This window comes from Chanodichthys erythropterus, chromosome 3 (genome assembly GCF_024489055.1).
Source record: "Chanodichthys erythropterus isolate Z2021 chromosome 3, ASM2448905v1, whole genome shotgun sequence".
NCBI classification, from domain to species: Eukaryota; Metazoa; Chordata; class Actinopteri; order Cypriniformes; family Xenocyprididae; genus Chanodichthys; species Chanodichthys erythropterus.
Genome location: NC_090223.1, coordinates 49,209,711 through 49,263,864, shown reverse-complemented (window position 1 = coordinate 49,263,864; position 54,154 = coordinate 49,209,711). Strand labels below are relative to the sequence as shown.

Genomic DNA, 54,154 nt, shown 5'->3' with positions numbered 1-54,154 from the left:
CTTCGGGCGAGATTCTGACGTGCGCATACGATGGACACTTTACTATCCCATGAGTCCACGAAGAGGATTTGTGAATGGAGTTGAAGGGACGTAACTGACGCTGGTAGGTCATGTGACAGTAACAACATAGAGGATGTAGTATGTCCGAATTCATTCATACTACATGCATTTGTACTATATAGAACATACTTTTCAACGGCCGTGAAGTAAATTTAAAGGTGCCCTCGAATGAAAAATTGTATTTATATTGGCATAGTTAAATAACAAGAGTTCAGTACATGGAAAAGACATACAGTGAGTCTCAAACTCCATTGTTTCCTCCTTCTTATATAAATCTCATTTGTTTAAAAGACTTCCGGAAAACACTCGGATCTCAACATAACACCGACTGTTACGTAACAGTCGGGATCATTAATATGTATGACCCCAATATTTACATATGCCAGCCCATTCGACGCATTAGACAAGGAAAGGCAGTATTAACGTCTGGATCTGTGCACAGACAAGGTAAGCCAGCAAGGACAACAGCGAAAAATGGCAGATGGAGCAATAATAACTGACATGATCCATGATATCATGATACTTTTAGTGATATTTGTAAATTGTCTTTCTAAATGTTTCATTAGCATGTTGCTAATGTACTGTTAAATGTGGTTAAAGGTACCATCGTTTCTTACTGTATTCACGGAGGCAAGAGCCGTCGCTATTTTCATTTTTAAACATGTGCAGTCTGTATAATTCATAAACACAAGGCATAGCCTCAAAGTCAACACAAAATCAAACGTAACCATCTAAATAAATACTTTACTCACATAATTCGAAGCATGCATACAGCATGCATGACGAGCATCTGGTAAAAATCCATTTGAGGGTTATATTAGCTGTGTAAACTTTGTTTATGCAATGTATATATAGTCGAGAGCTCCTGTGGGGCAGAGGAAGCGCATCTCTTAAAGGAACACTCCACTTTTTTTGAAAATAGGCTCATTGTCCAACTCCCCTAGAGTTAAACAGTTGAGTTTTACCGTTTTCGAATCCATGCAGCCGATCTCCGGTTCTGGCGGTACCATTTTAGCATAGCTTAGCATAGTTCATTGAATCTGATTAGACCGTTAGCATCGCGCTTAAAAATGACCAAAGAGTTTTGATATTTTTCCTATTTAAAACTTGACTCTTCTGTAGTTAAATCGTGTACTAAGACCGACAGAAAATGAAAAGTTGTGATTTTCTAAGCTGATATGGCTAGGAACTATACTCTCATTCAGGCGTAATAATCAAGGAACTTTGCTGCCGTATCATGGCTGCAGCAGTGCAATGATATTACGCAGCGCCTGTGACCCTCTGCTTGCACAGGGAACGTGCCTTGCAACCATGGAGACGTTTGTGAGAGACGCTGCGTAATATCATTGCACTGCTGCAGCCATGATACGGCAGCAAAGTTCCTTGATTATTACGCCTGAATGAGAGTATAGTTCCTAGCCATATCGGCCTAGAAAATCACAACTTTTTATTTTCCGTCGGTCTTAGTACACGAGTTAACTACAGTAGAGTCAAGTTTTAAATAGGAAAAATATCAAAACTCTTTGGTCATTTTTAAGCGCGATGCTAGCGGTCTAATCAGATTCAATGAACTATGCTAAGCTATGCTAAAAGTGGTACCGCCAGACCCGGAGATCAGCTGAATGGATTCGAAAACGGTAAAACTCAACTGTTTAACTCTAGGGGAGTTGGACAATGAGCCTATTTTCAAAAAAAGTGGAGTGTTCCTTTAAAGGGGCCGTGCTGAAAAAAAATCTATGGGGTATTTTGAGTTGAAACTTCACAGACACATTCAGGGGACACCTTAGACTTATATTACATCTTGTAAAAAAACAATCTAGGGAACCTTTAAATTCAAATGTAGTACCTACTCAACAGTACGCGATTTCAGACGCAGCCTTGTTGTGGCTGTCGTGGGTTACCCGGAACTGTATGACTTCACAAACCGCAAGTAAATAATAATACAAGATGCGTCCCAATTCATGTACTTATGCACTATTCTTTGACATTTTTAAGTACAAACAGTGCGAGTAGTGCGTTCACACAGAAAATTCCAAAAAGAAAAAGTGCACTTTAAATACACGGATGATGCATTAAATTAAGGGAAAAAACTAAGTGTGGAATGTTGGACACTTCATGCACTCAACTGTCGCAACTTTTATTATGTAGCAGAGGGGGAGGGGGTATCGGACTCCATTGTTAAATGACAAAATAACCTTATACAATTCACGCACTACATGGATGAGTGTATAGTGCATAAGTGTATAGTGTGTATTTGGGACACAACTACAGTTTAACAGCAAACCAAGAAAGCTGATTCAGTGGTTGCTTAGCAACATAAAAAAACAAGCACACTGCTCTTTTTTTCTAAAATCAACCAAAAAAAGGCAGTCCATAACTTATTGGTAACTTTACAGTGTGGTGAGCAGAAGAGACTTTTTCCAAAAAAAAATGTATTATTATTATTTTTTTTTTAATCATACCGACTAATCTAAAACTTTTGAATGGTACTGTATATGGGAGCCTACAGGTAAACCTATAAACAAAGTAAAATGTGTGACAGCTTGCTCCATTTCCTGATATTGCATTTGTCCCTCAAAGTCTGCCATGCAACACATCATCCCTTCTTTACTGTTTAAATCTTTGTATATGCACCACAATGTTTTTCATGATAGCACTGTCTTTGTTCACCTCTTATGAGCACAATTATTCTTATGATTCATATTGCAGGGGTCAAGCTAGAGAGCGAGACTAGTTGAAACTAGGACACACTGTTCCTGGTCCCCACTGACCCCTGTGTGTGATGATCTCTGTTATAGTGACCCTTTGCCTGTAGGTCTGAGGGGAATCCATCAGGCAAATACACTGAGCAGATAAAGACTTTTGTGTAGTCCAACAGAACAACTAACTGATGTGGGCTCATAGTCCGCTGTCAAGCCGTGCTGATTTTGAAGAGGGCCATTATGAAATCAACAAATCCTGCTCAAGCTCAAACGGTTATGTAAGAGGAACTCTGCTTAGCTGTGGCTTAAAATTAATTTGACAATATCCTGAGAGATCTTTCAACTTTCAAAAAAAAAAAAAAAAAAAAAATCCAGTTCCCCCTAATTCTAAATGTAGTCTAAAAGTGTTGTTTTATTACCTCATCCATTAGAGTTCATGTTATTAAAGATTTCATTTGATGTTCAGCATTAAAGCAGTGCTTTAATGGCTCTTAATTATGCATGACAAACAAAAAATATATATAAAAATATATCTTTACCTGTCCAGCTGTTTGTTTGCTGTTTTTGTTTTTACAACTAAAGAGTGTATTGTTTGTCAACACACAGTCATAAGTTTATTAAAGGGATAGTTCACCCAAATAAATTCTGAATTCCCCCCAAAAAATACAAATTCTGTCATCATTTACACCCTCAAGTTGTTCCAAACCTGAATTTCTTTCTTCTGCTGAACACAAAGGAAGATATTTTGAAGAATGTCGGTAACCAGACAGTTGACTTCCATAGTGTTTTCCATCAGAGGGGTTCATCAACTGTTTGGTTACCCATATTCTTCGAAATATCTTCCTTTGTGTTCAGCAGAAGAAAAATTCATACAGGTTTGGAATGACTTGAAGGTGTAAATGATGACAGAATTTTCATTTTTGGGTGAACTAACCCTTTAAGTGAATGAAAAAAAGTCTATTTTGTTTGTAAGTTTTCAGCTTATGTAAAGAAAATTTACATCAAATTGCATTTTTTTATGCACCCAAGAGCAACAGTATACCAAGTGGTGTCTATACTCACTTTACATTGATATATGACATAATATTAATGTTGCTAGGGTGTTTAATGTAGGCTAATGCTTAATTGTTGCTTTACTAAATTGTTGTTTAATATTTATAATGATATTCTGATGCTTAGATAACCTCTTTCAATGTTTTTTGCCCATTTATTGTCTGGCCATGTTGACAAAAAAAAAAAAACATAAGTTGAATCACTTACATTACATAGCCTACACAAATGCTGTGTTAAAACAACCCAAGATGGGTTAAATATGGACAAACTCACTGATTGGGTTGTTTTGACCCAGTGGTTGGGTTAAATGTTTGCCCAATGTGCTGGGCAGTTTTATTTAACCCAACTATTGTTTATATGGCTGACTTAAAATGAACCTAAAATAGGTTGCAAATTAAAAACAGACAATAATTACTAGGCAACAGTAATAATCAAAAGGTGAACATTTATTAATAAGCAATTTAATAAATGTTAATTATTTAATTATTATTTATTATAAAAAAATAATTTTGGAGAGAAATTAAACAATTTAATATGTTTTTTCAGCAAGGATGCATTAAATTTATCAAAAGTGACAGTGAAGAAATGTATTTCTATTTAAAATAAAAGCTGTTCTTTTGCAGTCCATTCATTTAAAAAAAAAAACATACATTTTTAAAATAATAATCAGAAATGTTTCTTGAGCATCAAATCATCATATCAGAATATTTATCAAACTTATTAATAAATGTTAATTTAATTAACATTAATAAATGTCAATTTCCAACATGATTTGGGTTCATTTTAAGCAAGCTACACAGTATTTTTTTTAACAATAGTTGAGTTAAATAAAACTGCCCAGCACATTGGTCAATATTTTCAACCCAAATTGGGTTGTTTTTAACCCAGCATTTTTTAGAGTGTAACAACATGTGCAATAAAAAAATATAGAAACAAACTGGCTGTCAATAATAATAATAATAAAGTGTGTAATTATTCTATTACCCATACAGAATGGTTTTCGACTGTAAATCGACAGTACCAAACAAAAGTAATACCATTTAATGACATAAAGGGTGCGAACTTTCCATTTTTCAGTGCCAGTTTATGTTTATAAAAAGTTGGCTGTGCGTTACTGTACTCTACTGTGTCTTTACTACCAGTAACGACGAGAATTTTCTCTAAAACAAATATTTAGTATGTCAGAGTGTGTATAATATAACTGCGCCAAAAGCTCGTGAACAAGAGTCGCGTGAAATGGTAACCATAGCAACAGAGACGGCTCGCTCGAGCGCTTTCCGTTATCATAAACAAAGCAACGTACTACCACTATTTATCACTTTTTATTGATTTTCATAACCTAAATAACAAATACTTGAATGTTTTCCTTTAAAATAAACTTTTCAGGGTCGCCAAAAACAATTTGGGTTATTTAGATTATTTGGTTGCTGTTTTTTGGAACAATATGCTTTGTGAAAAGCGCTGTATAAATCATTTAAAATCGATTATAAATGGCTCTCTGGCTACAATATGTCGGACAAACAAAACCAAGATTAGTCTGATAAACTGGACTTAACGTGTGTCATTGGGAAAACAGATCTTTTCAGAGGGATCACCATGTTCGCGGAATCCCCAACTTAATTAAGCGAATTAAAGGACTTGGGATGTGACTAGTGGAGGCATTATCTACTTCTTGGAGGCGGGATGAAAGGGTTTTATCTACCTCTATCCAATGATCCAAACCGGGCGGAAAGTGGGCGGTCTTGGAAATGTTCTCCGGGCTGATAGATAACGTTGGCGTCAAGCGAGAGTCGCGCGGAGCCTTTAGCACCACGGACAGCGCTCAGTCGCGCATGCGCACTACGACCATCTGAATCTTACTTGGGACTTGTCTGTTTAGGCTGTGATACCCTCAGAAACGAAGATGCAAACGCAACAAAGAATAAAGGAAACCTCAAACTAAATGAGCCTTGAAATAAAAGAAACTCAACTTTAACAATGAAGGTGAGGATAGGCTACTTAATTAAATTATAGTTACCAAAACTGTTTTGGAGACTCAAGTTTTTTAACATATAAATTATAGTATGCATTCTCTTCCCAAAAACTTAACTATCAAAATTATATCGCTTTTCCAGATTATTATAAAGCGAAAAGCTTTTTATCAGAAATCAAAGCAACATTAATTGGCGGAAAATTCGTGAAAACAAACTACATTTGGAAGGATTATTTTGTCGAAAGAAAGGCTAGTAATGAATTCTCTCAACGTAACAAGTTTCAACTCAACGGATAAGACTGGGCATGCTTTTCAATACTCCTTTGCAAACGAGGACCCGATGTTCAAAGACTACAAACCAGTGCACCGGGACCTTATTCCCTTACCAAAGGGGGTTTTGTACCTGTTAATGGCCGCGCTGGTGATTGTTGCAGTCGCCTATGCCATAGTGGGACATCTAATCAAAGACCTCGCAAATGATGTAGTAGGTAAGGCATGACTTATGACCCTGTGGTTAACCTGTCAGCTGTTCAAACCTTAACCCGAAACCCTAACCCTTTAGCACAGTAAGTCTTAATGATTCACAAAAGTCATAGCAATGCCATTGTGAAAGTCTTAATCTCAAGTTACTCCAATAACACTGTCTTTTCTGTTAGTGTACTATTATTTGAACTAGATCAATGCAATGTATACTTTGTAAGAGTCCTCAAGGTGTAAAATGTAAAGAAAAAAAACCATTTTAACCTTAAAATGCAAGAACTGAATACAAACATGGGGTATGCGTATAAAGTACTATATATTATATTATACAGTGCATTAAATAATGTTAACAGATACAACATTGATTGTAAATGAACTTGAACTAACACTGAACTATTCTTCTACAGCATTTATTAAGCTAAGTTCTTTTAAACGAATGCGTTAACTAATGTTTACCAAATAACTGTTCTCGTCACTTTCATATCCTTGTCTCTCATGTTAGATTGTGTGCTTGGCCCTAACGAAGATGATGCAGAAAAAGATGACATATCGAGCATCAGACCCACTCGTCTGCCTCCGGCTCTGTCTCTCTCCCATGGCAACGCCTTCCACGTGTGGGACCAGGATGATGTGGTGATCCCCTTACCCTCGGACAACAGCCCCCAGATGAGCCCTCTGCTGCTGTCCGCTATCCCCTACATCCCCTCGTTCTTCCCCACATCCAGCTCCAACAACAGCATATCACTGCCCAACAGTCCCGGGCCGACGTCTACTATCCCACGGGACGCGTGAGACGGAAGGTAAGAAGGTGAGAAATGGCTGCTTTGTATGATTTTTTGAGAGACCAAAGAAAACAGGAACATTGAAGGACACCAAAAAATACTTTTATTGCAAATCTGGTATATGACTTTTCAAAACCGACATGATATTGTGAATCCGATAACATTTACATTCATGCATTTCATTTTCGCTTTCATCCAAAGCAACTTCCAGTGCATTCAAACTACAGTCTGTGCTTTCCCTGGGAATCAAACCCACAACCTTGGCATCGCTAGAAACGTGCTTGAGCTCCAGGATCACCTTCATCGGAAGCCTCGTTCATTTTATTTTCCAAAGTTTTTGGACTTCGAAAGGTCATTGGAAATGCAAAGGGATGGATTGTTTGAGTTATATTACTTCTTCCTGTTGTGTAAGATGATTTACGGAAGCTCTGTTGAACATCATTACAACTCATCCCAGAAAGAAGGATTATTTTTAAAAAAAAAAGCACCAGGACTTGAGCTCAGAATGACTAAGCATTATATTCTCAGTTGGTATAATGACATAACAACTCAAGTCTAGACTTTTCATGCCAGCTCAAATAAACCCAAATTTCCCCCTTCAGTGGCGATTGGTCTCAAAGGAGCATCTCTTTACGGGATACAGTCTCTTGGAAATCAGAGATGAGTGCGGCGAAGGATAAAAAGGGAACATTATTTGGACGGAGGCCCAAAGTAACACCAAATGCCCTTGAAAGGGTCGATAAGCTTGGTGGATGATTGAGAATCTTTGATTCTTCTGAATGTGACCAGTGGATCTAGTGTCAAGCTGACATTGAATCATTGGATTCACCATTTTACACATGGGGTTGTTCACACAGGACACATTCTTCTCACATTCATTGATTCTGTGCTTTCTTAAATATTTCGCTGTTTTTTCAGCACCTCACGTCATGAGCATCCTGTTTTTTGGGGTCAAGTTAGTAGAAACTAATAGAAATGGACTATTTAATACTTGTTCCACATCTAATTGTGTCACTAATCACAGCACGTTATTCCACAGCAAATAATAATGTTTGACTTTTTCACCAAAATGTAAAATCCTTCTCTCTTTTAGAACTTTCCTATTCTGCTAATATCTACATTTATGTATTCGGCAGCACTTTTATCCAAAGCAACTTACATTGCAGTAGAGGAACGCATTTGTTTAGTAGTTCTTGCATTCCCTGGGAATCGAACCCATGACCATGTTGTTGCTAGCACAATACTCTACTGTGTGAGCTATCAGAATGCATCATTAATGCATAATGTTAACTTATAGTCAGTTATGTATTAGCCAACTTGCATTATAGTACAGATATTCTCACCAAATATCCCATTTCACTTGTACAGTATGTCACAAAATGGGTTGCGAATGTTCAGTTTGGAACATTCTGTAGTGTTCCGAACATAATTACGTGGTGTGTGAACACCCCCATACGCTTACAATGCCATTTTTGCTAAAGTGTACATTTTATTTTTGCAAGCCTTTTACAGTCAAGGTTGGTTGGCAAGAAATGAACCGATACTGTTATGGATGGTTACAAATGCTGTAAATAAAGAACTGTGCTAACCCTCAAGGTGTTCTTGGAAAAGTGATTTCCATAGCAATGTTTCATTGTATACTGTCAACATAAATAATAGCGAAAATGAAAAATGAAAATACTGCCGTCTGATGTTTAACTGCTGTTAAGATCAGACATCCACACAGGTAGTAAATGGAGCAGCGGCTAACGTAGGGCTGTTCTCAGACAGGTTATTTCCAAACGATATGGGATTAGCTTGACCCGGGCACTTAAGATGTTACGACATTTAAGCAAGTAAACAAGATGTAATCTGTCACAGAGGATTCCCTCAGCCTTTCCTCCCCCAAGGGGCAGTCAGCAGGCCAACAGATTTATGATTCACTGCCGACTGCCCTCTCAAATCAGGATTGTGTTGTGTCAAATCATCAAAATTGTTTTTCAGTGGTAAAAGTGTTATGCACAAACTGCTTCGACCCCAGATTCAAAGCGTCATCCTGTCTTAACAACCAACTCATCCTCTCAACATGTTCTTTTACATAATATTATGTGTGCCAACTAACTACACGAGATGCTGAGAAATGAAGAGATTACTGAAGCCATGTTTCCGTGCTGTAAGCAGTCTGCTGAATTCTAATACAAAGCCTGCAAATCAAATCCTAAAGAACACACTTCCAAAGAAACATTAAGCTGCATATCTGTTTTCAACACTGATAATAAGAAATGTGTCAGAATGATTTCTGAAGGATCATGTGACACTGAAGACTGGAGTAATGATGCTGAAAATACAGCTTTGATCACAGGAAGAAATTCCATTTTAATATATGTTCAAGTAGAAAACAGATATTTTAATTTGTAATAATATTATATTAATAATAGATTACTGTTTCACTGCATTTTTTGATTACATAAAAGCAGCCTTGGTGAGCTGAAGAAACGTTTTTCAAAAATTTCATTCCAAACTTTTGAATAATCATGTGCGTTTATGTCATTTTTCATAGTCTTAGATGCAGAGACCTGAAAAGATTACGGAAGCAGCTTGAAGTCATTTCCAACCGTGAGTTTTGTTGAAATGAATGGAATTAGTGCCACTAATCTTATTTAGTTTGTGCGTGGAGCTTGACAACAATGAACAAGTGTCCCCTAGAGATAAAAACATACTGCTTAATGTGCTTACCTAAAACAGAATCAGTGCTGCCAGGAAATAACACTAAGAAAAGACAGAGAACATCCAAAGAGAAAAAGAGACATTTAGCAGTTTAGCAGAAACATCAATCCAGTTTGACTCTAGTGTGGTGGTTCTCAACCTGGGGGACTTAGCAAACTTACAAAGTTATATGTTTAATTTTGACTTGACATTTGATATTCAACAGTTTTCTTGACATTTTTTCAACAGTGCTTTGATCTGCCTGCATTGAAACTAGTCTTGAAGAGCTGCTGCGCAGCAAGAATTATGTACCAATTATCAATGTAAAGCTGCTTTGACACAATCTGCATTGTAAAAAGCGCAATATAAATAAAGGTGACTTGACTTGACTTAATTTAATTAATTCAAATAAATATATTTAAATACAATAATAAAAAATCAAGATGGAAACAGATCATAATTTTTCCACTTAGTGTTAGTTCACCCGAAAATTAAAATTATATCATTAATTACTCACCCCCATGTTGTTTCGCATGCGCAAGACCTTCGTTCATCTTCAGAACACAAAATAAGATATTTTTGATAAAATCCGTTGGCTTAGTGAGGCCTCTATTAACAGCAAGACAATTAAGGGAACACTCCACTTTTTTTGAAAATAGGCTCATTTTCCAACTCCCCTAGAGTTAAACAGTTGAGTTTTACCGTTTTCGAATCCATTCAGCCGATCTCCGGGTCTGGCGGTACCACTTTTAGCATAGCTTAGCATAGTTCATTGAATCTGATTAGACCGTTAGCATCGCGCTTAAAAATGACCAAAGAGTTTTGATATTTTTCCTATTTAAAACTTGACTCTATTTTCTAGGCTGATATGGCTAGGAACTATACTCTCATTCAGGCGTAATAATCAAGGAACTTTGCTGCCGTATCATGGCTGCAGCAGTGCAATGATATTACGCAGCGTCTCTCACAAACGTCTCCATGGTTGCAAGGCACGTTCCCTGTGCAAGCAGGGGCTCACGGGCGCTGCGTAATATTATTGCACTGCTGCAGCCATGGAACGGCAGCAAAGTTCCTTGATTATTACGCCTGAATGAGATTATAGTTCCCAGCCATATCAGCCTAGAAAATCACAACTTTTTATTTTCCGTCGGTCTTAGTACACAATTTAACTACAGAAGAGTCAAGTTTTAAATAGGAAAAATATCAAAACTCTTTGGTCATTTTTAAGCGCGATGCTAACGGTCTAATCAGATTCAATGAACTATGCTAAGCTATGCTAAAAGTGGTACCGCCAGAACCGGAGATCGGCTGAATGGATTCGAAAACGGTAAAACTCAACTGTTTAACTCTAGGGGAGTTGGACAATGAGCCTATTTTCAAAAAAAGTGGAGTGTTCCTTTAACACTTCAGCGATCTGAACCACTGATTTGAAACAAAAGATTCATAAAGCTTCATGAAGCAGTGTTTTGAAATCGCCATTACTAGATATTGTTGAATAAAGTTATTTAGTTTTTTTTGGTGCACAAAAAGTATTCTCGTCACTTCATAACATTAAGGTTGAACCACTGTAGTCACATGAACTGTTTTAAATGTGTCTTTAGGAGCTTTCTGGGAATCTGAAAGTGTTAATTATCTTGCAGGCAATGGAGGCCTCACTGAGCCATCAGATTTCATCAAAAATATCTTAATTTGTGTTCTGAAGATGAACAAAGGTTTTACAGGTTTGGAACGACATGAGGGTGAGTAATTAATGACAGAAATTTCATTTTTGGGTGAACTAACCCTTTAAAAACATATTTTTCCCCTTGAAAAAACACTATTGTTTTTACTAAATAACATTGTTCATACCATTCTCAAAACTTCTGGAATCACAATATGTATAGGTGTTTAATTAATTTATCACAGTTAATAAAAGTTGATCTGAAAACGAGCTGTTTTGTCTGTAAAAAATATCTTTGTAATCATTGATTATTGTGTTGAACAACAGGGGCCTTCGAGTCAAGGTTTAGAACCACTCGTTGCACTGCATTTACTAGCCCCGCCCACACAACAGTGAATTCTGATTGGTCCTTGCTTCTCATAGCTACACATTTTTGCTTTCAGTGTGGACAGAAAACTAAAAAAGCGACAAATTTTGTTTAAGACACTGCGTTACACTCTGTGGCCACACATAGAAACACTGGGATCAAACGGATTCTCCCATTCAACCAAGAGGGAGATTTAATCTTCATGAAGAAAGCTTATCCCTCTTCACTGGATTTGCACACATGGCTCAAGACCCCACACGTTATCCAGACCTCTCAAGCTCGACATTTACAAACACACACGTGTACAAAAAAGATAAGGTAACACATTAGCAAGGGAAGCAATTCTCACTTTTCTCACAAGTTGCTTATTAGCTTGCATATTGGCTGTTTATTAGTACTTGTAAAGCACATTTTAATTCCTTATTCTGCATGACCTTATTCTACATCCCTTAATCCCATACCTACAACAACTACCTTATTAACTATTAATAAGCAGTAAATTAAGAGTTTATTGAGGCAAAAGTCATAGATAATAGTGAATATGTGATCCCCATACCAAAGTGTTAACAAAGATGAACAATGGTATACTGGGATCTGATGCCGCAGTCATGAAAAGTGCAGCATAAAGAACCCGGTTTCATTTCATACATTGAAATTAATTGTGCTTTCAGAATAAACAACCTTTAATGAAGTCAAATTGGAGATTTGAAACATTTTTAATTTAATATTTTTACAGTACGAGGACTTTAATAGTTTCCTTTGCATTCTGGGTTGTGAGAACAAACTGGGAGGCTGTTTACCGAAAAAGGGGCATAAAAACAAAGTATTAACCTACAAACAAAAGTGAAGCTTTAATTGAAGTGAAGGCCAGTAGGGATTTCTATATCGGGCGGTTCATGAAACTCTCTTCATGCAAAGACGTGAATCTTTTCCTCCGCTTTGACATCAGCCTGTTCAACACAGTCCTCATAACTAATGCCGGAGCAACAAAGTGTAGTTCAGAGTGTGTGTTATGGCTTAAATAGACAATATCAATGCAGATAAGTCATGAGAGCACACATGACTCCAGATGCTGAGCCTTATGATGAGTGCGTGTCATTTAAGAGTCCAGTCGACATATAGGGCTGTCGTACACCATCTGTAGGTTCACTTTGTGGCCCACAAGCTCTCGGATGTTGTTGATTCCGTACTTGATCATGGTGGGCCTGAAGGTGGTTACAAAAAAAAAAGAAAAAGAGAGAAACAATCAAGCAACTCTTGAAATTTTATATGCAAACAGTGCAACGGTTTTATATGTGTGTGTTGACATACCTCTCCAAGGACAGACCCCAGGCAATAACTGACACCCCTTCAGGCAAACCCATGGGCAGCAGCATCTCAGGTCTGAAGACCCCAGAATTACCCACCTCCACCCACTTCTTCAGACCTAAGAGAGATTTAAAGAGACAAAGGTTTATGATGCTAAACTGGGTCAGAAGTTGAGTTTTTACTTCCAAAACCTGAATGTTGCACTGTATTTGCTTGTCACGATTCTCTAATTGGTGGAGATTTCTCTGCTGAATCATGGGTAATGTGATTTTTTTCAACAAGGAATGATTATTTAAAAAAACAAGTTGAAATAATGCAGGTTGATGGCTTCAACACAAGCATTTATCATCGATTAACAAACCTTGTAGCTCAAAGTAGGTCTGTCTTTAATGGTTTATAATTTAATAATTCCCCTACGGAGAAAATGAATGGAGTTTTTATGTCCAGGATCCAACAGTTGGATGCCGCGCCACTGTTGAAATCTTGATTCTGATTGGCTGACAACTAGTGATGGGCGCTCCTGAAACACTTCTTCATGAAGCTTCGAATCCTTTTCAAATCTTTTGTTTCGAATCAGTGGTTCGGAGCGCGTATCAAACTGCCAAAGTCACATGATTTCAGTAAACGAGGCTACGTTACGTCATGACTGTTTTGAAACGTTTTGAAATTTCAATGGTTCACCTCTGAGGGGCGATGATTGAAGATTGTTAGTAACCAAACAGTTGTGGGGAGCCATTAACTTGCATAGTATGAAGAAAATAATACAGAAGTCCATGTCTGGTTACAAACTTTCCTCAAAATATCTTCCTTTGTGTTCAGCAGAAGAAACAAACTCATACAGGTTTGGAGCAATAGCATATCACATTCATATCATATAAAGACTTTTACCTTCATGATAACTGAAGACTTCCATACTTGGCTCAGTGTAGGGGTTGAACGCAGGCTTGAAACGCAATTTTGTGATTCCTGGTGTACAATATTTCAAAATCACAATCATATATCTTTGCAATGTCTTAAAGTCCAACACTGAGTAATTTATCAGGTCTATTAATAACTTAAAGAACATTCAAGATTCCTTTTTCTCTATAAATGGGTAATTATACCAATAAAGAAAAAGAATCTTTTCTTTTCACAGCTTATTAATAAAAAGCAAGGAGTACAGTACCTAGTTTGGTAAAGAACTGGTGCAGGACGCCCATGAGGTTTCCCAGGGTAAGGCCGTAGTCGGCCACAACGCCTTCGATCTGGTGAAACTCCGCCAGGTGGGTGGCGTCCAGAGTTTCGTTACGGAAAACTCTATCGATGGAAAAGTACTTCACTGGTGTGAACTTCTCCTGAAAGGAATGACAGAGACGAGTGAGATCTGAAGTAAACGGCAGTGAAACGAGTATGTGTGTGTGTGTTTGTGTTCACCTGCTGTGCGAGTTTATACAGCATCCGAGCGCTGACCGCCGTGGTGTGCGTTCTCAGGAGGTTCTTCTGAGCTTCTTCAATCTTCCAGTCATACTTGTATCTTAAAATTGATTCAAGATGTTAAAATGACATCTACAAATGCACTAATCCATATAGATATGTGCTTTTTTCACATATAAACATTCATCAATGCACACAAACCAATGAGGTTTGTTCTCACACGTCAGTCAGGTTTGGTTGAAATTCTGTTTATGTTTGCTAGTAAAAGCCTAAATTAAATCTGTTCATCACAAAAAGTGATTAAGAATATTTGTACTAAACCACTCAATTCATATGGATTTGTTTTACGATCTCTTTATGAACTTTTTGAAGCTTCAAAATGGTAGTTGCATAGCTTTCAATGGAGGGACAGAAATCTCAGATTTTATTAAAAAGATCTTCATTTGTGTTTTGAAGTTGAATTAAATTCTTACGGGTGTGAAACGACATGAGGGAGAGTAATACATAAAAGAATTTTCATTTTTGGGTGAACTAACCCTTTAATTTCTTTAAAAAAAAATCGTATTGATCCCAAACTTTTGAACAGTAGTGTAAATAAACACTACCGCCACTTATCACTCGTCTTACCCCTGTGATCCATAACCTCCTTCAGAATGAACCTTCTTCACTCTCTCCAGATAGTCCTGAGGAAACTCGTGAGCCAGTGCTGGGTCTGAGAAACACAAACAACTACTTTGAGCCCAGAAAAATACGCTGTGACTGCAAGTGGTATAAACTCCTGCAGGTCAACGACAGCACAGAGGTGGAGATTTCTCACCAGAGATGAAGAAGGTGTCGTGTTGGTCTCTTGCCGGGTGCTGCTGGGGCTGGAACAGAGAATCGAAGTTCCAGAAGGAGCTCTCGATGAAGTTATTGGTGGGCATTTCCGTGAATCTGCGAATGAGAGACATAACACCAAGGAATATGTTTGTAGATTAATGATCCAAGATCAAAACAATGGTATGGAGTATAATGTTTTGTTAAATTATTTAATTTTTAGCTTCAGTTTAACAGAAATACCATTGTTATTGTACTAATACATACACTGTAGTAATGAATTGTGAATTATCACAATATTCATGTACAAATCAGGGTTTCTGCAGTTTATATGAACCTAAATTAAAGACTTTTTAAGTAAAGAAAATTTAAGGAATATATTGAAGGGAACACAATATGTCAATATGTTCTCTAAATGTCAAGGGATAAACAAAATGAGTTGTATTAGCAACACTTCAAAGTTCACTTCATTTTACATTTGCATTTCTAAAGGGTTAGTTCACCCAAAAATGAAATTTCTGTCATTAATTACTCACCCTCGTGTCATCTGGTTTCTGAACCACATGTCATTGCACCTTTTGAGGTCCAGAAAGGCACTAAAGACATTGTTAAAATAGTCCATGTGACTACAGTGGTTCAACCTTAATGTTATGAAGCAATGAGAATACTTTTTGTGCATAACCACTGTAATCACGTTGACTATTTTAACGTTGACTTTAAAGGAACACTCCACTTTTTTTGAAAATAGGCTCATTTTCCAACTTCTCTAGAGTTAAACAGTTGAGTTTTACCGTTTTCGAATCCATTCAGCCGATCTCCGGTTCTGGCGGTACCACTTTTAGCATAGCTTAGCATAGTTCATTGAATCTGATTAGACTGTTAGCATCTCGCTCAAAAATGACCAAAGAATTTCAATATTTTTCCTATTTAAAACTTGACTCTTCTGTAGTTACGTCATGTACTAAGACTGACCGGAAAATGAAAAGTTGCGATTTTCTAGGCCGATATGGCTAGGAACTATACTCTCATTCTAGCATAATAATTGAGGCACTTTGCTGCCGTATCATGGCTGCAGCAGCGAAATGATATTACGCAGTGGCTGTGACCCTCTGTTTGCACAGGGAGCGTGCCTTGCAACCATGGAGACGTTTGTGAGAGACGCTGCGTAATATAATTTTCAAAAAAAGTGGAGTGTTCCTTTAATACCTTTCTGGACCTCAAAGGGAGCAATGACGTTGCTGCCGATGTGTGTATTTCATCAAAAATATCTTAATTTGTGTTCCAAAGATGAACAAAGGTCTTACTGGTGTGGAACACCATGAGGGTGAGTAATTAATGACATAAATTTAATTTTTGAGTGAACTAAGCCTTTAAGTAAATGTATCTTGATGTAAAGATGTTTAGATAATTGTATTGCACAAAAACAGGACAAAAATACTGACGTAATATTAATTTATTGCAATGCATGCAACATTTAATGCCATGACTTTTTGAATTTAAGACTTTCTAAGGCCTTTTTAAGGCCTTAATTTGTGTAAGGGTGAACTAAGAGTTTTGTTTTTAAACCCTAATGGTATTTACATGGTACTCCAACATACTTCAAAAAATGTCATGGTACTACCATGGCACCATGTCCAAAAAATATAGTACCGACAGTGCATTTAGTTATTTTTTAAATTTTTTTATTTTAGCGAGTAATATGCACCACTCTTAATCAGCAAAAAAATGTAATAAGAAACCAATCATATTGAAAAGCGGCACTATTTAACTATACAGGTCATGGGAACACTATGTTTTGTTAAAATGCTTTATTGCTTCACTAAAACACAGAAAAAGCACTTACACACACACAAAAAAAAATCCCTATAGCTTGCTTACTAATCTAGTTTTCCAAAAACCTGCCATTTTATATTATGAATATTGTTGTCCCTTTGACAAAATCTTTGACAAGCATCTGCTAAATGCATAACTTCGTAAAATAAAATGAGTGACACGTCTGATAACTGACGGTTTAACATCTGAGGTAGAAGAGTGTTTTGTAAGCATAAAGGACTGACCCCATCTCCAGGAAGATCTGCCTGAACTGTGTCCGGACCTTCATGAGTGGATGCAGGTGGCCGCAGTCTGGAGCAACGCCCATCGCCTCAAAATTATACGGCTTAAACTTCTTCTCCTTCCAGCTGCCACTGAAAGAAACAAGTTTAAAAACCAAAGTCAAAATCTTCCTTTTTATAAAGCATTTCCTGAAACCCAAACGATTGTGCTATTTTTTAATATTAAAACCCAGCATAAGTCACAAGAAGTGTTTCAGAACTGCATCTGGAAGTGTTTTTCAACCTCTTCTCCTTTTAGAAAGCGATTTGTCTCACCTGGCGATCATCTCTGGAGTCAGTTCTGTCTCTTGTTTGGTGATGGTGGTACTGAAGCTGCTTCCTTTAGTGATCCAGTAAGACTTAACAGTCCTGAAATCATTCATAATTAATAATGGAATTAATTTACATACATATATACACAAATTAGGAATACATTACATGCTTCTCCCTTACAAAAACTGTAACTGAGATGAGATCATTATTGAGCTGTAGTGCCTCCTACTGCTCATGTAGCACATAAGGAATAACCTGCATAACACCAAACCTCCATCATTTGCAGACTAATCAAACAACAACTTGAGCGACTCAAAGCTCTCTTACACTTCGGCTAGCAGTTTACGTTTCTTCAGTTCGTTCTTTTCTTTCTCCTCTAGTTTTGCCGACTGTCCCTTCTGCACCAGCTGTAGTTTGTCCCTTACTGTATCCTCAATGGTCTCCACCTGAACGACACACAGACTACATCAATAACACATTCATATAGATATTTGGGCTTAAGTCTTGATCTGTTCAGCACTGCATGTAACTCACGGTTTTGAAGACTCTTGGTCCTCCCTCGTGAGCTTTATCCAGACGGATCCATTTGTTGGACATGGCTTTGCTGAAACCAACCTTCCCGCTCTGCATTTTCTAAAAGAGGAAAAGGGCCCATTAGATATCTAAACAGGTCTACATATACATGCATACCAATGTATGTGCATCAGTCAAGAATTCACAGGATTAATAGGTAACCTTAGTGATCTAATATATGTTATTGAACAAAAAACAAACATGTCCAAATGTATAGATATACTCTACTAACAGTGTTTATTATGGATAATAAAAACAGAGCATTTTGCAATGTAAGTTTAAAAATTATTTAAAAATGATTTAAAAATGCATAGTTGTCATGAAAATAATCTAATAATCTTATCAAATACAAAACAGAAACTGTACAAAATTCCATTTGAATTTGGGATGAAATGTTACCTTGACCGGAGATTCATCTCAATGGTACTCAAAGGTGAAAATACACATGTTCACCAGTACATGATGATGTAATACACCTATAGATAAATGTTCTTCTCTCACCATGAGTTGATTCTGCGGCAGACCCTCGGCAGGGATGGCGTTGAACACTCGGGCTTCATGACTGCCCTGCTCCGCGATCTCACACCCCTCTCCTGTCAGCTCCCAGTGTTTGGAGGACTTCTGCTCTGCCGAGATCACCTGACCACATCATTCCACCAGGTTAAGACAGGTAAACAATCACAAGATCAATATTTATAAAAATATGATACAAAAACACTAAATACATATTATATATATATCTATATATCTATCTATATATATATATATATATATATATATATATATAGAGAGAGAGAGAGAGAGAGAGAGAGAGAGAGAGAGAGAGACATGGATAGACACAGACAGACAGACAGGCAGACAGATAGATAGATAGACAAATATACTGATAGATAGATAGATATAGATAGATAGACAAATATACAGATAGATAGATAGATAGATATACAGACAGACAGATAGATAGATAGATAGATATAGATAGATAGATAAATATACAGATTGATAGATAGATATACAGACAGATATAGATATACAGACAGATAGATAGATATAGATATACAGATAGATAGATAGATAGATAGATAGATAGATAGATAGATAGATAGATGTCTATCTATCTATCTATCTATCTATCTATCTATCTATCTATCTATCTGTCTGTCTGTCTATGTCTATTTTCGTTTATATCAGGCGTTATATAAATCAAAATTCAAAATTTATATAAATCATATGTAAGATAGTTTCTTTCTAATGAGGGGATTCGCATGATTTCAGTGAAGTATCTACAGACAGATCCTGCGGATTGAATGGGTCTCATTTGCGCCGCTGTTGCATCAGTCGGTGCGTGTTTCTGCTGCGGGATCTCCTCACCTCTCCCAGCGCCTGCAGGCTCTTCACCGCGCCGACGATCACCTGATGATCCACCCCGAGATCCACGGCCACATCCTGGCTGTCAATGCCGCCGTCTACCTTCTCCACTAGCCGTAAGAGTGATTCCAAAAGCCCGGTGTCAGCCATGCTGGAGTCGCCTTGCGCTCGGATGGGGAAACGGACATGACATCACGCAGCCGTAACCACAGTAACAAAAACGCACAGAATTGTTTTTACCGTAAACCACGTAGAGCCGCTCTGTAAAACTTCATTTTAGAAAATAAAATATTTACATATTACCTTTATTTACCAATATATTCTGTATATTTCAGCAGCTCTGTATTATTACACTATTGAAGATTAACATTTACATTACTACTAGTTACTATCACCGGGATTTTTTTATATATATAATTATAAAATCTGTATATTTAGAGCAGCTTTGTATTTATTATTAATCCTTTGAAAATCAGTCGTAACAACATTAATAATGTTCTGTATATTTAGAGTGGCTCTACAATTACACTTTTGAGAATAATAATGATAATATTTTATCAGTTTTCAATCATGGGGTCCAAAACTTTATTAAAAATATTCTGTTATATCCAAAAGTTAAAGTTATGCCCTAAAAACTATTTTTAGTTTTAGATTACTTACATTTTGAACAGCAGAATTCAATGTGAATTTTGGACATTAGGCAAATACAGGTGTAACCCAAATACCTGGAGAAGTGCATTCAAAAACACCACAGAAATCAGATATCCTCCAAAATAAAATCCTTTATTACAAACACCACACATTCTTTAAACAATGTCCGGAAAAATAAAGGTCCCCCACCCAAAACAGCCAAAAGCTACAACGACCCGACACGTCACAACTTTCACAATCACGTAACCATTTAAAACAATGTCACATGTGCATTCATAATTTAAAAGAAAAGCCTATTTTTTACAGGCAAAACCATGAAATGTAGCTGGCCAAACAGAGGAGAGAAGAAACAAGTCATAAAACTAATGATTTACAGCTTGAGATCAATGCATCTTTATACATGTCTGAATGGTTAAAATCACTCAAGGACTGCGTGTCCCATCACTGCATGTTAAATATCAGGTCCTCGCATGCGCCGCTTTGGGTTTATTTTGTATGTCCCTCAAGAGGGCAGTAGTTTGGGGGAGAGTTCACAGATTTAAAGTAACTAAACTAAAGTAAAAATACACATACTTCAAAAGAAACATGGAAATACACTATTTTGCACAAAGTTTAGAGACCACTATTTTGTTTTAGTTCAGGTGTTGGTGACAGAAACCAAAAATCAAGAACGATAGAATCAAAAAGGATGATGCTCCTTGTTTGGAAGTGATGGTGCAGGACCGCACACAGGAAGGCAGGTTTATCGATACTGGTAGTTCATATTGGGATCGCCCCGGCCGTATCCTACTGGTCCGCTGTTGAAGGAGGCGGGGTTACCGCCAAAATTCTGGTTGGCTCCGCCCTGTGAGTTGTAGTTTGACTGGTTGTAACCTGTAAGACAGACCAATCAGAATTTAGAAACATAGTAAAACACCCCAAATTTTACCTTAAGACTCACTAACGCTGCCTTCACGCTGAAATTTCCTACTTCCCACTTATGAAGGTGTAATTTCGAACTCGTTGCGTTCAAATGCTTTGTTGTCAGAAAGAATAGGGATCATGGACGACACCAGGTTTATTCTTGCCTATTTCTCAGGGAAATCTTATTAAAGTCCAAATGTATTTAAGATATTTTTAACTAGATGAGAAAAGTTCATTGGGACAGACTCTGATGTTGGCATGACAAAGCCATATGAACGTTTGAAAGTTTTATAAGCTTTAAATTCAGTAAAGTGGAAAGCGAAACAAAGAAAGACATTGTAAGCAGTAATTAACATGTTTCAGCACATTTCTAGCATGAGTTTGCATATTGCAAGCATGTTTTAACACTTTGCTAGCATGATTTTTAATAAAATGTAACATCCCTGTCACTGACAACTATATAATTCACCGCACTTTGTAGATAATCAGCTTGCTCTCATTTATTTCAATGCGTTTCAAATAGTTATTCAAATACGTAAATATGCAGTACTTTAACAATAAGACAAGGCGCAGCAGCAATTGTTCTCCTCTCTGCCATTATGGCACACCTAACTCGGGCATCAAAATGATCTTAAGAGTTTCCCAGACTTGGTAGTGCATTCATGTCCAATTTCCGACTAGGAAGCTCGTATTTACGATAGCATGTAAAGGGAGCATAAAGCATTCATCACCTTCGTAGCTGTAGTCCTGTCCTCCGGTCACCTGTGAGGGATAAGCAGTGCTGTAATTGAAATTTCCACCTCCTCCTCCACCTTGAGCCTGGCCGAAGTTCTTCTTCTGACCGAAGCCCTGGCCGTACTGACCGAAGGAACCCCCTTGGCCCACTCCGGGCCCTTGAGGCTTGTTGTTTTGGTGCATTGGCGGCTTCTTAACAGGCGGTTTGGGGGTTCCGGTAGGGGAGGAGTAGCCGCCGTCACTCTGGTAATACGAGCCAAAACCGCCGGCCCCTGCTGCTCCACCAGAGGGCGTGTTTGTGCCTGGACCTGACGCTCCAGGACCTGAGGACACCGATCCGCCATTAGACCCTCCGTTATTATAGAAATCTGAAGCGGAACAATACAGTAAAGTTTAACAGACTGCTCAGAGGGCAATTCATTGTAATTCAGTTCAAATCTGAAGGCTTATACAGAATCATTATTGGGTTTTTAAGTTTAGGCTAAAAACATATTGCTGTAAAATACAACTTTGTACAAAACATACATCCATATACAGGGTCGTGTTTAATTTAACGTTAACAAAAATGAAACACTGAGATCATTAACTCATGTTTAAATGGATGATGAATGGAGGTTCAACACAACCAGACTATTCTGCATTCTCTGGCTTTATAGCAATGGAAAGGTCAGGTTGTACTTTACTTTCCATTCAAATGCATGCAAATGACCAGAAAATGCAAGCTCATGCGAAATTGTTTCACATTTCACTGTTACAGAAGCCGTTTCAACTGCAGGAAGCAGGGTCTAAAAGTTCTGGGTAAAAAATTTTCCTGCTCAGAAAGTCCCTGCTCAGGAGGTAGTACTTTTTCAAAGTTCAAGAACTTTTTGGGGGGTGGGACTTGGGCACTGGTTGAGTTCACGCAGCATTTTATTCAAACCACCATTTTTAAAAGTCTGTTGCGGTGTGTGCAGCAAGAGTTGTTTGCTATTCGAATCAACTATAGAGTTTAAAAAAAAATATGGACCGACAACAAGGTTCAGGCTTTATTAAGCTTATATGCGGAGGACGAAATCCAGAGTGGGAACTGGAAAGTCACGCACAGTCCTAAATCAATGGACTAAAGGTTGATTTAGTACGTTGGGGAACGTGGCTAAAGTTTGCTAAATTCTGGCCTGTGAATTTGTATCACATGATGACAGATGACCAGTAAAAGACTAATACATTACAGCCTGACTTATTCACCATATGAATTTAAACCTCTAGTGTTATTGTTTATAAAAAAGACGCCACAGAGTGTGATCTCATTTCCCGACATTGAAGCATCGAAGAAATTCTGCACGCTTAAAGTATACACAGCTGTGCACTAATTTTGTTTTCTAAAACTTGTTATGAGTGGTTTGAAAGCAACTTCAGCAATAAATACTGGATTTGTTTTTATGCGTACAAAGATTTTTTGGATTGAATGGATGCTCTTTGAAACCATTTTCATTCTTCCAAAAATTGACAATCAGAATACCAGCTAAAGCTTCCCACAAAAGCACACACACATACATAAAACATCCCTAAACCTACTTTGCTAAACCTAATGCAAATCTAATTTTGCAAGAAATATAACAAAAAAACAAAAAAAAACAACTTTAAATAGATACAGGTTTGTAATTAACTCAAATTTATTGCAAAAAATAAAGTAATCCACAAACATCCATTTAAAAACAAAATTGCAGCAAATATAGCCCGTTTATTCAATGGTTCACAGAATTGGTAATCTGATATTAAAAATCTGTGCCTACTCAAACTCGTTCTTCACAAACAATGGCATTCGCCACAGTTAAAAAAAATAAATAAACTTAAAAAAAAAAAACATTAAAAACCATGGCAATGTATGGAAGTGACCATTAAAAATCTATCGGGAACATTATTCCAGGAAAAACAACTAAACTCTAGGCAAAAAAAAGAAAAAAAGGCTTATACAGTGATTCAGAGCTGCAGTGAAGATACAGTTCATATGAAATGTCAGTCCGCTACTTTTGTGACCATCCGTCAGCCAATCAGACTACTCAAATGTGCTGATTGTGGCACAAATGATATGACAGAACATCTTTCCATAGCAACTGTAGGCAGAAACTCCCGTTCACATCCACAGTGTTAGTTGATCGGTGGGTGCAGGTTTTTTGAGGTGAGATTGTGGGCGATACATCACAAGGAAACGAGTTCATAATGTGGGTAACCAGTGTTTTTCCCCCTCGGTCTCTATCTTTCATTTCACGTTTGTGTGCTTATTGAAAACTTTGGGCGGTTTATGTCGCAAACTCGTGGTAGCCATAGGAGTCTGAGACAAAGTCACCTAAAGGGTGAGACAGAGCAGAGAAGCACAGAATTAGACGTCTTCTGTGTTCGGCATGCCATGACAAAAGTCACCAGGCATATGATGTCAATCAGTTATCATAAAGGTCAAAGATAGTTTTCTGTGCTTTTTTTTTTTTTTTTTTTAGATTTCTCTGCTCCGGTCACCCTCAAGAAGGTCTTTCCTCAGAAAGAGTGGCGTTGGCATGTTGGGAACATTTCTCGATTTTCGCCGAGGAAAGTTTGCGTCCCATGGCACAACAAAGCAGAGAAATGTAAAATCAAAAGGAACATACAATAGTGGACACCTACATAAACTAAAAGACATCAAAAATGTCCTAAAAACAACATCCAGAGCTAAGTGCACAGATTTCTTGAGGAATTCAAATATTACTGAAGAAATTAAAATGGCAATAACTTAAGCCATAAATGCAAGTCTTAGGGTTAAAAACTAATTAATAAGGGTATAAATAAAGACAATTGGTTATTAAATGAAAGTTAAAGAGTAAAAATCAATGGCCCCAGTGAGAAACAGGAAAATACTCACTGTAGCCAGAGTTGTTATTGCCGCCATATCCATACGTCCCATATCCACCTGAAAGGGGACAAAAATATGTGTAAGAATACATTCATATGCAAGTCAACAGGACTTTTGTTGGTAGCACAAATGGTGCAGGAAGGGTGTTGAGTAGACCAGAGACAATCATTGATATTCATGATGCGTTTTTTTAACTTGTTTTTTGTAACTAATGGCTTCCTAAAGACATGTCGATTAGGCAAAATTTAAATTGGGGTATAATTTGTAAAAATCTTGCAAAATCACAACGCTGGACATTTAAGGTTAGAAAATTTCACCACTAATTTTTAATAAGCTAAGTGACTTTTAAATTCTAAAACTCAATTTAACACACAAATGTATTTGAAAAATAATTTCAACCAATCATGAAATGTTTAGAAATCTCACTATTTGTCAACTTAATGTTATAAAATAAGTTTTATCAAAAGATTTACAATGAAATTCATTAAAATTCAATAGCACTAGACAATAACACAAAAAAAGTCATCAATAAGACAATGACTAAACAGCACTGAAAAACAGCTGGAATTTAATATTTTTTTAACAATTTATTGAATAAGCTTCATTGTGTGAGAACAAACAAAAAAGGCCCAGCCTGCATTTCTGCAAACGGTCTCAAATTTATGCAAGTTCAAAAATTTCAGGCTACGTAAACCTTTTTACATCACAGAACATAAAATGACAAATACTATTAATAGATAAATGTGTCCCAAAAGTGTTAAAGACACACTATGTAGTTTTTCGCTGCTAGAGGTCACCTATTCAAAAAGGTGTAACTTGATGACGCAGATTTGAGCACAGATTTATGGGAGTTGTCGTCTACACCTCACAGCTGGTAGAAAAGAATCTGACGGGACTCGGGCAGATATCATGTTAATGGATGAGATTATTAACGATGCTGGAGCTGAACGAGGTCATTGGAGCGATTCCTAATGAGAGACAAACACGACACGACTCCAGAGCAGTGGAGTTTTTATTATGCCAGAGTTGCTGCTTACGCTTCTTTTGGTCAAGCATATGATGAGGTAACAGCGCTGTTTATCATATTAGATACATTTGTGTGTTTTGAAAAGTTATAACGTTACTCTCGCTTCAGCTACGTGACACTTATTGCACACTGCAGTAAGCTAGATCGATATTAGGCATGGTAAAACATGGCACTCGCTATAAATCAAGAAAATTACATTTAAAATAAGAATTACTGTGTTGAGCTATATAACATGATTAGTTTTCCGTCAATGAATGTATCCAAACAGTTGTTCCCTTGTCTAATAAAATAATATATTAAAGTGTCTCTGGCGTTTCCATGGTTTGTACAAAATAAAACCGGAAATCGAGGGCAACGCAGGTATAATATCATTGATAGGCGATGCACAAGAAAAAAAAAAGGGAAAAAAAAAAGTTAGGTATTGTTGCAATTCTGCTACACTGGGTCTCTTATGTTTAAGGTTTGTCCAAATCTTTAACACAAAAAGTGATGCTTGCAGATAGCACTGGTATACCTTGATTGAATCCTCCACCATTGTTAAATCCCCGGCCCCGGCCCCTGCCGCGTCCTCTTCCTCTGCCCCTGGGGCCGGCCATCATGTCAGCAGGCGGCCCACTCACCATCCCAAATCCAGTGGGGTGCTGAAATTAACAAATCAGAGCATTAAACACAGAAAACATAAGTGGAGATTTCAAAATTTCACTGAAAACAGCGAAAAACCGATGTACCATCGGAGCCATTTTCTTTTTCTTATTTGCCTCTAAGTTGGAGCCTTCTGGGAAAAGCTTCTCCAGGGCTGCCAGAGCTGCGTAGGCCTTCGCCACCTTCTTATTGGATCCGGTACCCTGAAACTTCTGTCCGTCTATCTCCACCTGGAAGCAGGATTGAAAAACAGAAAAGCAGCAGCCTTTATTATTTTTTCTATCTGGAATAAATAACATGATGTGAAATTTGTGATGTGAATTCGACCTTCGGAAGTAATAGGTAAACTAGAATGCATTTCTGACGACATGTCCTCACCTCCATGACGAAGCGTTTGTCGTGACTTCCACCGGTCTCAGAGATAAGCTCGTACTTCAGTCCTCTGCGTTTTTCGTTGAGCTCCATGACAGGGTTCTTTCCATGTTTGGTAAGGATGGGTCCCTGCTGCCGAGCGCTCTGAAAGAGCAAAGGAGAAATAAGCTTTTAAGACTGAATAACACCACACACACACACAACAAAAAATGTTTTTTATATATATCTTACTGACCCCAAACTTGTGAACGATAGTGTATGTACATTGAAAGGTGGGACTTCATGTCTGATGTAATTTGCTCTTGTTTGATTAATTTCATTTATGATCAATTTAATATATTATTTAAATTAAAATGTTTTTACAAATTTGTGCTTACAAGCCAGTATCTGGATTCATGTTATAAAGATGATCTTAAATACCTCGTCAGTGGGGCTGTCTGAGGTTGGCGCCGTTTCTGGCTCCATTTGGGTCACTGGGGGCAAAGTCTCCTGTGTGGTCACTGGCTCATCCTGTTTGACCTGTTCAGCTCCTTTTTGCTCTACTCCCGTTGGCAGACCCATATCTTGCAAGACCTGGAGAAGAAATTAAAATTCAGTTTCTACTAGGGCTGCAAAAATTCACAGATAAAATCTACAAATATTAAACATTTAAAAAATTCAACATCAGAAATTATTATTTGTGTTGAAAAGGAAAGTCATTATTACATTTTAAAGATTCTGAATCATTAAGAAATTAAATTGGGTCAATTCTGATTCTGCTGCTTTTATGGAAAAAGAAGTCAAATAATTGATCTTCCATATCAATGTTTCTTACTTTGACAGCTACATGCAGTTTAGCAGTGCGTTTGGAGGGACCAGAAGCTTCAAAGTTCTTCCCGTCCACTTCTACGGCCATGGTGAACACCGGCACATGGACGGGTCCGGTCTGAGAGATGAGTTTGTACTGTAGACCTGGCTTCAGCTGGTTCAGACGCATCAGGGCATTCATGGCCTGTGGCGGCTCTGCCTTCTCCTCTGGAGCTGAACGGCAAAAAACAAGTTGTTTTTTTGTGCAATGTGTGCAAATCTCCACTACAAGTGAATTATGAACATATGAAGAACATTTACATTTCTTCTGCAATTTCTTCTTCTTCTTGTTTGGATTCTTCTCATCAGTAGACTCCTCCTCCTCCATGGGGCGTTTCATTGGAGGAACATAGGTTGTGCTGGGTGGGATTTGAACTATGCAGATAAGACAAGAAAAAAAGGAAGTCAAGTTTCTCCCGCAAAAAGGATGGATGCTTTGCTACACAAAAACCACCCATCAAACAATGAAAAATATCCACAGCCACTCCATCTTACCTGTGTAGTCAATAGGAGTCTCACTCCGTGGCTTTCTGGGCATTTTTGAAGGAAGCGGATCCATACCGAGCACTTTGTGCAGCTGTCCAAAAGCTGAAAGCCTTAAGGCATGCTGTCAATCAAAAAAACGACAACGTAACTCATAGTGCTCCAATAAGATCTTTAAACAAACAAATGCAAAAATGTAATAAAAAAGAAACTAAGTAATTTGTGGACAAACCTGAGCACTCTGAGTGATGTCCTCCCGCTGCTGGCGATCCATGTGACTGATGGCATCTGTTGGTTCCTTTTCACAAGGGTCACAAATGCCTGAACCATCTGAAAGCAGACAGATCCACATTCATAATGCTGATTGGTCAATACAATAACTAACTGGTAAATTTCTAAAGTGCACTATATTGCAAATAGTTACGGCTAAAAGATTGAATGCACTCAAAATGGTCTCTGATACTATTACTGTCATATGCTGGCAGACAGTGTTTTTGTAATCTATTTTAGATGTCAAAGGTGGCAATGACTCACCAGCCATGAGGATTCCAGATGCGAGACACTCCAGAACTCTGCGGAGAGCTTCTCCTGCTCCCATTGGCCGATTCCCAGTGCCAATGGCCTTCTCGCACAGCAGTTCTAAGGGCTTCAAGAAACAAGAGTTGCATTACATGGATGCCAACATGTATGAAATCATTCACATCAAGAAAGAACTAACAGAAAAAAGACCAACGCTTACAATATACATTTTCATTGAAAGATGATTTTAAATACTGAAAGAGAATTAACTTTTTTCCCTCCTTTTGTGAATGAGTGAAGCGACGTAACTGATGCTGGTAGGTCACATGATAATGACAACATCGCGAATGTAGTACGTTCAGATTACATTCATACCACACACTCATTCTATATAAAATATACTTTTTTAGTGGTCATGAAGCAATTACTTATTCAAAACAAGTATCTGCTCAGCAGATCATGCGATTTTGGACGCAACCGCAATACTATTGTACTATTGTGCAGTGCTGTTCTGCACTTCAATGGAAATACATAAATTTACACCAGCTTATACTGCAATTCAAACAGTGGCCGCCCCTATTTTCTCGTGTTGTTTTCGTACTCACCCATCCTCGGAGAGGGGCCCAGGTGGGAACACGAGCACAAAGGTCCCTAAGGATGCGGATGACGATCACACAGGAGCGGAGCCCATTAGCCCTGGCCTAGAGACAAAAGCAGGAGGGATACAATCCACCGGTTTATCTCATGGAATCAATGTGGCACAACACCAAAGCAATAAAAACAAACAAACAAAAGGGGTGAGATTTGCCGATACTGAATAATGTGTCGATAAGCATTAACAATGTAAAGAGGGCGGAAAATGATTTAGTAGTACGAAAAGAAAAAAAAAAAAAAAAGCATATTACTCAGTTGAGAAGCTACATATGACAGATATTAAGAGAGCAGATTAAATACGTCATGCTCAAGAGATGAGGAACACAACAGAGCTTGTGTTTGTGGCTGGCTTTCTGATTACATATTAAATATCATGAGTTGATACAAGCGAGAATGTGCTAGAGGATACAAGATCTGGATTAAATCTGGGAAATGCAGCTGCATTTTTAAAGCACTGCAAGGCATCAATGAAAGCATGAATACACTAAAATGGTGGAAAAGGTGCAATATTCCTTTTTTGGCATGACAAAAGCTGAAAAGCCAAAACAAGGCGAGATTTAAATCTCACTTATAATAATGTTCTAAGTTCAATAAATGTTTTGCAGGCAGCATTTGGGGCATAAACATAACACCTCAGTTTGTTTAGAAAAGGGAAAATAGCATATCACAAATCACTGTTTATTATATGATCTATAAATCTGATAAAAATCTGACACTTTGGCAGTGTAACTACTATTTACTTTTGGTTATCTAGTGCATTATGGACATTTACAATACTGTGAAGTTATACTATTAAAATTTAAAATAACTTGTTAATATTTCAAAATATAATTTCCTTTCCATTTTTTGTTATATTATTCCTGCAATTATTTATCATCTATGTTGCAAAGTTTTTGGTGCTGCTTATTTTTATTATTATTTTCCCCTTTCTGGTTTCATTGCATGTAGCAAAAGCTACAGGTTTTGCAGGCTTTACATCATGGACATGAGTTGAAATACTGGATATAACTTTGCACAAGTGTCATGGCTTTACTTTTGAAAAGTGGTGCATTTTAATGTTTGCTTCCTGCCTGCATTTCAACATAACACTAAAAGTTGTCTAAAATTAACTGTGGCAATCAATATTATACAAAAAATGCTGATGCATTAAACCCAGAACATTCCTATAAGGAAAATCGGACGACATTGGGAAAAATATTCTACAACTACATGGTTCCAACAAGTCAAGTGTGTCAAACGGTACGTCTGGCTTCAGAAATATTGCACCCAACATTTGCATTAAAATATATACACTTTAAATTAAGGCGTTCAAAAACATGAAGTATTAAACTGGACTGTAAAAGTGGCAGTTGATGACATGTCAAAAAGGTAATAAACAGTTTATCGATGTGATCATAAACTTAGTTAAATTAGCCAGGCAGAGGTCAGACAGCATTGTCAAAGATGTCCTTGGCAACGCAATTCAAACCCATCCAGCAAGAATATGACATTTTACCAGAGGCAAATACACTCCCACAAATTAAATCTACACAGATACACAAATAAAATCCACACAAACAACTGAAAAAATACAGCATGAAATAAGGATAACACAGATACAAAATTTAAAATAAAAAAACTCAACTACTAGAAGACAAATAAAGACAAGATGCAAACCTGGAACCACTTGGCGTGGCGGAGGGACGCCAAGGCAGTCAGGCATTTCTGCCTGTCCAGTACATCCGGGGGATCGTTGACTGATAGCGTTTCTATTGGCAGGTGGAATAAGAAGACAAGGTACAGTTTGACCAAGGGGTTTTTCTGTCTCACGGCCAGGGGGGGAGGAGGCAGATGACCCCTACCAAAGGCAGTGGAGGGGAGAGGAGGGGGAACCCCCCCAAACAGAAGCAACCCTTCCTGTGCTAACACACATCAGCAAGGACAGAAACCTACAAGTGGGCAGAGCATACGGCTCTGTTCCAAATCCAAGTGAGGCTACACTTTGACAATAAAATGGATTCATTTAGTCGTTTCCTACCTTATTTTCAACAAATACATGCATTTGACTATGAATTAGCCTTTTTATAAAAGCATAATCATTTTAAATCTTTTACATATAAAGACCAAAAAGCATTTAGATTAGTAGGCTAGAAATTATTTAAATCAAATTATTTTGCATGCATATAAGCATCCTAGTTTATTCAAATATGTGCAAGTACAAACGTATACAGTACACAGAAATATCACATAAAATATTATATTTTAGTTAGATGGAACCATTTCAAAAGACACTTCTGCATAAAATTACACTTCCTGTGAATGAATCACACATTTTAAATAATTTTTACCTGAGCTCGTCATAAAACCATCATATCGCTCTGGATAAAAGCATTTGCTAAAATGCATGCATAAGCATCAAAGCACAACTTAACCACAAAAGAGTTTGGCAACAATTTTCTGCCAACTGACTGAAACGTTCTTAACCTATAGGTGGCGTCTAGGTAGGCAGCTCACTATGATTTAGAACAGAATCCCTGCAGCTGTATTTTGAGGCATGAAGGTGCAGTGAGAGAATGTTATAGGGAGGTTCTTGTCTAGCTAAATATGTATCAGTGAGATCTGAGGTCATTTGTGCGTTGGTGTGACATGGGGGAACCCCTCCCCCTCGCCCCCTTGTTTGTTTTTCTGGGTGCACTGCCTTGCCCCTTCCGAGACAGAGAGCGTCCAGTTGGTCAAAGGTCCAGCGTCCCTAAAATTGACAAACTAGAAGGCTTGACAGAGAGAATCAGATTTTGAACCACAGGCAGCAGTAGTCAGATACACAAGAGGTATGATCAAAACGAGTCCACACTGCAGCAAAACTGATGGCTTGTGATGGTCAAAGGCAGGCGTCACTAACCATGGGGTCACAGATAGGGCTAGGCTTTGAGTTCAGCCTCAAGTTTGCTCTCAATTGACCCTTCGCTAAGCCCCGTCACCTGAGATTCGAAAGAACCAACTAGCGATTTGCAGTGTTATTTTTTTTTATAAAATTTGCTCAAAAAGTGGAACTTGATTGCATATTATGGATTTACATGGACTGTGACACTGCAAAGCATTATCAGTCATTATTTTGTCTTTAAAGACATTTAATTACAGTAAAATACAACAAAGTCAAAAGAAAAGGGAAAAGCTTTTTTTAAAAGTGACTGTAGGACAACTAAACTGTTTTTAACGTCTCTATAATGACAAGAATAGATAAACATGCCATGTTTATCTATTCTTGTCATTATAGAGACGTTAAAAACAGTTATTAACAATTAACCCAGGAACAAATGTAGGCATTACTACTACCGTTTTAGGTTTTCATTTGGGGGAAAAAGCAAGTGCACTGCACTTGTCAATTTATTTCAATAAAATCTTACAGAATTTATGCAGACAGACCAGAAATTTGTCTGATAAAATGGAGAACTGCAAAAGCTGCTAAGATAGGATTACAATGCAGGGTTTAGCGAAAGGTCAATTGTCTCTCACACCGAAACCAGTTTTTATTTCTGTATTTACCCTATCCAACACTCTAGCCCTGAAAAAGCTCTTTACTTGACTTAAAAGGTTGCTTAACCACAGATGCGTTGAGATACTGTGACCATACATTATCTCGCTGTATTTTTAATGGGGTGTAATCTATTTGTTACATTGTGCCCTAATGTCTAGCATTATCTATAACCCATCCTGCCCTCCGTCCAGCCTCTTTGAGAAAGGCTCTGTCAACAAGACCTGGCGAACAAACCAGAGCTCGACAATCTTCTGCTTCTCATTTTTGCTGCAATGCAAACCGTTCCATTTCTTCTCCATTATATGAACACATGCAAACAACAAGGTTTGTGATTTTGTTTCTTAATTCTCAGTAAGCCTTCAGTAAACTCTCCTTTTAAAGACTTCATAGGGAACTGGGTCTAATTTAAAGCTTTACCCATCACTTATGTTACTGTATATTGGGCCATCAACACTTTAACATCATGCTGCATGGAACTGTGAGACTTCAGGTGGCAGTAAACATAACAATCTGTGTTACATGACTAGTCTGTACACAATATCCCCAAGCTCCATTGAAGGCCCAATAAACAATATCCCTGCCTGAGTCCATCCCATCTGCATTTGCTGTCTCTGGAGTTGTGGGGGTGGTTAGAGGAACCATTAGACACGTGATTTCAAACCTACCCCCAGCAGCCTGCTTCTCTGCCTCCTCCCTCACAAGGGGTGAAGTCAGGTGAATGGTGAGGGTCAGCGGTGGCTCTTTGGAGTTTTTGATGACAATGGTGGCATCACGGATACACGGTTTAACATCATATTTTTCTTCTGTGATAAGCTGCAGGACAGATCAATGAGGTTTATGCGTGATTTATCAATCCTGCCTTTTTAAACAGTGTTTAAAATGTTCAAATTACAGATGCAGGTATACCTTAAGCTGCACAGCGAGGTTCTCTGACACTTTCTTCAGCAGGGTGATGGTGGGTTTGTCTTTGCACAACAGCACGAGCTCCAGATCAAGATCTCCCTTCAGCAGAAGACCTTTAGCTACCAGCCCCACACGCATGACTCCACGCAGGGAACGCGTGGGCTGATCCATGGACTTTGGTTCACTGGAGGACAAAATATGTTACATGAGAGATACTAACTCACACCAATAACTAACTAAACATTTTACAGTCGCGTACCCCCTGGGGCATTTAACATCCTTCTGCATGCCCCACTCTACCACTTAGACACTTTCCATTAAGGGACAATATTTTCCAACTTAAATTAATTTTCCAGTGCATATGCATCATATATATATATATATATATATATATATATATATATATATATATATATATATATATATATATATATATATATATATATATATATATATAAAACATACACACACCTTTATAAAATAAAATATTTTAAATAAAAAAAAAGTTCAATAGCGAAATATGATAGTAAAAGCAAAGTGATACTTTTAAATATTAAACTAAAATTAGTGTGTCCCTTTAAATGCAAATGAGCTGTTGCTCGTTTGTGAAGCAGTCCAGTGTAAAATGACAGCATGCTAACAACACTCAACTACAACAACTCTTCCTCTTCTCTAAAGCGGCCCAACATGGCACCACCCCCTTTGTTGTGTGTTCTCAGGGGCAGGGGTTATTTACATTGTGGGTTTTGTTTGAAAATCTCTCCCTTTCCATTGAACTTTGAGCGTCGTAACTTTGCAAATGTTTATGCTCAAACAGCAACATTACACACTAATGTTAAAGTGAAATCATCAAGGCCCCCTTTAATGAGCCATTCAGAGTCTTTTCATTCTGTAACAAAGTGGCTGTATTAATGAATGAGTCAGTGAATCCCTGACTCTCCGTATTTGTTCAAAGCCGCAGATTCACAGAATAACTATTTTCAGTTCTTAAAAGAAATTTTCTTTCTTAGCGTGAAGAACATTTAAAAAATTTAAAAAGAACTTTTTTTTTAAATTATTATTTTAAAGAAACTTTTGTGCAGTGGAAAGATTCCATGCATGCTAAAAGTTCCTCATGGAACCATCAATGACAAAAAAGAACCTTTAAGAGTGTAGTTGCAGTAAAATTACATAGTGAACAGAGAAGACAAAATTAACAAAATTTCAGATCACTCACCTCTCCTTCTCACCATCTCCATCAGACTCCATGGTGTTCCCTTTGGTATTTCCTTTCTCCTGCTCGTCCAGCCAATCAGAGACAGCCTTGAGGGCACGTTCGGTGTGGGACACCATGTTCTGCACCCCTTCCAGCTCCTCCTGGGTGGGATAGATGGCCGAGTGCTTAGCCATCACGTGACGGTCATCATTCACAAAGATGCGCATGGAGCGATGACGAAGAGGAGGAGGCTTCATGGAAACAAAGAGAAAAACATAAGTATACAGTTTCTCTCTAGCTAGCTAAGCATGCTATTTGAGGGACATAAATTAATAAAATAAAAATAAATATTTCATTATTCTCCGTAAGGTGGTTATACCACCTTACTTCTGCATTTAAAAATAAGATGAATAGAGATGCACCGATTGCAAATTTCTTGGCCGATTCCAGTTTTTTTGTTAGTGTGATCTGCTGATACTGATTTTCTTTCTAAGAGCTATAATTGACAGCATATACAAACAAAAATCTACTTTTCTTCAAAGCTAAGTTTTATTTTCATAAAAACAAGTAAAAAGTCAGTAATAAAGAATAAAGAGCTATGAAACTTAAGTTTTCCAAGTTTTTATATTAAGGTAAGAAATACAGAAAGTAATCAAATGTAAAATAACACTAGATAGGCTTGTAAAAATTAAATACAGATTAATGCTAAGTTAATCCAGTCAAGAGCAGAAAGTAATTTTCTTTGTCATTTGTTCTTTGATTAACATGACAGACAGCAGCAGGAATATTGCGTTTTCTCTCAACTATTTACTGTTTAACTGAATATAATCGACAAGACGGCCATTTTGAAGTAAGCCAATCGTTTTGGTACTTGTGTGACCAAAGGGCTCTGTTGTCAGCCTCACAGTGGAAAATGAAACCATATCCAGAATTGAAAGATCAAGCAAAGAGAACTGTTTGGCCCAAGTGCAGATAAACTCTATTCAGCATTGCTAATAACAAGAAATGAGGATCATGTGACATGGAAGACTGGAGTAATAGTGGTAAAAATTCAGCTTTGATCACAAAATGTATACTTAAAAAATATAATAATTTCTTAAGTTATTACAAATAATATTTCACAAAAATACTGTTCTTACTCTATATTTTTTTATCAATAATAGCACCATTTGTGACCATAAGAGACTTTTCAAACACACTTCAAACTGTTCCCAAACTTCTGAACAGTAATGTATTTGAAAAAGTCATTATCACTTAACATTAATAAACAGGCTTCAAGCTTGAACTGAATAAAAACCATTACAATTTCCTATATAATTAATTAGTGTAATTATTAGTATAACTAGTGTGGCTGTGCTCTGTAATTATTGGCATATAATTAACTTTAGTGAAATTTGCAATTATTGACAGACTTCATGTCAGAAAACAGACACACATTCTCAGAGTTAAGCAGCATTGAAACACGTATACTTTACCATAATGGCTGGGACAAAGAAGTTCTTCAGTTTGGCAGTGTTGGTCTATATGTGGCAGAGAAAAGCTGCTCCAGTTGGTCTGTAATGAAAAACAAACAATTTTCTGTATACTATGCATAATCAGTTTAAACATGGCAAAACAATTCTTTCAAAGATGGTGTCAATCAAAATGTGGTACAAAATTTAGTCATGTTTACTTTAAACAAGCAGCAGTTTCACGATGTCAAGACAGTGCTATTGTCATGGTGGTTAGCATTAAAAGACAAAAATAAATCAAAAGGGATAACAAGGTGCAAACCCTGTAGGAGCAATTCTGATTTCAGAATCCACATAAAGCAAGGCCTAAACCATATAATACTTCTGTGTTCATCCTTCCCAATGTTCACAGACCACAGGAGCATCACAGATTTGGATCTCCATGGCAACAGTGACTCAATACCACTGAAGCATATGAGATGCAGCACAAGCAGATCAGAAAGCAGGAGACCTCCTCTACACTAACCCCTAAACCCCTTTTATTTGCCAGACTGAAAACTGATATACATTTAAACACTTGACCGACATGATTTCCTGATGCCATTATATCTCAAAAGAATGGGATTTTTGCATTTCCTGAATTCTGAAGCTCATTTCCTGCAATTGTCTACATGCAAAAGTGCCATTCTCACCTTTTTAATCTGGGCAGAATGTGTCTCATTCATAGCAGATCTCCTTCACTTGTTAATTGTGAGATCATCTCAAGTCTGCCACTTCTACTAGACTATTACTACTGGAATAAAACCATCCTAAATTTACCATCTTGTTCAATAATTTCTTATTTCTTGGGCTTCACTTTCTGACTTTCTCTGTGTCTTGGGATTTTTCCATTGTGCACATCATGTACCTACCTAGACAAAACAAGAAGTAGTTGCCCTTGAACACACGGACACTCTCACACGTAACCAGAAGTTGAAGACACACACACTTATTTACGCACATACATTTCTTATTCGTTATTATATTTCTTGAAATGCCACACATGGTAAGGTTTGATTCTTAAGTCGTATGATTGGATGCTCAACCCATCCTGGAGATTGTTGTTTGACCCATGTCTATAAATATGACACTTCTTCCTGAATAAACCAGAGAATGCTTTGTACCACACTTGATCTGTGTCTGCCTGGTCATTCTCCCGAGATCCTGCGCTGCTGCCACACATCACAGGGCTGTTTCTAAACCGATGACTGAGACTACAAATATTCTACCTATTATTGAGATTTCTAAAATATACAATCTAAAATATAAATAAGCAGCAGTCTATTTTCATTTATAAAGTCTCACAATATACTGTAAAAATAGATTATAAATGAGGAAAAAATATTTGGAAAATATTTAGTAACTTTTTTCATTCACTACAGTGCTGTGCAGTTATGTATTTATTTTAATCAAATTATTAATTTAGATCTTATTTATAAATCTTATAGATTTTTACACTATGAAGTTATCAAATTTTCACAGATCCCCAGCACTCCCTCAAGGCCCCAGTTTGAAAACCTATGTGTGTGTGAGTGTGAATACACACACACAAACACACATTACATATATATAATATTGATGTGAATAAATATTGGGAAATAGAAATGTGTAATTATTAGACGTATACGATAACTTTACTGTGCTACTTAAAATAAATATTATTGCGTCATTGCTATAGACTTTCATTTGAAATAATTTGTTTGTTGTATCTAACAGGCACTTGTTGACGCCCAAACTACCTCCGTAACTCTAAAATCTAAAGCAGATTAGTAAAAAATAAAACTAACAACATAATATATCTCTTACATATTCAATATACTCGCAAGTTAAAGTGAAATTGTATGAAAAGTAACACGGCAGTGCCAGTAAACAAGGGAAACGCAGTATACATCACAGATGTGCGGCCATTTTAGTGCAGCCAAACAATGGGGACAGCAGTTCACCGGCGTGCTCAAACACCCACCTCCATTTAACAACACCATTGGTCTTTAAGATCGCATTCCTGCTGGTAAAATTACGTTTTTACCCGAAAATCTGGTTACAGACGCCAAAAAAAAGCTTTCTAGTCAAGATACGCATTTGGTTTCGAGACACGACCAGAGATACCGAGTGAGATAAAATGGTCGTGACCCTCCCCCAAAACTACTAAAAAATCATTTAACTGTGTCAGAATGCTCATTTAACTAGATAATGAGACAAAAAGAAGACTTCTTTATTCATTCAGGCGTAAACATAAGGCAAAATCATCAGGTAATGTTCAATTCTCGCTGTTTTTGTAAAACTCACGAAGACCTAACGTTAGCCTGCTAACTGCTAGCCATAGCCGTATCCTGAAAAAATGCACACATTTCCACTGCATTCAAGTGTTGAAACAACACATTTAGATCACATAAAAAATTGCTAAGTCGGTATGTTTGCACTTAAAACATTTTAAACCATGTAATGTTTAAGAATATTTATGTTTTAATCTACTCACCAATGCCGCGACAAAGATGCGTCCGTCCGCCGTTCTGCCGCTGAAGGGAATCAGCGTGCGCTAAGCTGTACCAGTCACACGTGATCTCAGCTAACCAATAGGATCACCCGATGGCCAGTGAATTGAGAGGGCGTGGTTTTGTCATTCAAACTAGTAGCGACTGCAAAATCACACTTCTTTCTTTCTTTCTTTCTTAATCACATTTTCAAGGTGAGAACGGATGTATCCAATCTTATATTGAGAACTGATTTAGGTGCCAAACTGTTCTCGGTTTTGACAATAAAGTTGCTGGTAGAAATGTAAGTGCAACATACATAGAGACAGACAGAGATTTTGAGAACTTCTCCAGAAGTAAACCTTTATTGGTCAAAAATAATATTCAATAGCTTCTGTATTCTATAGCTTTTCAAGACAACAAATACGACACAAATATACAGACAGGTCAACAAGAACACTGAAACTGTCATGCACATGTAAAAGTTCAACTTTTAGGCTGCAGTGATATTTACTGTATTTTTCATTATCTGACTTTTATATATTGTATGTAATAGAAATACTGAAGTGCACTGGACTATACTGAATCCTGTGCAGTAGCTCTGAATCCAAAAAGCTTCATGTTCAAAAACCTTTTGGTGAAGTCACTATAAGCATTATTTAACAATGAATCATATAATGATCCACCACAAGAGATGGTGCATGTTTGTCCTGAAAATTTACAATTGCATGCTATCAAAACTCAGGCTCAAACAACACTTCGTTCTTGCTCTTGTCTTCTGAATCCTCTACATCATGGTTTTATATTTTTCCCCTTGTAGATTACATGGGAACTAAAGGTTCGTTTTTTACAACAGATATTGTCATCTTTATAACTTAAAATTTCATACAAGTTTACTGGCAATTAGACTGGCATTTATGATTATAACAATCCTTCATTAACTATTTAAATAGTAAAATAATGGAGGTGACATGAGTAGGGCATGTTTGTAGTCCATTTCACATTCACATTTAGCATACTCACTTTACAAAGCACAAAAGTAACCACCGACTTTTTCAGACCGTTGGTTCCAGAAATATTTTTACCATTCATTTTCTCCATAGGCATTATAGAAAATTAGAAAACACAACAAACTTTGAACTGAAGCACTGTAAATTATGTAAATTACTAAAAAATAATAATACACAAATGGTACTATATGAATTTATTGGCAATAAGTCTTTGATGATAGTGGTAAATTGAAATGGCCAATAGTGTTTTGTTTATATTGCAACTTGGCCAGAGCTGTTGATCCTGGTAAAGCCTCAGTTTCCTCCTAATCTCTAACCATTTCTCCTCCTAATCTACTCCATATCGCTTTAAATTATAGCATTCTGTGCAGAATTTAAATGGGTCCAATTCGTTTTGTGGTCTGAGCCGACTGTGCCATTCACCATGTTGAAACTAAAAAATGTGTGAACAAGTGACCATTTTCAGCTGCAGCTTCAGCTTCAGCTTCTATTTATAATGTAGGGGGCGGGACGCTTCAGATTCTAGAGAGCATTTGATTGGTCAGAAAATCTAATGAGAAGCTGAAGTGCAGAGTGATGTCATAAAAATCATTGATTCACATTGGCGGAAGTGAGAGACTGTACGTTTTTAATGCTTATATCTTCTAAATGTGAAATTTGTCATTGTTTTGGAGCACACTAGCTTTTAGATAAGAGTAAGCCTAACATATTCATCCTAAAAGCCAAAAAACTTCAATTCTGATTTCATAGTGACTTTAAAGGGGTACTTCACTGCGGGCAAAATGGGTTTTCAATAAAACAGTGTCAATACCACCTTGCTTTAGTAGGAAATACTTCTTAGCAAACTTGTAGTCATAATGGTGTCGACTTGTATTGTTCTCGGGTGCAAGAATTCAAAGAGTAAACATTTCAAAGAGTAAACAATTCGAAGAGTAAACATTTAGCGGGAATGAGTTACTTTCAGTTTCCAGTGAAGGATCCAGCGTGTTGTAGGGAGTGGCTAAAGGCTGTAAAGCATTGCAAATATGGAGAGATTGCCACGGAAAATCTGTTTTAGGCCAAACAGAGGGGAAAAACTGAAAGAAACTACTGTTCTGTCAGTTCTGGAAAGCAAAACGGCATCGCGTACAGGTATGAAAGCTGTGGCCATAATGTTCCATTTTTACCATAATGATGTTTAAAGAGTAGACAAAGTACAATACAGTTTTCAGTGATAAATCTACTCATACAATAACTTTGTTAATAACCCTCTGTCGGTCTGACTGTCCATGGGCAGGGATACAAAAATGAAGAAGTGTAATCTGTAGTTTTCACAAAAGCCCTGGAGATGTCAAATAAAAATTAATTTCTCAGTCCAGGTAACACGAAGAAGGAGTAAACATTGTTCATTTACATATACTATCTGCACTATAACAATACAAAGTGGGTTGAAAATTGGCGAAATTATGCTTTTACAATCCCAGAGTTCATGGTAGGTCAGTCTTGAAAGATTGTTGTTAAAGTCAGTGCTTATATGGAGAAAATGAATGGGATTTTTACTTCCAGAACCCAACTGTGCGCAATTACAAAGCTTATTGAAGTCTGTGGTTAATCCAGAGCATCGCTGGCATTACAACTTCCAGTAAGCTGCTCCTTCATCCACCACTCAAGGAATACAGTAGGAGCTTACGTCTACTTTCAGTAACGCTGCACTGCAACGATTTGGTTAATGACCAAATATCCTATTTCCATTTTTTGTTTTTTCTTTCCTAGTCTTTTCCATGTGGTAGAGCTCAAACTACAGTCGCTCCATTAGTTCAGATTAATTGCGTTCTTCAGTGAGTTCTGGAAAGAGCCGATCTCCCACCGCCGGAATGTGCTCCCCTTAAGGTCACTGCGGCCGGTGGTTAAGCGGTAGATCTTTCTAAGGACAGCCCGGCGTAGAAGAATATAAACCCAGGGGTCCAGAATCTGGTTCCAGGAGGCCAGGCGCACTCCCATTACCATTAAAGTCCTGTAGGTTTCCAGATCAGTTTCCATACCGCCACTGTATGAGCGGATGACTGACATCAGACCGAAGATCTGTCAGAAAAACAGAAGAAGATAGTTGTAGATGAAGCAATATAAAGTCATTGCATTACTCAGCGGTTGCTCATTCATATAAGAGACATAACGCATTTCATCTTTACAATGGTGAACAATTGACCTGAATAAGATAAAACACATTAAAAACTCATTGTTTTTAGTATGCGAACAAAACTTAGAATATGTATCAAGACTACAAAAATACTTGATTTAATGTTAATAGATTTTAAAAATAGTGTCTTTTTTAAATACCAACTGTTTTGGGTTGCACAGCTCAGAAAAAAATGTTCTTTGAAGAATTTAATAAAAAAGGTTCATACTAAAATTCAACAAATTTTGACTGCAGACTTTGGTATATTGGTACATCTGAGCACTGTATTTTTCACAAAAATAGGATACTTTGTTTCTTGATAATATATCCAATATCAATAATATAAAGAAATCTAATAGAAATAGGTTTTTTTTAGCATTTTTGTTATGCATTTCACTCATTTTATATTCTTTTATTATGTTTTCAACAGATAAATTAATATAAAAAGTAATCATCTAATTGGGCCAGTTGTTCAAAAAGTTTAATTTGGATCAGAATGATCTGGATTTGGAAATCCCATGTTTTGCTATCCAGGATCAGGTAATCCATCTTACTTTTGTGCTGGTTATTCAAAGAAAAATTGGATTGGATCACCGTGATCCAGATACACACTTTTCCAGATTACCAAATCTGGATTACCAGTGCTCTACAGAGCCCCTAAAGGGACATGATGATAGAAAGAATATGGGTTTTGAATTAAATATGATATTTTTGTTGGATATGTACAGCTGTTTGGGGATTGTTTTATGGCACCAAAATCTTTTTTACTTTACCGAAAGGCTAAATATGTATGTCTAAAAAAAAAAATGTGTATGTACATTACATTATATAAATGTTGTATTTTTTGACCAGTTTTAAAGTTTTACTACATTTTCCTCCTGGAATCCACCTTGAAATCCTACCCCCTGTTGGGATCAGGATAATCCTGTGTTTTTGGATCAAAGTTATCCAAACAACAACACAAACTGGAGGTTTGATCCAGATTAAAACTAGGATTGGATTCCGTGATCTAATCTGATTTCAGATTCCTTCTTTCCCTTTTGAACAACCCATTTTCAAGATTTGATCCAATCCGATAACCAAAATCCGATCAGCTTACTTTTGAACAACTGGACTATTAAGATAGATAGATAGATAGATAGATAGATAGATAGATAGATAGATAGATTTGTTAAGATTTGTATTTGTAAACAATCTATAATCTATATTTGTATACAATTCCTGAAAAGATTAAAATAGTTTTATTTTATACCTCAAAAGCATACACAATTAGATCTCACGTCTATTTAAAGAATTTTTGAGCATAAATTAACATTTGTCGCAAAAATAGGATACTTTGTCACTTGATTTCTAATATAAGAATTTATATATCCAATACAAATAATAATAAATAATAAAATATAATATTTTCACAGTTTTTATGTATTTTGTCAACTCATTTTGTATTATTTTATTATAATTTTATTAGCTACTATTAGTAGTAGTAGTAGTAGATAGATTCTGTATTACTTGTATATAACAATTCTTATCTCCTTGCCATAATAAATTGTAACGGTCATGCTCACCAGCAGAGGGCTCCAGCAGATGCAAGAAGTGACCATAATGCCCACCAGCTGCGTCACCATCTCAATGTCATGCGATTTAGTTGACCTGCGGTTGCACTTCTTCCTGCGGAGACGGGCAGTCACCAGCGTCATCACGCTGATGGTGTTGCAAATCAATGCCACGGCCAGCGAGCCCAGTCCCAGTCCAGAAAAAAGCAGCACAAACAACACGTCTGTCATGCTTGTTTTGCCTAACACCTTAATGAAGCACCAGGTCCATGGGAACTGGTAGGTATAGGTGCCCAGATGAAAGAAGGGCAGCAGTGCTACAGTTAAAGCCAACAACCATATCATCACCAGCACCACCTTGGTACGTGCGGTGCAAACCAGGCGGGCATGCAGGAGAGGCCGCGTTACACCCATGCACCGCTCGGCCGCCATGCCACACCCGAGAAACAGCGGGCACAGGCCAAAGAACACCATGCTGCCGCCCAAGAAATGGCAGGTGGGATCGGTATGGTTACAAAGTCCCCCGGCAGTGTAGAGGTGCAGAACCAGGGCACCAGGAATAACATGACCGGCAAGGTCAGTCGCCACTAGACAACTGGCAAACAGCAGAAACGTGGCTTTGGAGCGTTTCCGCAGGCGAGCGTACGCTTTAGCCAGGATGATCAGAGCTATGATGTTGGACACGATGCCCAGTGTCATCGACAGGCCCGCTGCCGTGGGGTTGTTTGTGGAGGTCCGGTTTTCCCTGCAGCGCACCGGTGCCACCGGAGACAACGTATGGGTCTGATTGCGGAGCACTTCATCCACAGCCAGTGCTGATCTGTTGTAGTGTTGTGTGGCTAACATCTCCAGGCTATGGGACAAGCACCATTGACCTTAGAGACACAGAGCTAAAGAGAAATAAGGAAAGAAGTGTAAAGCTGAGGCATTTAAAGCTGAGATAAGAAATCTCTCAGTTATGTGCATATAGCTTCATGTAAAAATAGTGGCGTACTGTTTAGTTTGGCCACAAAGCTCGGCAATTTAATCAGTTAACAAGCAAGTGATTATGTTCCTTCCTGTTTATGCTGTTTTGTCTTGTTTACGCACAAACATTCATTGAGGAAAGTTTTGTCCAGAAGTCTGAAATTATACACTGACACACCTTAAAGAAAACTTTAGTGAATAGGAACATTGTTTTTCACAATTTCCTCTTTAGGGTACATGAGAAAGCAGTACAAATTGCAACACTTCTGAGCACTTTATTTTTCAGTAATGATAACTAAACAACTATTTGGAGATGCAGCGATAGCAAAAATAAGTATGAGTAATATTTAACACTGTAAGAATGTTGGTCATGCAGTCTAAATTAACTGTTTTTAATCAAAATATTATTTAATGTCGATTACATTGCAGCAAAAGTATTTTAATGGGTCAGATCAGGTAGATTAATATACATACATATATAAAACAATACATATGCATTAGTATTGCAGTGGTTCAGATCACAGTTGCCTACCAGTCATTTAAATAAGTCTACATTTTTGCTTGGAGTTCTTTTTTTGCCATTTGAATAGTTTATAAGATATATGCCTCTCTGCTTATTTCAATTTAAAATGAGGAAAAAAGAGAAATATTTACCATTTGAGACGCGTTTCAAATTATCACTCCATCTGAACATCTTATAATGTTTAACAGCACAGGCGGAAAAATGAAATAAACAGTCCTTGAGAATCGAAAGGCGATATCAGACTCCCATCATCCGTTTAGTCTGTAGAGTCTTATTACTTTCCTGAGGAGAAGAAAAAAAGACTTATTCCATTACGAATAAAAGTGTCTTTCTAGTCTAAATAACGATGTTCATTGGTATTAATAGTATCTATCGTCTGAGAAAAGTCCAATGTGAATGAATATTAAGTAGATAAAAACACGCAAGAGTGCGACGGAGATCGCGGCGGTCTGTGGCGTGACCGGCGCGCGCTGCTGTATTTATAGCGCTCAGTGCGCGAGACTCGCACCGCCGTTGCTGCTACTGCGCCTTAAATAATGAAGCGTCACTGTCTGTGTCTCACGCTGATGTGTGGTGTCATGGATGCTTGCAGCCTTTTTGGGCGTTTACGCATCAATAGCTTATTAATTAGTTGATATCCATATATACTTTTTGCACACTATACTTTTTAGGCATCATTGCGCACTGGAGTAGTTTTGGATGCTGTCTAGTTAGACGGTTCACAAGGTTTTGAGACGCAGTACGCTTGGCTAGTGAATAGACGCCATGGGCGCCAAGGACCTGTCAGTTGAAAAATATAGTGTTAAATGAGAAATCAACAAGTGCCATCTCATTTAGGGTACTCGTTATAATTTAGGTCTCAGTCCTTCAGTTTAACGTCAGAAGATTTCCAACCTCATTCAAGGTGGCAGATATATGCAAAGCAGATTTTAACAGCATTTTCCCAGTTATCCATGAACTGTAACCTCTCTTATCAAACAATGATCTGCTTAAGTGACAGTCCAGTATTGCAAATTAGATGAGCGTTTCCTGTGAAAAAGAGTTTTTGCGTTTTAAAGAGTCTTAGATCTGACAGCTCTGGAATATGAGACCAGATTCACAAAACATTCTTAAAGGTAAGATTTTTGGACTAAAATATCCAAAAAACACTACAACAGTGTTATTTTTATATATTATTTGATATATTATTGACTTATTGTGTATTTTGTTGACTTGCGTACTTACTTAATCCAGATGTATCCAAGAATGTTTAAATCCAGAAACAATGAGCAATTTTAACCAGGACACGTTCTATCAATAACTACATACCTGCGTTACCCTCGATTTCCAGTTTTATTTTGATGCTTTATATGTTTTATTAGACAAGGGAACAACTGTTTGGATACATTTATAGACAGAAAACTAATCATTGTTACATAGCTCAACACATTTAGTCTTATTATTTAAATCTCGTTTTCTTGATTTTATTAAAGGATTAGTTCACTTTCAAGTTAAAATTTCCTGATAATTTACTCACCCCCATGTCATCCAAGATGTTTATTTCTCTCTTCAGTGGAAAAGAAATTAAGGTATTTGATGAAAACATTCCAGGATTTTTTTCAATGGCCTCCAGACAGATGAAGGTCAAAATTACAGTTTTATTACAGCTTCAAAGGGCTTCAAACGACACCAGATGAGGAATAAGGGTCTTATCTAGAGAAACAATCACTCATTTAAAAAAAAAAAAAAAAATTAAAAATTATATATGTTTTAACCATAAATGCTCATCTTGAACTAGCTTTCCTGTTCTACTCACCCCCATTTCATCCAAGATGTTTCTTTCTTCAGTCGAAAAGAAATTAAGGTTTTTGGTGAAAACATTCCAGGATTTTTCTCCTTATAGTGGACTTCAATGGTATCCAAATGTTTGAAAGTCAAAATTACAGTTTCAGTGCAGCTACAAAGGGCTTTAAACGATACCAGACGGTCAAAGTTTGAACTAAATTGTCATATACAATATGCTAGTGCAAGTATATAACCTTTAGTTCAAACTTTGAACTGTGGAGGGCAGAAATACACTTAGCAGTGTCTACACTGCTGGAATTCTAATAGAGAAGAAGAAGAGAGCTAGTTCAAGATGAGCATTTATGGTTAAAACGTATATAATTTTTAATTTTTTTGAAAATGAGTGATTGTTTTGTTAAGACCCTTATTTCTCATCTGGTATCGTTTAAAGCTCTTTGAAGCTGCTCTGAAACTGTAATTTTGACCTTCAACCGTTTGGTGCCCATTGAAGTCCACTATAAGGAGAATAATCCTGGAATGTTTTCATCAAATACCTTAATTTCTTTTCGACTGAAGAAAAAAATAAACATCTTGGATGACATGGGGGTGAGTAAATTATCAGGAAATTTTTATTTGAAAGTGAACTAATCCTTTAATAAAATCAAGAAAACAAGATTTAAATAATAAGACTAAATGTGTTGAGCTATGTAACAATGATTAGTTTTCTGTCTATAAATGTATCCAAACAGTTGTTCCCTTGTCTCAAATACCTTAATTTCTTTTCCACTGAAGAAAGAAATTAACATCTTGGATAATATGGGGGTGAGTAAATTATCAGGAAAATTTTATTTGAAAGTGAACTAATCCTTTAATAGGATATTCTAATACCGATCTAGCCTATTGCAGTGTGCAACAAGTGTCTCATAGCAGACGACTAGCAAATGCACAGAGTAATGTTATAACATAATTTTCAACACACTCAATGTATCTAATATGATAAACAGATCTGCGTTACCCCACATACTCTTGACCGTAAGAAGCGGAAGCAGCGACTGTGGCATAATAAAGGTTCTGCTGCTCTCGAGTCGTGTGTCGCGTTCGTCTCTCATTAGCAATCGCTCCAGCGGTCTCGTTCAGCTCCAACAACACTCAATCCTGCTCTGCTTCATACTACAGTAACGTTAATAATCTCATCCATGAACATGATTTCTGCCCGAGTCCTGTCGGATTCTTTTCCCCTGGCTGTGAGGTGAAGACCACATCTCCCAAGATTCTACCCTCAATCTCGGCGTCATCAAGCAACGCCTTTGTTTTGAATAGGTGACCTCTAGTGGCGAAAAAATACATATTGTGCCTTTAAGAATAAAAATTAACTGCTTCAGAAAAAAGTTAAGAATATTTTATATTCCCAATAATTAATGTTCTTTTTTTTTTACTTGAGATTGTTCTTAAGATAAAACATTAGAAGACTTCAAATTCTTGAAAAGAATCTTCTTAAATGCCATAGTAACTTAAATTTAGGATAACCTCCATGTTGTCATAAAACCCCTAAGGTAAGCCTGATTTAAGGAATTTATTGGGTTATTTCAAATGTTGAGTCTTCAACGACAACCACCATACATATTAATACCAAAGCCTGTCGTTTTCTTCATAAGAAAAAAAAAAGAGAACATTTATGAGAACTTCTAATGATTTTTTTAAGAACTTCACATAGAAACATTCTAATAAACTTCTAATTCTTAAAGGGATAGTTCACCCAAAAATGAAAATTCTGTCATCATTTACTCACCCTCAAATTGTTCCAAACCATTTCTTTCTTCTGCTGTACATAAAGGAAGTTATTTTGAAGAATATGGGAAACTGAACAGTTCTAGGGCACCACTGGCTTTCATAGTATTTTTTTTTCCTACTATGGAAGTAAATGGTGCCCCCTAAGCAGCCTGGTTACAAACTTTCTTTCCTGGTTACAGTCTTCCTTTATGTTCAGTAGAAGAAAGAAACTCATATAGCTTTGGAACAACTTGAGGGTGAGTAAATGAAGACAGAATTTTCATTTTTGGATGAACTATCCCTTTAACTTCTGTAGATTTACATGAATCTGGCCCGACTGGTTCTACTTAAAGACACTGGTGGTGAAGGGAGGAGAAGAGGAATAAATGTTAGATGTTAAATTTTAGAGAACATTTCTTCCATGACCATAAAAGAACAATTCCTTAAAAAAGTACCAAGGGAAGTATACAAAACTTCTTGCACACATAAAGCTTAAAAAGTGTCCAATTCTTGAAGAGCACAGCTGTTGGCCATAACTGGAACAGGGCAATCAAGTCAACCTAACAACAGACCTTTTCAGGTTACTCCTCCCAGTATTGACCTTTTTCCCAGCCAACCTAATTTGGCTCTAAATGGAAAGACACAACAAATACCGACCCGTCGCGACTGAAAGGGTTGGTCGATTTTGCGTCATCTCCTTTAAACATTCAGAGAAGAAATAATCACATGATGTCAATGTTGAATACCTTTCTATAAAATAAATCTGCACAATGCAAAATAGCTTGGATATAAAATGCAAGAAAGAAATATATGCAGCAATTCCCACATACACTATTATGCTGCTTCGATGACGGTTGTGTTTGCTGGACGTGAACTACAGAACGTAACCCAGAGAGGTGGTTTCAAAGTTTTAAATGCATGCAAAAAATGTTAATCTGGTCACATTTTTAACTGTCAGATCAACAGTTCCAAGTCATCTGGCGCACATCAAGCAATCTAGTGTTTTTTCACCATAGGCAATTGTGGTCTCATGGAAAAGATTGCAGGAACACCTTGGTTTGTGATAGCAGAATTTGATTTCCTACCATTCCTGCAGGCTTTCCGTAAAGAGAACTGCAGAAAGATACTGGTTTAGATAAGAATATAGGTCTAATGTTCTCTTGATTGTTTTTTTACAAGATGTAATATAAGTCTAAGGTGTCCCCTGAATGTGTCTGTGAAGTTTCAGCTCAAAATACCCCATAGATTTTTTTTTTATTAATTTTTTTAACTGCCTATTTTGAGGCATAATTAGAAATGTGCCGATTCAGGGCTACTGGCCCTTTAATTGCTCGCGCTCTCCGCCCCCTCCCGAGCTCTTGACACTATCATTGCATAAACAAAGTTCACACAGCTAATATAACCCTCAAAATTGATCTTTACAAGATGTTCGTCATGCATGCTGCATGCATACATCGGATTATGTGAGTATAGTATTTATTTGGATGTTTACATTTGATTCTGAATGAGTTTGATGTGCTCCGTGGCTAACAGCTAATGCTACACTGTTGGAGAGATTTATAAAGAATGAAGTTGTGTTTATGAATTATACAGACTGCAAGTGTTTAATAATGAAAATAACGACAGCCTCCGTGAATACAGTAAGAAACGATGGTAACTTTAACCACATTTAAAAGTACATTAGCAACATGCTAACGAAACATTTAGAAAGACAATTTACAAATATCACTAAAAATATCATGGATCATGGATCATGTCAGTTATTATTGCTCCATCTGCCATTTTTCACTGTTGTCCTTGCTTGCTTACCTACTCTGATGATTCAGCTGTACACAGATCCAGACGTTAATACTGCCTGCCCTTGTGTAATGCCTTGAACATGAGCTGGCATATGCAAATATTGGGGTCATACATATTAATGATCTCGACTGTTACGTAACAGTCGGTGTTATGTTGAGATTCGCCTGTTCTTCGGAGGTCTTTTAAACAAATGAGATTTACATAAGGAGGAGGAAACAATGGAGTTTGAGACTCACTGTATGTCATTTCCATGTACTGAACTCTTGTTATTTAACTATGCCAAAGTAAATTCAATTTTCAATTCGATGGCACCTTTAATAACAGCAAAGAAAAAACATATATTTGATGCCCTTTTACAAAGTGTTGATTTCGTTTTTGGCTTCTACTAGAGTAGGTTTTTCATGCTGGAGCAGTGTGTTGTGATTGGTGAACCGCTTTGAGTGTGTTTGGGAAATGTCACTGCCCTTACCATAACCGCGAGTTTCAACACACTACTAACTAACTCAACTAGGCCTCGGCCCTTTATTTTGTGTATGCCTTGGGCAGGAAATATTTAAATGAGGAATATTGTGGCATGTTCGTTCCTGGAAGAAAACTCAAGACTCCAATGGAGGCGTTTCAGGGAGTTTAGGAACAGTGTTACTGATATAAAGAATAACTTTGTGCTTTATAACTTTTCAGACCCTTTCAATGCTCATACAGCAACATGACATGCTAAAGCAAGTTGAAAATAAAAGCATAATAGGTCCTCTTTAACAGTGACTTAACCAAACCAACAGTGCTATGCATTTCATCACTTCATGTATTCTCTCAGAATCAAACCCTTGACTTCTGCATTGCTAGTGCTCTACTGTTTGAGCTGCAGGAAGACTGAAGATTTAAATACATCCATCCTTCCATACATAAATGGTGTCTCCGAAACAGCATTGAAATTCCTGGGTTCAAGTGAATACATAACCTGATAAATATGTTATCTGCCGAATACATAACTATAACCCAAAATGAACTGGGGACCAAATTGGGACTTTTGGCAACATTTCCTTCTGAGATGTTTTTCGTCAGATAATTATTTTCAGGGGAAATGTAACATTATAGCTGCATATCCTGCATCTCAACAATTGACTCATTTGTTTTTCATTTCCTAATGGAATTTCATTAGAAACGTCAGATGCATTGTCTGATATTTTATGTAAGCATAACTGAAAACTCCTAAGAGCAATTTCTGAGCAATAAAACAATCATCTGCACTTAGAATATGCACATGCATTTAAGTTTGCAAACATTTGAACTTGCATTTGGCCCTTTACTTTAACTTAAATTTCTAAACATCTTCCTAAAGTTTGCTGACATCAGGCATTTGCTGAGGCTTCTGGTTGACTGGAGCACATCTTCATACCACAAAACTTCAGGCCATCACCCAAGTGCTTTCCTCTGGTCATTATGTGTGTGAGATCTATCTTAGAGTTGACTTTATCCACTGTAAATCTGGAAGGGAAATAAAAGCTGATGAACAGGGTTTGGATAAATGTGCTACAATTCGGGGCTTTGCAACCTAAAGGTAAGCATGGCCAATTGCATGTTTCACACATTCAAGGACATGTAGCAGACACTTTTGTCAAGTGTCACATCATTTATTGCAGAGCGATTCCCTGTGGAGCAACCTGAGGTGACGTGTTTTGCACAGTGGTGACTGCGGAGATCGAACCAGCGATCTACTGAGTACCAGCCCTGGGCTTAAACCTATATACCACATCTTTAGGTTTTTTCATGTTTTGCTAAAAGCTGTAAATGGACTAAGTACTGCAGTGACTAATGACTTAATTGGTCTCCTGTGAGGAATTTCTGACAGAGACAAATGATCTTTAGCAGCTATCACGATGTCATCGGCTTTTAGGCCCTCAAAATACACCACTGGGGAATTTCGCTCATCCATTTGTCTTATGAGAGGAAATAGTCAGATATCAAAGGGAAGCACACTTCAGAAATTGCATAAAACTTTTTAAAAGTAAACTAGACTTTTATATTTTCTATAGAATATAAAGAAAAATATATTTAAATATACAGAATATATTTTTAACTCTCAAAAGCTGTCACTGAGGCGGTACCCTTTCAGAAAGCACACCTTTTTAAAGTCCCCCTGAAATCAAAAAAGTTAATAAATCATAAAGTTTTTTGGCTTTTAGGATGAATATGTTAGCCTTACTCTTATCTAAGAGCTAGTGTCCTACAAAACAATGACAGATTTCACATTTAGAAGATATAATCATTCAAAACTTACAGTCTCTCACTTCCGCCAATGTGAATCAATGATTTTCATGAAATCACTCTGCACTTCAGTTTCTCATCAGATTTTCTGACCAATCAAATGCTCTCTAGAATCCGTCCCGCCCCCTACATTATAAATAGAAGCTGAAGCTGCGGCTGAAAATGGTCACTTGTTCACACAATGTTTAGTTTCAACATGGTGAATGGCACATATAGGGGATAGGGAATGATTCAAGCGAATGAAGTCTGGTTTCATGTTAATGTCTCACGAACCTCTGCTCCGGTCCAGAGACATGAGAGCACAGAGCGGATCATATCCACGAGTCGGCTCAGACCACAAAACGAATCGGACCCATTTAAATTCTGCACAGAATGCTATAATTTAAAACGAAATGGAGGAGATTAGGAGGAAACTGAGGCTTTACCAAGCTCAACAGCTCTGTCTGATCTGCGATATATGTAAATGAAATGCTATTTGCTATTTTAAAAAAGGGGAGGAGCTGTTCAATATGTTTCAGTGGAAACTGCTGCACATTTCAAGGCACTTCAGTGGGCCTTTAACTTTTTTCCCCTACAGGCTGCATATGTGGCTTAAAGGTAAATATTAGTACATAAAGATTGCATGTTAGTACCTAAAGGATGAATTTTATTTCTTTAAAAGTACATATTAGAATGGGAGAATATTAATATATTAATATTAATAATTGTATAAAGCTTGGAAGAGCCAGGACATTATTTAATATAACTCTGATTCGTAAGAAAGAAGAAAGTCATATACACCTAGGATGGCTTGAGGGCGAGTTAATCATGGGGTAATTTTCATTTTTGGGTGATCTATCCCTTTAAGATGACATGACTTGAAATAAACTTTTTGTTTTCCCCAACCTGTTTTTAATTTTCTACCTTTATTCCTAAAATTAATCAAAAGATTATTTTGTTTTCATATGTTGCCGAATGCGGTTTGGTTTGTGACTTTAGAACTCATATCATGTTCATCCAGATAGCGTTGAAAAACTGATATAAAAGGTCCTGATTAAAGCATTCATCAGCATTACTCCTGACTGAGTGCCAAATTTGAGTATCAAAAGGTAAGGTGCAGGTTTTTGTGCTGCTGCCGTGTAGTGAAATATACAGAATTTTTTAATTATGAGTTCTGAGCATTCTCATATAACTCTGTCCTCATTCATTTATGTTCATATGTAAGTGTTGTTTAGGGTTGTTAAGTGTTGTTTATTGTTTAATATAGGGAGTCCCCCAAAAATATTTTCCCGCGGCTATGTTTTTTGAAAGGTCTACTGCCCAAGTGAAAGCTTTAAATTTAGAGTGTAAAGAAAATGTGAGTGCTACTTGATCATGCAAACACATGCTGCATGCTATAAAGTCATGTGAGTGGTTGCCAGGGCGTTGCTATGCAGTTGCTATGGTGATTGCGAAGTAGTTGCTCACTAACCCAAGTCAAAAGAACCAAGTTTCTA

The 54,154-nt window shown here is 37.2% G+C and overlaps 3 protein-coding genes across 5 annotated transcripts; all 3 read right to left on the bottom strand.

The window, feature by feature from the left end:
• Window positions 1-12,152: 12,152 nt before the first annotated feature.
• Window positions 12,153-19,777, bottom strand: farsa (phenylalanyl-tRNA synthetase subunit alpha). The gene is made up of 13 exons (XM_067376897.1): window positions 19,609-19,777; window positions 18,739-18,876; window positions 18,199-18,297; window positions 17,992-18,110; window positions 17,668-17,760; window positions 17,356-17,484; window positions 15,300-15,415; window positions 15,110-15,194; window positions 14,483-14,582; window positions 14,235-14,403; window positions 13,958-14,035; window positions 13,073-13,187; window positions 12,153-12,966 (listed from the first exon to the last, which is right to left on the bottom strand). The coding sequence occupies exons 1-13, from the start codon at window positions 19,753-19,755 to the stop codon at window positions 12,861-12,863; spliced, it is 1,494 nt and encodes a 497-aa protein (XP_067232998.1). The 5' UTR covers window positions 19,756-19,777; the 3' UTR covers window positions 12,153-12,860.
• A 598-nt stretch (window positions 19,778-20,375) lies between these two features.
• On the bottom strand, window positions 20,376-38,952 carry ilf3b (interleukin enhancer binding factor 3b). Of its 3 annotated transcripts, none has more exons than XM_067382648.1 (19): window positions 38,879-38,952; window positions 36,388-36,466; window positions 34,934-35,163; window positions 33,721-33,901; window positions 33,480-33,627; window positions 30,957-31,048; window positions 29,252-29,347; window positions 28,662-28,773; window positions 28,360-28,457; window positions 28,140-28,251; window positions 27,906-28,019; window positions 27,613-27,818; window positions 27,219-27,371; window positions 26,805-26,942; window positions 26,513-26,656; window positions 26,299-26,425; window positions 24,767-24,814; window positions 21,891-22,262; window positions 20,376-21,129 (listed from the first exon to the last, which is right to left on the bottom strand). In XM_067382648.1, the coding sequence occupies exons 2-19, from the start codon at window positions 36,388-36,390 to the stop codon at window positions 20,999-21,001; spliced, it is 2,505 nt and encodes an 834-aa protein (XP_067238749.1). In that variant the 5' UTR covers window positions 36,391-36,466; window positions 38,879-38,952; the 3' UTR covers window positions 20,376-20,998. The 3 variants fall into 3 exon arrangements, with proteins under 3 accessions (XP_067238749.1, XP_067238750.1, XP_067238751.1); XM_067382649.1 differs by having other exon boundaries at window positions 26,543-26,656; XM_067382650.1 differs by lacking the exons at window positions 20,376-21,129; window positions 21,891-22,262 and adding an exon at window positions 22,813-24,220.
• Window positions 38,953-39,226: 274 nt separating this feature from the next.
• On the bottom strand, window positions 39,227-45,581 carry ptger1b (prostaglandin E receptor 1b (subtype EP1)). The gene is made up of 3 exons (XM_067376882.1): window positions 45,212-45,581; window positions 43,604-44,481; window positions 39,227-41,944 (listed from the first exon to the last, which is right to left on the bottom strand). Exons 2-3 carry the CDS (start codon window positions 44,435-44,437, stop codon window positions 41,675-41,677), a joined length of 1,104 nt encoding a protein of 367 aa, XP_067232983.1. The 5' UTR covers window positions 44,438-44,481; window positions 45,212-45,581; the 3' UTR covers window positions 39,227-41,674.
• Window positions 45,582-54,154: the final 8,573 nt, after the last annotated feature.

Coding starts and splice junctions, on each gene's coding strand:
- farsa (XM_067376897.1), bottom strand. CDS start 19,755: ATGGCTGACACCGGGCTTTTGGAATCACTCTTACGGCTAGTGGAGAAG. Junction 18,298..18,738: donor TGCCGCAGAATCAACTCATG/GTGAGAGAAGAA, acceptor TTCCTCTTTTAG/AAAATGCAGAGCGGGAAGGT. Junction 18,111..18,198: donor GACCAAGAGTCTTCAAAACC/GTGAGTTACATG, acceptor TGTGTCGTTCAG/GTGGAGACCATTGAGGATAC.
- ilf3b (XM_067382648.1), bottom strand. Junction 26,426..26,512: donor AAAAGAAAATGGCTCCGATG/GTACATCGGTTT, acceptor TGTTAATTTCAG/CACCCCACTGGATTTGGGAT. Junction 21,130..21,890: donor ACAGGACTACAGCTACGAAG/GTGATGAATGCT, acceptor TCTGTCTTACAG/GTTACAACCAGTCAAACTAC.
- ptger1b (XM_067376882.1), bottom strand. CDS start 44,437: ATGTTAGCCACACAACACTACAACAGATCAGCACTGGCTGTGGATGAA. Junction 41,945..43,603: donor TCTGCTGGAGCCCTCTGCTG/GTGAGCATGACC, acceptor TTTTTCTGACAG/ATCTTCGGTCTGATGTCAGT.